General features: G+C 46.1%; 1 protein-coding gene across 1 annotated transcript; it reads left to right on the top strand.

The window, feature by feature from the left end:
- Positions 1–50,676: 50,676 nt before the first annotated feature.
- RP2 (RP2 activator of ARL3 GTPase) lies at positions 50,677–71,363 on the top strand. The gene is made up of 5 exons (XM_073664456.1): positions 50,677–51,029; positions 64,393–65,058; positions 65,564–65,678; positions 66,717–66,802; positions 69,762–71,363. Exons 1-5 carry the CDS (start codon positions 50,904–50,906, stop codon positions 69,843–69,845), a joined length of 1,077 nt encoding a protein of 358 aa, XP_073520557.1. The 5' UTR covers positions 50,677–50,903; the 3' UTR covers positions 69,846–71,363.
- Positions 71,364–72,089: the final 726 nt, after the last annotated feature.

Raw genomic sequence — 72,089 nt, 5'->3', positions numbered from 1 at the left:
AATGTGCTTGGCCGGCTATAATGTCACGCAAGGTGTGGGAAAGACTTAGTGCAACACAAAGGGAAGAGGGAAAGGGAGCCCAGACCCTAGGGAAAGGGGGAAAGTAGACACCTCCTAGGTTGGTACTGGCTTTTCACCAATTGCCGCATGCGTGCTTTGCCCTGTCCTTCCCTGACGTATGGCTAAGGCTAGGGAAGGGAGGAGATGAGCACTAGTCAATCTCCACTAAACACTATAGACAACAAGGGTGGACAAACAGGGGGAAATTGCTTACCTTTAGACTAATCCAGACATCCTCTAAGAAGATGTCTGTAATGCCAAACTGTTACAGGTGTGTCAGAGGTGACAGACAGTCGCCCTGCAGTGAGCTGCAGGAGATCTCTACGTTTGGCATTGCAGACAGCCTCTTAGGTAAGAGGCTGTCATTAGGACCGAGCGGTTACCTCTCTCTTGCTAATTAGCTCTCTGTCTGGGTGTATATATATCTGGTGTGTCTGAGAGGGAGTTGCCAGCTATATCCATTTCTACTTGTGAAGCTTACCAGGAACAGTACTTTGTCCTCTCTGGAGCTTGAGGCCGTGTGCTTATTTGGAGTTCATCTAAAGCTAAGCCATTTCCCCTGTTTTGTCCACCCTTGTCTATAGAGTTTAGTGGAGATTGACTAGTGCTCATCTCCTTCCGTCCCTAGCTATAGCCATATGCCAGGGAGAGTAGGGCGAGGCACATGTGCGACAATTGCTGAGGAGGCAATATAGGGACGTTAGGGGAGACAGGGTGACGCTAGACCAGACTAGAAGGTCTCCACTTCCCCCTTTCCCTAGTGTCTGGGCACCCTTTCCCTTTTACCTTTGTGTTGCACTAAGTCTTTCCCACACCTGGCATGACACAAACATAGAGCTCTCCTGCAACCAATCGCAGGGCGACTGTCTGTCACCTCTGACAAACCCGTGACACATCGGGCCCTCCAATAAAACTTTTTAGCTGTCTAGTCTGGATATTTAAATTACAAACCTATTCACTAAAATGTGAGTTTGGTGTGCAAATTGGAGAAATCTTGATTCTGTGACTTTTTGCATACCGTCGGTCTGTAAAATAAAAAAAACAGACGTGAAAAGAACCATGTGCTATACTTAAAGAGAACCTGTCAGAAGGACATTATAAAGTAACGTCATTACCAAAATGGCACTGTGATGCTGATTAATCTCATACCTGCTGTGAATGAATCCGATCTGTGGTTGTTCATCCTCTAAAGTTATCATCGATTGACGTCTTCTGTGCATTGGGGGCCTAGCGGGTAGGGTCGTCTTCTGCTTCTCTACCCCTCCACCAGCCTCTCCTGTTTCTTTTACAGGTCTACAGCCGGTCTTCAAGGAAACGGCGTTGTGGCAGGACATGCGCAGATCGAGATTTCAGCTCAATGACTTCTTCATTAAGCCCAAATTGTGGCATTTAAGTTATTATCCACTGCTGTAAAACTGCAGCTTAATCAATTCAGGACCCCAATTAAAATAAAAACAGTGGATACTCACCTATGACCCATAAGCGGCCGCTGTATGGCTGCAGCTCATCAATATTCTGTCAGGGTGGACATCCACTTTGATGATATAGTCAAGGCTGCAGTTGACAAGCAGACGCCCATTGGCTGCAGCTGGCACATGATACAACAAGTCACGTCACTCTCCTGAGAACAGCTGAGCCAACATCATTGGCATGATGCCATTGCAGGAGGTGAGCTTCAAGTGGTTTTATCTTAATTGGGGTCCTAAAATGATAAAACAGGGGTTGTCCAGGTGTTGACAACCCCTTTACTCTGTTTATCTTCCTGGAAATGTTTGAATAGCTCTTGTCTACCAGGAGACATTTATTTTGACTCAGACGGTGGAAGCTGGTTTTGTATATTTAAGTGGGTGTGAGTGATGAGAGGCATGACCAAGTAGAACAAAACTTGCTCTAGCTAATTTTCCTTGATAGAAGAAAGGGTTGATATTATTGTAGGACCACAAGCCAAATTGGGAAGGGGTTCCTGACTGCGGGGTCTAGATGTTCAGGAGGCAAGAGGTTAAACGTTCCTCCCTCACTGCTTGCTCTTTCACCTTCCCATTGTGGCTGGTTAGAGCAGGGTTAAGTTTTGGTCCAGCACATTGTTGGCCCTAACAAGGTGTGGTGAGCTTCCCAATTGATCCTCCCACCATGTGTTTCTATCTGACATGGGTAGGGAATTTATCTTCACTGTTTGCTATCCACCCCTGTTCTTTGATTTTGGCACTGTCTCATAATAATTTCCCCATTGTTTGTTTGTTCTGCCTCTTCACGGTACCTGCTGATTGAACTTCCCTCCCTTTATATGGTTGATTTGTTGTCTGTCCAATAATAGGGTTTTCTATTTTTTAGTGAATTGAATAAATCACAGCTGGCAGTAAAATTATTGATTTGGAGAGTAATGAGCTGAAGACGAACTTGCCCTCCGAGAGGCGGTGGTGCATACTGTTTCGGATCCCGGATGTTACACATGTTTTATGGTTTAAAAAGAATAGTTATGTGAAAGAATAAAAGGAATAAAAGCTATGGCCGACCCTGCCCATCAAAGAGTCATGTGTCCAGTGCCTTATTAGAGCATCTTATTACTGGGAGGGGATTGGTGTAATGGTTTCGGCAGTCATGTGGTCTGCTGAGGTTTGTGTGCCAAGGCTGTATTTAAATCCCAAAAGCATGACCAAGTGGCGCCCACCCCCCCCGAGTGACTGGGTTGTGGGTGGGGTTTCACAGCATGTCACAGCCCAGTATCCAGCACGCACTTTACCTCTCTCCTCTGCATTCATTGCCCGCAAGCGCGCACTGGATGCTGGGCTGTGACGTACAGTGAAACCCTGCCCGCAGCTCAGTCACTCAGGTGGGTACATGCAACTGGGTCACGCCTCTGGGTTCCTGGAACTTGACTTGACATCAGCGAATATCAGAGGAGCCTGCAGCTGGGGTAACGTGATGCCCAGTGAGCAGTCAGCGATAGCGCCGCTCACAGGCAAGAATGACATTGGAAGGTAATTACAAAAACACTTATTTCCACTGTTCAAATTGATGAGGGCATTATTTACTGTAGTGGACAACCTCTTTAAGCTCTGCCCCAAAGTCCGTTAATCTCCAGCGCACCATATTACCCTGGTGACAGACAGTGCACAGGTTATGTTTATGAAACCATGGCATTCCTAAGACCACAGCTATTATCAAGGACAAAGATTACTGTAAATATATTCTAAATGTAAAGCACCAACAAGCAGGGACACCTCCTTAGTAATAACCTTTGGCACACCATGAATGAAAGCTGAATCATCAGCAGCAGTGACTTTCATAGGAAAACATAATTTAGGAAGAGTAATCCTTGCCGCCTTAGCTTTAACAAAATTGGATGAAGGAACTGCAATAAATAAAGGCCTAATCAACACAGATTTTTCTAGATTAGAAAAACAAACAGGAACAAGAATCATAACAAAATATTTGTGTGCCTAGGTGGGCATCCACAGACCTATTTAGGCACTGGCACTTTTCTGGGGGTGGTTGTCTTGAGCAGGAATGCATCTTACATCCGGACTCTCCACAATTTTTACCAAGAACCAATTTATGTAGCTTAATCCTTTGGTTTTGACGGGACTGAGTCATCCCAATTTGAATGACCTTCTCAGTAAGAGTAGTAAGCACACAGCTTTTAGGTGGAGGTGTAGAGTCAGCGTTCCTGTCTACGTTTGCGCAACCAGTTATCCAGATGGATTGCCTGGGACATGACTGAATCAAAGAGCATCAGGAGAAGTAAACTGTACTAACATATCCTTAATTTGGTCAGAAAGTCCAGTATGAAACTAAAAGTAAAGGGCCTTGTCATTTCACTGTGAGTCAGTGGCCCAGTACCGCAACTGTAGCACCCTGAGGATTCGGCTGCTACAGGGGTATTGCACCTCAACCCAGAGGTGTGGTATTCCACTCCCGGGTAAGGATGGAGTGTGGAGCTGAGCTCAGTTAGCTGCATGCACTACACACATCCCATTTCCGAGGAACAGACCGATGGTACTCCCACTAGAGAAATGTGCAGGTACGACAGAGTCTGTTCCTGGCTGGAGTGGGAGGGGGGTGGAACATCCCAGTAGTGTAGGGGCAGATAGGGGGAGCAGCCTGGGTAAAGCTAGGAGCTCATTGGGTGCTGGTCACCTGAGCTCACACATAGAGGGAGTATATAAGGTGGGCACCATCTTAGGACAGGGTCTTTGCAGAGGAAGAGAGCAGAGGAGAAGAGCAGCTCCAAGGCCAAGAGAGAGAGAGAGGAGAAAGAAAGATCCAGAGGGGGAGAAAGAAGGAACTCCAAGAGCCCAAATTAGACCAGAGGGTGAAGAGTTGGCAACAGGGTACCGGATCCCAAGCTGGCAGAGGCTACAGCACACCTTAGCCAGGAACCGGAGGTCGTGGGCAGGACCGATCTGCCACGATCACCCACCAAATCCACCCAGAAGGCAGACCAGGAATAGGGTCAGGGAACCCAGAGACAAGGGTTTACCACCAAGAGGCCCGAGGGAGCCGGACATAGGTGGATCCCTGGTGGGGAAGGCCAGAGAAGAGGACAGGACAGAAAGGGAGCTCAGGACCACGCTCCAGAATCACCTGGGGGTTGGCCGAGTCCAGGACCTGGTGGACGCAGCACGGCTCGGGTGGTCACTTAAGGCCGGAGTGACCAGAACAACTGCAGTAAGTAAACAAACCCTGAACTGCACAGCCCGACTCTGAGTCTCATTTCCATCCCCGCTGCACCACCACAACCCCCATCCTCTGCACCTGACCCCCTGAGGCTATACCCCTCCCGTTGGGGGTTATACTACCTGGGCTGCACAAACACCATCAGCCTCAGCGGACCCTGCTGCAGCGGCGGCCGTAGTGACCGCAATTCAACGGGTGGCGTAGTCGACATAAAGAACTTTCGTAACATCAGTAAGGACTGCCACACACTGAGCTTGACACCCTGGGCACGGACCGGGTCACAGCCACTCGGAGACTACAACCCCCATCTGATCCGGCTCCGGGTATTCCCCTAAAGAATATGGCCCAGGGGGCGCGTCAACTTTGGCGTAGTCGGCAGGATAACGTGCCCGCAACAACCGGGTACTGCGTGCCTGAAGAAAAGTTCATCGTTACCTTAAAAAGAAGTCTCCTGCCGGTTCCGGAGGGTCCCCGCCATCGGGCCCCATCACAGGTCGTTTCCCGCCGGTTGTCCGCCATTTGCAGCTTTTTCCCGCCATTTCCGAAGATTTCCCGCCTTGGAAGAGCGGACGCCATTATGGGCGTGCCAGAGGGTGGCAAGAGGCCACCTCCCATCGTGGGCCAGGTCGAAGAATGGCGCCAAAAGCGGAAACCGCGCCCACCAACAGAGACTGTGATGCTGGAAGTGTCCATCAGCGTGAGAGAACTGCCCCTGGAACTGACAATCACCAAGTTGCCCCGGGACCACCCTCGATGTGGGCGGAGACAGAAGAAGAGAACAAAGATGGGTGTCGCCTGGAGCAGTCTGGAGAGAGCGCACCCGGAGACAAGACGTCTGGAAGAGAGTCCAGAGAGAGCCCACCCGGAGATGGAGGGAGAGCCAGGCAGCACCGACCCAGCGGTCAGGAGCCTGATGCGGGCCGCCACTCCAGGCAGCACCGACCCAGTGGTCAGGAGCCTGTTGCAGGTCGCCACTCCAGAAGGCCTGCTGGAGACAACGAGAGGAGAGCAGAGCAGCACCGACCCGTTGGTCAGGAGCCTGCTAGAAGCAACGACCCCACTAGGCTTAGTGGAGGTCCTGGCACAGCTCCCCCGAGACCGGGAGTGTGCACAGACTGCGCTGGAGGGCCTCGCACGGAGGATGGCCCGGGTGCAGCGAGAGACGTTAGCAGAATGGAGCCGTGAGATGGCCCAGCAGACAAGAACCCGTCAGCGGAGCACGCCACCCGAGACGAGGAGACAGACCGCCTCTGAGGATGGCGCAGGAGGACTGAAGGCCGGAGACGGCGCCGAGAAGGGAGCCGAACGAAAGGAGGCAGGTAAAGGGGACGTCTCTACCCCAAACCGGGAAACCGCGTACCTGCCCCAGCTCCCCGTCGCAGAGCCCGAAGTATCCCCTGCCGTGCCCGTCGCTGCAACGTCACCGCCGCAGACTAGGCCTCAAACGGGAGCCGCGACCCCTGTGACGTCACACGCCTCGACCCCGAGCGTGACCAAGCAGGAAGTACCATCGGCCTGGTCGCAAGGCCTAGTACCCCCGGGCGCCGCAATACCAACAGCGCCCCCTACCTCCGCGGAGCCACCGGCCTGGTCGCAGGGCCAAGTAACACAGGGCGCCGCCGTCCTTACGGTGCCCTTTACTTTCAAAGTGCCCCAAGCCTGGTCGCAAGGCTTGGGCAACCCGGGCGCCGCTACCATCACAGCGCCCGTAACATCAAGAGTGCCGCACCTGGGTGAAAATCTATTTGCCCAGCATACGTGCCCGGACGGGTCTGAAACTGAAACTGTCCACAAAGAAAGAGCAGGAGGACGCCGTCGTTGAGTACGGTAGTATAGAGACTGTATATAGTTGCCCGTCGGGGCACAGTGAACCGTTGCTGCTAATATAGTCCCCGTTGGGACCAGAGAACTGAACTGTTAACCCGTGTGTCCCTATTCCCACTGACCGAGGACTGAGAACGGTCAATCCTCCCTAATACCTGGCCGAGGACTGAGAGCGGCCATATCCCCTTGTATATAGTTGCGCTTCCTAAAGCGCCCCCTACCGGTTTTATAGGAAACTGTTGTTTTTACTAAAAGAGACTGTCGCACTTTACCCGGTCACAAGTTGCACCGTGACCGGAGGAACCAGAAGATAAGAAAGTTTATATGAAAAGTTTATGCTGATATATATATGATGTTTTATATGTTTTGTATGTTTGTGTTTATGAAAAAAATTGTATGTTTTGGATGTTGTTTATATCTTACAGCCCGAGGACGTGCTGTGATTTACCAGGGGGGAATGTAGCACCCTGAGGATTCGGCTGCTACAGGGGTATTGCACCTCAACCCAGAGGTGTGGTATTCCACTCCCGGGTAAGGATGGAGTGTGGAGCTGAGCTCAGTTAGCTGCATGCACTACACACATCCCATTTCCGAGGAACAGACCGATGGTACTCCCACTAGAGAAATGTGCAGGTACGACAGAGTCTGTTCCTGGCTGGAGTGGGAGGGGGGTGGAACATCCCAGTAGTGTAGGGGCAGATAGGGGGAGCAGCCTGGGTAAAGCTAGGAGCTCATTGGGTGCTGGTCACCTGAGCTCACACATAGAGGGAGTATATAAGGTGGGCACCATCTTAGGACAGGGTCTTTGCAGAGGAAGAGAGCAGAGGAGAAGAGCAGCTCCAAGGCCAAGAGAGAGAGAGAGGAGAAAGAAAGATCCAGAGGGGGAGAAAGAAGGAACTCCAAGAGCCCAAATTAGACCAGAGGGTGAAGAGTTGGCAACAGGGTACCGGATCCCAAGCTGGCAGAGGCTACAGCACACCTTAGCCAGGAACCGGAGGTCGTGGGCAGGACCGATCTGCCACGATCACCCACCAAATCCACCCGGAAGGCAGACCAGGAATAGGGTCAGGGAACCCAGAGACAAGGGTTTACCACCAAGAGGCCCGAGGGAGCCGGACATAGGTGGATCCCTGGTGGGGAAGGCCAGAGAAGAGGACAGGACAGAAAGGGAGCTCAGGACCACGCTCCAGAATCACCTGGGGGTTGGCCGAGTCCAGGACCTGGTGGACGCAGCACGGCTCGGGTGGTCACTTAAGGCCGGAGTGACCAGAACAACTGCAGTAAGTAAACAAACCCTGAACTGCACAGCCCGACTCTGAGTCTCATTTCCATCCCCGCTGCACCACCACAACCCCCATCCTCTGCACCTGACCCCCTGAGGCTATACCCCTCCCGTTGGGGGTTATACTACCTGGGCTGCACAAACACCATCAGCCTCAGCGGACCCTGCTGCAGCGGCGGCCGTAGTGACCGCAATGCAACGGGTGGCGTAGTCGACATAAAGAACTTTCGTAACATCAGTAAGGACTGCCACACACTGAGCTTGACACCCTGGGCACGGACCGGGTCACAGCCACTCGGAGACTACAACCCCCATCTGATCCGGCTCCGGGTATTCCCCTAAAGAATATGGCCCAGGGGGCGCGTCACAACTATGTATAGTACTTCTCAGCTGTATGTCGCCACTGGCAAAGGACTGTTAATTTCCTTTCTGCAAAAGCTATTAGTTTAGGGTTATCATATAAGAGCCCTAAGGCCTCAAAAAAAGTCTACTGTGCAGATTTCTGGAGCATCATCGGGTAAAGAAAAAGCCCATGCCTGTGGGTCATCCTGAAGCAGTGAAATGATGAGTTCCACATGCTGGCTCTCAGAACCAGATGAATGTGGCTGGAGCCTGAAATACAGTTTCCTTCTTTAAAGGAAAACAAAAACTTTATAATCACATGAAAATTTGTCAGGCAGATTAACCTTAGGTTTAGAAATGGTCAAGGGAGGTGCTGCAGTGGCTTGGCCCTGAGCAGTTTCATGATGCCAAAACTACTCTTTAAAGCTATGTTTACATATTTAGTATTTGGTCAGTATTTTTCATAAGTATTTGTAAACCAAAACCAGGAGTGGAACAATCAGAGGAATAGCCTAATAGAAACACGTCACCACTTCTGTATTTTTCACCCACTCCTGGTTTTGGCTTACTAATATTGTTGTAAAATACTGATCAAATACTGAATGTGTGAACATGGCCTACGATTCTGGACTAAATGGGTCAGGTTTTGTATCTGATTCACCACTGATTGGAGGGATCTATAATTTGTTTTTGGCCAGACTGTATACTGTACTGTATACTATACTGGTTTTGGCTGTATACTGTAATGGGGCTCTGTCAGTGGTTGCCTGGCAGCTCTAAAATGGCTTCTATGGACAGGCTTAGCCAATGCCACTTCATTTACCAGATCCCAGGGCTTGCCCTGGCCTTCACCCTTTAACCTCTGTATAAGGATCAGGATTTACAAAGGAAACCCTAGGCTGGTGCCCCAGATTCAGCTGGAAGTCAATAGCGCAGGGAATGAACCAAAACAGAACTCTGTAGAAACATAACATTTTTTTTTTCATTTTTGTGTATCATGTTTATGTTTTATGCCATTTTGCGACATCATATGCACAATGCACGTATCTTAATCCCTTAAGAACCGAGCCGCTTTGTAAGTTAATGAGCAGCCTCATCATTTTTTAAATCTGAGCAGTGTCACTTTATGAGGTAATAACTCTGGAACGCTTGAACATATCCCAGTGATTCTGAGAATGTTTTTTTCATGATAAATTGTACTTCATGATAGTGGTAAAATAACATTTCCCACATGTCTATTTTACATCAGCACAATTTTAAAAACATAATTTTTTTGTTAGGAAGTTAGAAGGGTTAAAAGTTCATCAGCAATTTCTCATTTTTCCAACAAAATTTACCAATCCATTTTTTTAGGGACCACATCACATTTGAAGTGACTTTAGGGGGCCTATATGACAGAAAATACCCAAAAGTGACACCATTCTACAAACTGCACCCCCAAAGTCCTAAAAAACACATTCAAGAAGTTTATTAACCCTTCAAGTAACAATAACAGGAGAAAAAAAACCTCAAAATTTGTTGTGCAATTTCTTCTGAGTACGCCAATACCCCATATGTGGTGGAAAACTACTGTTTGGGTGCATGGCAGGGCTCGGAAGAGAAGGAGAAACATTTTACTTTTTGAACGCAAAAATGGCTGGAATCATTAGCAGGCGCCATGTCGCGTTGGGAGAGCCCCTGATGTGCCTCAACACGGGAAATCACCACAAGTGACTCCATTTTGAAAACTAGACCCCTCAAGGAATGTATCTATACATTTCATGACAGAAATTATGTCGCTTATCCATGTCATGTAAATAAAAGCTTATAACCTGACGTTAAATTCATCCATTGGTTTTATAAATTACTCTTTAGAAAGCTGAAACCCTCCCAAATTTGGTTTAGGTTAAGAAAATAAATTGGCATCAATGCTGAAATACTGATCATTTAATGAACACAGAATGGTCATATTTTGGCAAGACAAAAGTTTTGTCGCCCACAGAAAGTAATGTGATATTCAAACAAATAATTATCTTAAAATACAAATATATGTTGCATAACATTGGTGAATGAAGTTGTGGTGCTATTAGACTCATATTTAATACTAGATGGTGGCCCGATTCTAACGCATCGGGTATTCTAGCATATGTCTCCCGACCCTCCTTTATAATGCCCCATGCAGGATGTCACATCCCCCCCCCTCCCTTATAATGCCCCTTGGAGGAAGTCTCATCCCCCCTATATAATACCCCATGCAGGATGTCACATCCCCCGTATATAATACCCCATGCATATAATACCCCATGCAGGATGTCACATCCCCCGTATATAATACCCCATGCAGGATGTCACATCCCCCCTATATAATGCCCCATGCAGGAAGTCACATCCCCCCTATATAATACCCCATGCAGGATGTCACATCCCCCTATAGTGCCCCATGCAGGATGTCGCATCCCCCCTATATAATACCCCATGCAGGATGTCACATCTCTCCATAGTGCCCCATGCAGGCTGTCACATCCCCCGTATTTAATACCCCATGCAGGATGTCACATCCCCCGTATATAATACCCCATGCAGGATGTCACATCCCCACTATATAATGCCCCATGCAGGAAGTCACATCCCCCCTATATAATACCCCATGCAGGATGTCACATCCCCCTATAGTGCCCCATGCAGGAAGTCACATCCCCCTATATAATACCCCATGCAGGATGTCACTTCTCTCCATAGTGCCCCATGCAGGCTGTCACATCCCCCCTATATAATACCCCATGCAGGATGTCACATCTCTCCATAGTGCCCCATGCAGGCTGTCACATCTCTCCATAGTGCCCCATGCAGGATGTCACATCTCTCCATAGTGCCCCATGCAGGATGTCACATCCCCCCTATATAATACCCCATGCAGGATGTCATATCTCTCCATAGTGCCCCATGCAGGATGTCACATCCCCTATATAATACCCCATGCAGGATGTCACATCTCTCCCTAGTGCCCCATGCAGGATGTCACATCTCTCCATAGTGCCCCATGCAGGATGTCACATCCCCCCTATATAATACCCCATGCAGGATGTCACATCTCTCCATAGTGCCCCATGCAGGCTGTCACATCCCCCCTATATAATACCCCATGCAGGATGTCACATCCCCCATAGTGCCCCATGCAGGTCCCCTATGGCCCCATACAAAAAAAAAAAATCTAATACTCACCTCACTGCTTCTCTGGACTCCAGCGTAGCCGGCATCTTCCCGCTGTGCGCTGTGACCACTCAGGAGAGAGCGCGGTGTAAAGACGTCACCGCGCCCTCTGACCTGAGAAGTTACAGAGCATCAGCGGAAGACACAGGAGCTGCTGCGCAGGCACGGGGAGGGGTAAGTATGACGCCGGGTGCCGGGGTCCTGATCAAGCGGGGGGAGGGACGGGAGGAGAGGGGAGGGGAGGGGAGGGGAGAGGAGGGGAGGGGAGAGGAGAGGAGGGGAGGGGCATCACACTTGTCCTCGGGAGATAAGCGGTCGTAGCCGCTGATCTTCTGACGATAGCCGCATGTAGGTCAGCGGCGCCTGCGGTCGGGGGACTTATGCTGCGAGCAGCCGGCTGCATCTCCCGGCTGCATCGCCACTCACCTCCATGCCGCACATGAGCCGCTAATGGCCGCCATGTTTTTCTGAAATGCCGCGTCGCTGATTGGCCGCGGCCGGACCAATCAGCGACCCGGGATTTCCTGGACAGACAGACAGACAGAAAGACGGGATAAGACAATTATATAGATAGATTTTGTGTGACTTCCATGAGCTTGAAGGACTGGATCCATGCGGTTCAACAATGATTCATACAGTTTATTAATGAAGTCATCAGGAATAGCAAAGAATGCAGTCTTACATGCCTCCCAGAGTTCATCTAGATTCTTTGGTTTTGTCTTCCAAGCTTCCTCTTTCATCCTACCCCAAACATGGTGACTGGGCTGGCCAGTCCTTGAGCACCTTGATCTTTTTTGCCTGGAGGAACTTTGTTGTAGAGATGGATGTATGAGATGGAGCACCATCCTGCTGCAGAATTTGACCCCTTTTATGATTTGGAATGTAAGAGGTAGCTAATACTTCTTGATATTTTAGGCTATTGACATTGCCTTCCACCTTGCAAATGTTTCACACACCCTCATACTGAATGTAATCCCAGACCATGATCTTTCCACCACCAAATTTAACTGTTTTCTTGTGTATTTTGGATCCATACGGGCTCCAGTAGGTCTCCTGCAGTATTTGCGGCGGCTGTGATGTAATGCTACTGAAGATTCATCAGAGAAATCCACCTTCTGCCACTTTTCCAGCGTCCATCTGTTTAGCAGGCTGTGGGACTTTGCAAATGGCACACGGTTTTTTATTTGCCTTTTGTTTAGTGCTGACTTCTGGGTAGTGTTCGGGTTCGGTTCGGTTCATCGAACACTGGCATGTTCGCCGAACGGTTCGTCGAACGGTTCGTCGAACACCGTCGAACACCGTTAAAGCCAATGGCAGGCAAACCAAAACACATAGAAACACATAGAAAACACATAGAAAACACCTTCAAAGGTGTCCAAAAGCTGACAAACTGCTCAGAAGACACAACTAACACATGGAAAAGTGACAAGTACATATAGTCATGTGAAAAGAAAAGAGGTGGAGGAGTAAAAGGAGGAGGAGACAGAGATATAGGCATGTCATGCCCTTCTAAAATCAAGAAAGGCTGGAGTAAAAATCTAAAATCAGCCTACCAACACCCAGACGTCGTGACAAGAAAATTATAAAAAGAAATATCTTTAGGTAGAATGGCGGTTCCATTCAGAACACTTTCCTTACAAGACGTAGTGGTATCCCCGTTGGGAGTCGTGCCAAAAACGGAACTAATACATTCAGACTAATCCACCATTTGTCATATCCAAGGGGCAGGTCAGTAAACGACAACTTCGACGCGGAACAAAGTACAGTAGTATATACTGTACCTCCATTGACAAGGCAATCAGGCGGGTCAAGAAGTTGGGAAAGGGCACCCTAATGGCCAAAACAGACATTGAGGGGCCATTCTGGTTACTTACTACCTGTGCCTCCGAATAGTGTCCGCCTATTGGGCTGCTTCTGGGAAGGAGCATACTATATAGATTGCTGTTTGCCCATGGGGTGCTCCATATCCTGTTTGAGGCGTTTAGTTGCTTCCTCGAATGGGTCGTCATGGATTTTTCTAAGGGGGCACATATTATCCATTACCTCGACGACTTCTTATGCCTGGGCCCAAAAGATTTGCCACAGTGTGAATACACGCGGTAGTCCACTTGTGGGAAGGAGAGAGCTGGAGGGAGAGCGGACACCACAGAGCTGAGGGGTTAGATGGAAAACGGAAGAAGGAAAGAGGGCGAGGGAGGTAAGGGAGTACGGTGGAAGGCCGACCTGAGCTCCCCCATGTTCCTGCTGGGCGGGGAACAGCCCTGGGAAGAAAAGCCGCTTGCGCATCCCTTTGAGGTTACGGGCACGAGCGGGCAGAGGGACTACGCTGGAGTGCGAAGCCGACACGGCCAGGCCGTTCCTGCCCGTGCGACCTCCGTGTCACCGGGTTTGTGCCAGAGCCACGGTGGACCCTGACGGCCAGCCCCCCTCTCCCAATACTGGTGCCTGTCCGCTGGTGGGTCGAGACCCCCCGCGGTGGAGGCAGGTCTAAGCTCTGTAATTTAAATTTGCTCTGTAATTTGAATGAGTACACTTTAAATCCTTTTACAAGGATCGATTGGAGGGCAGGTCTGGTGCCAGCAGCCATGGTAATTCCAGCTCCAGTAGCGTCCACTAAAGCTGCTGCAGTTAAAAAGCTTTTATAAGGATCGAGCTTGGATGTCCGCCGCAAGGCGTGCTACCGCCAGTCCCAGCCCCTTTGCCTTGGGGCGCCTCCCCGATGCTCTTGACTGAGTGTCCCGGGGGCCAGAAGCATTTCCTTTGAAAAAATTATGCGTCCAAAGCACAGGTGGTGTAGCTTGCTTAACAGCTGGGCTACTCCGCTGACTAGCAGACACTGCTACTAGGCCCAAAGTATTGCCTGGGCTAGATGCAGTTAAAAATTTGTAATTAGATCTACAGGCGGTGTAGCTTGCTTAACAGCTGGGCTACTCCGCTGACTAGCAGACACTGCTACTAGGCCCAAAGTATTGCCTGGGCTAGATGCAGTTAAAAATTTGTAATTAGATCTACAGGCGGTGTAGCTCGCTTAACAGCTGGGCTACTCCGCTGACTAGCAGACACTGCTACTAGGCCCAAAGTATTGCCTCGGCTAGATGCAGTTAAAAATTTGTAATTAGATCTACAGGCGGTGTAGTTTGCTTAACAGCTGGGCTACTCCACTGACTAGCAGACACTGCTACTAGGCCCAAAGTATTGCCTGGGCTAGATGCAGTTAAAAATTGTTATTAGTTACAAAGGCGGTGTAGCTTGCTTCAGAAGGGCTACTCCGCTGACTACGAGACACTGCTACTAGCCCAAAAGGATTTCCAGGGTTAGATGCAATAAAAAAATTGTTATTAGATACACAGGTGGTGTAGCTTGCTTCAGATGGGCTACTCCGCTGACTACGAGACACTGCTACTAGCCCAAAATGATTGGCTGGGTTAGATGCAGTAAAAAATTGTTATTACATACACAGGCGGTGTAGCTTGCTTCACAGCTGGGCTACTACGCTGACTAGCAGACACTGAAGTTTTGGAGCAGACCTCTGATTCCCAGGCTATAGTATGAGTAAACAGCTCTGCAGACTCAACCATCTGTGTTACCCCATACTCAGACGGGCAGCTGGAGACTTGGGAGCTGTGAGGAATCAAGTGCGATTGGGGTGACACCTCTGAGGACTGGAGTATTTGTGATGTTGAAGTTGAGGTGGAGGAGAGCCCACTTGAAGGAGCACTTGATATCCGTTGAAGCTCCTGCTGTTTTTGTGCCTCATCTGGAATTTGTAGCGATGGGCGTGTCCGTAAGAAAGGGATCATATCACATTGTCCACGAAAAGAAGTAGACATCTTAGTTTGGCTGGAAGATGGTCTTTCTTCTGCAGAGGTTACTGTTGCTTTACCACCTACCCCATGGACACAACCTTTTTTTCCCTTTCCAACAGCCTATTCCCCTTTCCAACAGGTGGTGTAGCTTGCTTCAGATGGGCTAACTCCGCTGACTACCAGATACTGCTACTAGGCCCAAAAGGATTTCCTGGGTTAGATGCAGTAAAAAATTAGAATTAGATACACAGGCGGTGTAGCTTCCTTCACAGGTGGGCTACTCCGCTGACTACCAGACACTGCTACTAGGCCCAAAAAGATTTCCTGGGTTAGATGCAGTAAAAAATTAGAATTAGATACACAGGCGGTGTAGCTTCCTTCACAGGTGGGCTACTCCGCTGACTACCAGACACTGCTACTAGGCCCAAAAAGATTTCCTGGGTTAGATGCAGTAAAAAATTAGAATTAGATACACAGGCGGTGTAGCTTCCTTCACAGGTGGGCTACTCCGCTGACTACCAGACACTGCTACTAGGCCCAAAAAGATTACTAGGCCCAAAAAGATTTCCTGGGTTAGATGCAGTAAAAAAATAGAATTAGATACACAGGCGGTGTAGCTTCCTTCACAGTTGGGCTACTCCGCTGACTACAAGACACTGCTACTATGCCCAAAAGGATTTACTGGGTTAGTTGCAGTAAAAAATTGTTATTAGATACACAGGTGGTGTAGCTTGCTTCAGATGGGCTACTCCACTGACTACCAGACACTGCTACTAGGCCCAAAAGGATTTCCTGGGTTAGATGCAGTAAAAAATTAGAATTAGATACACAGGCGGTGTAGCTTCCTTCAAAGTTGGGCTACTCCGCTGACTACGAGACACTGCTACTAGGCCCAAAAAGATTTCCTGGGTTAGATGCAGTAAAAAAATGTTATTAGATACACAGGCGGTGTAGCTTCCTTCACAGGTGGGCTACTCCGCTGACTACCAGACACTGCTACTAGGCCCAAAAAGATTTCCTGGGTTAGATGCAATAAAAAATTAGAATTAGATACACAGGCGGTGTAGCTTCCTTCACAGGTGGGCTACTCCGCTGACTACAAGACACTGCTACTAGGCCCAAAAAGATTTCCTGGGTTAGATGCAGTAAAAAATTAGAATTAGATACACAGGCGGTGTAGCTTCCTTCACAGGTGGGCTACTCCACTGACTACGAGACACTGCTACTATGCCCAAAAGGATTTACTAGGTTAGATGCAGTAAAAAATTGTTATTAGATACACAGGTGGTGTAGCTTGCTTCAGATGGGCTACTCCACTGACTACCAGACACTGCTACAGGCCCAAAAGGATTGGCTGGCTTAGATGCAGTAAAAAATTGTGTTACGCTCGCGCCCGGACTGACTGACGTGAGCGTGATTAGTGATCCAACTGTACCATGAACCAAGGAGTTCCTGGAGGAGCGTAACTAAGTATCAACCCGATCCGACCAAGGTCGCACGGCGGCTTAGTCGACTCCATGGACCAAGGAGGAACCGAGCAGAGGGACCAGGTGCGACTCCAAGTCAGACCCCGGTCACAGTTATTGACCCACACCGGGGAATGCAGGAACAGGCAGGTTAGACTGGCATACAGGCAGGTGGGTATTGGCAAGTACGGCTGGTATGCAGACAGGTGGGTACTGGCAAGTACGGCTGGTATGCAGACAGGTGGGCACTGGCAAGGATAGCTGGTATGCAGACAGGTGGGCACTGGCAAGCACGGCTGGTATGCAGACAGGGAGATACTGGCGAGCACGGCTGGAGTGCAGGCTGGATAGGGTCCAGTACAGACTGGGAGACAGGTACAGAGCCGCAGATGCGGTAGACAAGCAGAATAAAGCGAAACCGCCGGAGCGGAGGACAAGGCAGTGCAGAGAGGAACTGCTGGTGCGGTGAGCAAGCAGAGTGGAGCTAAAACCGCAGGTGCGGTGGGCAAGGCAGAGCAGAGCGGAACCGCCAGAGCGGTGGATAAGGCAGAGCAGAGAGAAACCGCAGGTGCGGTGGACAAGGCAGAGCAGACCGGAACCGCCGGAGCGGTGGGCAAGGCAGAGCAGAGAGAAGCCTCCGGAGCGGTGGGCAAGGCAGAGCAGAGAGAAGCCGCCGGAGCGGTGGGCAAGACAGAGCAGAGAGAAACCGCTGGTGCGGTGAGCAAGGCAGAGCAGAGAGAAGCCGCCGGAGCGGTGGGCAAGTCAGAGCAGAGAGAAGCCGCCGCAGCGGTGGGTAAGGCAGAGCAGAGAGAAACCGCTGGCACGGTGAGCAAGGCAGAGAGGACAGGGCTCTGTTCACATGGAACAGACTGGAAAATACAGGAAGATGGCTAGAACACTGGAGGAAGATTCGAAGGAAGGGAAAAGGGACAAGCAGAACCAGATACACACAAGGTACTTCCTATGAAGTAGCGAGTGGACACAAAACTCACAAACAGAAGTACAGAGACAACGAGTTGGAGTTAGGTGCAGGTTCAGATACTGCAGGAAAAGGGAAGGTACGGACATAGAGACAAACAGGTAACAGGCTAGGATACAGTTCAGACAGGAATTGCTACTGCAATGAGATACAAGAACGAGCCTGGGTATACAGCTCCCAGAGTGGCGGAAACAGACTAGATGTAACAGGTAACAGGCCTGGGTATACAGCCCCCAGAGTGGCGGAAACAGACTAGAAGTCAGAGATAACAGGTCTGGGTATGCAGCCCCCAGAGTGGCGGAAACAGACTAGAAACAGGACAGGACCTGGCAATTCAGTAGCAAAGACTAACTGAGTGAAGGTGTTGCTCAGGCACCTCCTTCTGGGTGGAGGGGGTTTAAATATCCAGTGACTCACAGCAATAGGCTGGAGACGCATTAGGGGTGCGCCCACAGCAGCTATAAGAATCAGGAAGTAACCGGGCTGCCGCCCTAAGCAGTCAGTCAAAAGACATGCACACAGCATGAACTGGAGCAAGGTTTGTAGGCTGGACTGACAGGTAAGATTGCGGTCTTGCATAGTGGGAGGTGGTGCACTATGCAAGCACGCCGCCAGGGATGTTACAAATTGGTATTAGATACACAGGTGGTGTAGCTTGCAACACAGATAGGCTACTCCACTGACTAACAGACACTGCTACAGGCCCAAAAGGATTGGCTGAGCTACATTTCGCCAAATGCTGTGAAAAACACTTGCACAGCACTGGCACAGACCTGCCTGGCAAAAAGTGCTATGAACTGCTGTAACCTAGCCCTCAAAAGGGCTGCAATTAGAACTAGTCCCTACTCCCTAAACCTATCTCTCTATGTAACTGGAAATTCGCTCGCAATTCACACAGTTATACTGTATAGCGCCCACAGCAGCAGCGGTGCCGTCTAACACTCAGCTGCAGCAGTGAGAAAATGGTGGCGACGGGGAAAATGGCTGGGTCTTATAGGGCAAGGACATGTGACATACACAGCCAATGACACATGCCCCTGCTTGTGTGAAAAAAAGCACTTCGCTGCGTGTGTGCGCTGCTGATAGGCTGACAGACTGCACCGCCCCACTGTAAATGCGGGAAAGAAAAAAAAAATGGAGATCGGCATTATTTCTGCAGAGATCCATCCCCTGCCCCTCCCCCCGCCCACTCTACACTGAAACTGTCTATTAACATTGATTAACAGTATTGCTGTGAAAAAATCCAGTTACGCTTTTGGTGCACGAACAGTTATCGAACATAACCTCGAACAGCCAAATTTTTTGAAAATCGTTCGAGTTCGTCGAACGACTCGAACACCGCCCAAAACAGCTCGAATTTGAGATTGTCGAACAGTTCGAGTTGAACACCGCTCATCTCTACTTCTGGGCACTGATTGGACCATGGAGGCCATTTTGAGACAGAATCCTACAAACTGTTCTAGTTGACACAGGGACTTGAGGTGACCAGGCCTGTTAGAGCTCTGCTGCAGTGGAAGAGGGGCTTGCTTTGGATTTTCTAACCAACAAATGTTCCTCCTGAGCAGTTGTCTTGCGGGGTCTGCCGGACCTGGGCTTGTCAAACACATCTCCAGTCTCTTAAAATCTTTTTTTAATTCTTTGTACTTGACGCTGAGACGCATTAAAGGTGCCAGCCACCTCTGCAGTGGATCTGGTCTTCAGCCTCTTGATAATCAAGGCTTTGGTCGCAGGGTGGATTTTTGGAATGTTGTCAGAGCTCAAGTTGCAGTTCAAGTGAAGGTCTGGGTGCTGAGTTTCTTTTTATACACACCCACTAATTTACCGATCATTTACTGAGCACTGCTGAGGATGTAAACTAGGATTGGGTGCATTATATGACCAGGCGACAAAACTTTTGTCTTGCCAAAATCTGACCATTCTATATTCATTAAATGATCAATATTTCAGCATTGATGCCAATTTATTTTCTTAACCTAAACCAAATTTGGGAGGGTTTCAGCTTTCAAAAGAGTAATTTATAAAACCAATGGATGAATTTAACGTCAGGTTATAAGCTTTTATTTACATAACATGGATAAGCGACATAACTTCTGTCAGGGAGTGTATGTGTGGTGAGCACCTTCAACCCCCAGATGCTTCACAGAAGTTTATAAGGTAGAGACATGAAAATAAAAAAAAAAATCACATTTTTCCCACAAAAATGTTCTTTTAGCCCCAATTTTTTAATTTTCACAAGGGTAAGGGGAGAAAATGCACCATACAATTTTTTGTGCAATTTCTCCTGAGTGCGCCAATACCCCATATGTGGTCAAAAACTACTTTTGAGGCACAGTGCAAAGCTCGGAAGGGAAGAAGCGCCATATTGGAGTTCAGATTTTTCTGCAATGGTTTAAGGGTGCCATGTCACATTGGCAGAGCCCGTGAGGTGTCAGAACAGCAGAAAACCCCATAAGTGACGCCATTTTACAAACTACACCTCTTAATGAATGCATCTAGTGGTGCAGTGAGCATATTAACACTATATGTGCCTCACATAAATTTATACCACTGGGCGATGAAGAAAGAATAATTACATTTTTACTGCTAAAATGTTGTTTTAGCCCCAAATTTTTAATTTTTATTTTTTATAAGGGCTAATAGGAAAAAATTGACTTTTCAGTTGGTAATCGAGAACTACTTTTCAGGCACAGTGCAAAGCTCAGAAGGGAAATAGCACCATATTATAGTGCAGATTTTACTGTTATGATTTGCGGGTGCCATGACCCACTGGAAGAGCCCCTGAGGTGTTAGAACAGCAGAACCCCCCATAAGTGACCCCATTTTACAAACTACACCTCTCAATGAATTCATGAATGCATCTAGGGAAGCAGTGATCATATATAGACACCGTGGGTATGTCACAGAATTTTATACAATTGGGCAGTGAAGAAAAAATAATTACATTTTTACCATAAAAATATTGTTTTAGCCTCAGATTTTACATTTTCTCACTGGGAAATTGATAAAAATGGCACCAAAATTTGTCCTACAATTTCTGCTGAATGTAGAAATACCCCATATGTGTACAGTACTGCTTAGCCACACGGTGAGACTCGGGAGGGACAGAGCGCTATTTGCCTCCTGGAGCGCAGATTTTCCTAGAATAGTTTGTGGACTCGATATACAGAGTCCCTAAGTGGTAGAAGAGCAGAATATCCCCCTCAAGTGACCCCATTTTGGAAATTATACAAACGCTAACATGTGGATGCTAAATGTTGTTTAGGCACACTGTGGGGCTCAGAAGGGAGGGGAGCATTTGGATTTGGGAGCACAAAATTTGATTAATTTCTTTTGGGGGAACAATAGCGCTTTATCTAGAGCCTTTGTACTAGCAGTAATGTGGAAGCCATCATTAGACAGGCTTTATTAGTAATGTCACCAAGAAAAAATACAGTACAGACCAAAAGTTTGGACACACCTTCTCATTTAAAGATTTTTCTGTATTTTCATGACTATGAAAATTGTACATTCACACTGAAGGCATCAAAACTATGAGTTAACACATGTGGAATTATATACTTAACAAAAAAGTGTGAAACAACTGAAAATATGTCTTATATTCTAGGTTCTTCAAAGTAGCCACCTTTTGCTTTGATTACAGCTTTGTACACTCTTGGCATTCTCTTGATGAGCTTCAAGAGGTAGTCACCGGAAATGGTTTTCACTTCACAAGTGTGCCCTGTCAGGTTTAATAAGTGGGATTTCTTGCCTTATAAATGGGGTTGGGACCATCAGTTGTGTTGTGCAGAAGTCTGGTGGATACACAGCTGATAGTCCTACTGAATAGACAGTTAGAATTTGTATTATGGCAAGAAAAAAGCAGCTATGTAAAGAAAAACGAGTGGCCATCATTACTTTAAGAAATGAAGGTCAGTCAGTCAGAAAAATTGCAAACAATACAGGTGACGAGCATTAAATAATAAATGCAGTGCAATGAAAAATAAATAATTCATAAAGCATGAATTACTGCATTTATTATTTCATGCTCGTCACCTGTATTGTTTGCAACTTTCTCTGCAGCATTGATTTGAGCTCCACCTATTGTTTTTGCTCATTTATTGCAAGTTTGGTATAAAGTCTGGTCTGTTACATGTTGCCTCAGTCGTCCTATGAATAAGGGTGTTGTATACACCAGAAACGCGTCAGGTTTCTGAGGTTTCATTTTAGCATGTTTTAGTTTTTTCTTCAATAAAGAACAATTTTTAATTATTTCCTGTTGGATGTGCCGGTGGATTTCCCTTTTCTTTTTCATTTGCTTGAGATCACCAATGGGTGCGGCACCCTCAGGATGGATTCCGTCTGACATATGATTTTGAAATTGACAACGTGGTAAGCTTTCTACAATTCCTCTCCCCTCCTCCCTTCTACGCTATAACGTATACCCTTTAGCTTCACATGCTTAATCTACATAGGCATGATCTATGGTTTGCATTTGACCCCTTGATGTCTGTATTCCGGTGAGGTTGTTAAACGTCCGTTGCCTCATTGGATATAGATTCCAATTGAGTCAAACACCAGTAATCTTGCTGTTCTCTAAAGGTTGATTTCTGGGACTACCCCTTGTGACGCCACTGATGGGGCGTTGCCCTCTATGCCGCTCCGTCCTGTGTGATTGGCCTGCGCTGTAATAAGACCCCCGGCGATCACGTCACTCGATGTGATGTCACCGGAAGTGTTGTCACTGAAAGTGACGTCTGAGCTCTCCACGCGGCCAGCGTGCGTTCCACATGCCACTGTGTCATGGTTATCCAGCACCTGGTAAGCACGTTCAACAAATGCTTACAGCTGAATGTTTTTACACATACTGGCTCATGGATTGGACGAGTATCCACTTAGTTACTTGCATTTGATTAGTGATTATTTAAACTTCCTCCCCCTGCTATAACACTACTTCACAGGAGATTAGTGGAGACAGTTATGTTCTGTTACTGCTGAGACAGCCTAGCCTTGATTGTGCTACAGTTTAGGGACCCCAGATGACTCCAGAAGGAAGAAATGCGTCGGGACGATAGGGCAAGCACAGGGCCATCAGAGCAGCAGTCTTAGATGTGGACTGCCCTTGTTAGGGCAGGAGTAAAGGGTGACAAGTCAGTGCAGATCGTGTAGGGTGATATCAGGGGCAGATCTGTATGCCCCCCTTCGGTCTTTTGCCTGCCTACCTGCCTTCCCTTCAGGAAGAATTTTCCTCTCCCTCTCTGCTGTGACGTGTACTACTCCACAACTAACGGGTGAGAACGTTCCATTACTCTTATAGTATATCTCAGTGCTACATGTTGTGTTTCATGCACTTACATCTATTGTGAACGTTTTCTCTAGCTGGTGACAGGATTCATAAAACTAGTGTTGCATACATTTTTGTTATCTGAGAAACGTTCAATTTGGTACATGCAAAATTGATTGGATGCTGCACACAGACTCTAAGTCATCAGGGTATTACTTATATCCCAATTCACTGTATGAGGACCTAAAACTCACAATACTGAATCCACCAACAAAAATCAAATTAAATATCACTGACTGTAGTAGACCAACAATAAAAAATAACCTTTATTAATAATTTAAAATAGCTAATTAATGTCCGCCGTGCTATACAACAGTCTATTCACTATATTCCACACTTTATTATAGTATATACTATAATAAAGTGTGTATTATAGTATATACTATAATAAAGTGTGGAATATAGTGAATAGACTGTTGTATAGCACGGCGGACATTAATTAGGTATTTTAAATGATTAATAAAGGTTATTTTTTTAATGTTGGTCCACTACAGTCAGTGATATTGCTTATATCCTGTTTGACCACTGTCCGTTGCTACCAATAGGAGACTTTGATTGCTCTCTTGAAACAGTTACCTTTACGGCTTGGGGAACTGATTACTATTGGCTCCTTTGTCATAATTTAAATTTATATCTATGTTTTAATTCCTTTATTAAAAGTTATGTTTTAGAGTTTAATATACCCTTGCTGTGTTCTATTGATGACTGGGTTATGATGTAAATGATCAAAATAATTTTTCTGCAGCTCTTTAATGTGGAAGCCCCCCATATTTTCGTTAACAGATGACGGACCTGAGTGGGGACTTGCTTTTTTTGCAGATTGAGTTGAAGCTTTTGTTGGGAACTTTTTACATAACATTTTGAATCATTCAGATGAAACCCCCGAGGGATCCATTCTCTATAATGAGGCAGCAGAGTTACTCTGGACTCCGTCTGGCCTCTGTTCAGCGGTGTCCTTCTTTTCAGAATTGTGGCCGACCACACAGATATGCATGCCTAAAAAAACAGACACCGCTGGATCATAGGCCGGACGTCGTCCACAGTGGCTCCATCTGCCTCATTGTAGGAAATATTCTGCCGTGGGTTCAGTCTGAATCACGTATTTCAGAGATTAACATGGAAACTCCAGTGTAAGCGCTCCGCGTAGAGCGCAGGATAAATGTGAGCTGAGCCTTACTGCGATGTGTGAATGAAAAAATCAACAGCAGGTGAAGAATTGGTTTTATTTATTTTTTACACTGTTCCTCGTGCGGTATAAGTGTGATGATATGATGACAAAATATAGTTTGCCACGTATTGTTGTTTTTTTTTTACGGCGTTCACTGAAGGGGTTAACTAGTGTGACAGTTTGATAGATTGTGTCATTTCGTAAGCGGCGATACCAAATATGTGTAATTTTTTTGTTTATTTAATTTTTTACATAAAAAATACGTATTTATTGGTGTAATTTTTTTTTTTATTACTATTATTTTGTAATTTAAAAAAAAATATTTTTACAATTTTTTACTTTTTACTTAGTCCCTCTATGGGACGTTCACGTTTTTTCACTTTGATCGTAGGTATAATGCATTGCAATGCGCCAAGTTCCTGCTGTGATTGGGCAGAAGGTAATGATATTTAGGCACCTTCTTCACGATCACAGCGCCCTGAGTGTGGGGACCTATGGCATGGGTTCCCCGCACCTCTTCCCGTGCCGCCCAGCTGTCAGTGACAGCTGTCGGCACAGAACTGCCACTGCATGTTTGCACACAGTGTCAGTTCAAAGTCATGATGGGCATAGCACGTCAGAGTGCGGGAACTGACATCCGCTCATGACGTGCTATGGTCGTTAAGGGGTTAAAAGCAATTCTGCTTGAAAACAAGTTTCAAATTTGACTCCCAAATCATTTCAAGCAGAAAAAAACACCCCACGTACAAAACAGAACTCCAAAAACTATTCAAAAGTATGTTTTTAATGGTTTTTTTAGATGTGGATTTTCAGCTACAAAAATCCATGTTTAAAAAACTACTTGTGAGAGTACCCTGAAGGTTGTCATGCATAGTAGATAAATGTTGGTCAAATCACCAATTGTGACTAAATCACACAAATCTCAATGTTCTGATCATGAAATAGGAACTATTGAAACATAACCTTATTACTTCCCAAAGGATCACAACAAACCATGGAGGTTTCAGGGCTTTTCATAGCCTGAGTAGCTAGGGATTTGTTTGCTTTAGTGAATGGAAAAATCTACACAACTACTTCCAATTACCTAGCTGCACAAACACAATACAATTTTTACTTCATTCATTAGGAACAGTGTACTGAAATAGTACAGTTTGTTGATCATTCATTTCTGTATATTTTTCTTTATATTTCCTCTTTGTTATGTAGACTGCAAGGGTATGTTCGCACATGGCGTTTTTCGTGCGTTTTTCTGCAGTAAAACCTGCTGTCTTAGCAGAAAAGAAGCCGCGTCAAAAAGCAGGTTTTGGTGCATTTTATTGTGCATTTTTCGGAATCCCAAAGTTCAGCTTTGCTTCCACCACAGAAGCATGAACACAGGTCACCAATGCAAGACCTATATGAAGCCATATTAACCAGAATTACAAATGTAACAGTGGGGGAGGTGAATTGTTCAGGAATAGTTTACCTAAGACACTGGCAGAGCATTCAGTTTGTAAGACACTTTACTTTCACACTTTGGTGGGCCATTGAGTTACTCAGGCATTGTTTAATCTCACACCTTGGTCAGCCAATGTTTACTTTGAACGCATCACTAATTTAATTAAACTGTACTAATGCAAACTGCCATCTCAAGTGACCAAGACAAGATGATAAACTTGGGAAAATCACAAGAATAAATAGGTTTCACATACTGCTGTACTTGCTTTTTTTTTTTTTTACTAAAAAACGTGTTGCAGCGTTTTTTCAGTGTTTTTGCAAGACCCATTGCAATGGGTGATAAAGCGCTGAAAAAACACTGAAAGAAGTGACGTGCTCTATTGTGCAAAAAACATGCAAAACACGAAATACTGAGGACAAAAAAAAACAAACTGTGTGCCTGAGATTTCTGAAATCTCATAGACTTAGTTGGTACTGTAAAACGCAGCTGAAGCTAAATCGGGTATGCATACGGGTATTATAAGTGTATTGAATGGTTTATGAATAATAATGTAAATTGTAGCGCCGGCGTCCCTGCCCTCTGCTAGGCAGGGACGCTGTTCCCCTCACCTCTCTGCTCCGTGCCCGGCGTCCTCCTCCCGCTCTGCTGGCAGCGCGTGCTCCTTCCCGGCCACTGTGCTTAGGGCGCGCGCGCGCGCTCTCCCTCCCTCTTAAAGGGGCCGCGCGCGCCGTCCTAAGGAGTCCCCGGCCAATGGCCGGAGGACTTCACCATATATAAGGCACCTCCTCCAAAATGGAGGTGCCCGAGCAATGTTCTTGCACTGTTCACTACTCTGCTTCAGTCCTCAGGTCCCGTTGCCAGTTACCTGCCAGATACCTGCCAGATTCCTGCCAGCTTGCTGTCTTATTCCTGCCTGATATTCTGCTACCTGCCTGCTAGCCTGAGGTCCGACGGTCTGCCTTACAACTCCTGTCAGTCTGTCTAAAGGACCAGCTTGCCCGCTCACCTGGGAGCGCACATCAACTACCTGCCTGCTTGCCTGAGGTCCGACGGTCTGCCTTCCAACTCTTGTCAGTCTGTCTATGGACCAGCTTGCCCGCTCACCTGGGAGCGCACATCTGCTACCTGCCTGCTAGCCTACCTGGAGGCTCCGCCGTCACGTGCTGTGACCACCTGCCTGTCCAGTGACTCCTGCCCGCTCACCTGGGAGCGCTCATCTGCTGCCTGTCTGCTAGCCTACCTGGAGGCTCTGCCGTCACGTGCTGTGACCACCCGCCTGTCCAGAGACTTCTGCCTGCTCACCTGGGAGCGCTCATCTGCCGCCTGTCTGTTGGTCTTCCTGGAGGCTCCGCCGTCACATGCTGTGACCACCCGTTTATCCAGAGACTCTCGCCTGCTCACCTGGGAGCTCACGTCTACCATCAGCCGCCACAGGTCGTACCAACCCTTTACCCAGAGACTGCCCCGGTCACTTGCCGTGACCATCTGCCCGTTCACCCAGAGACTGCCCCGGTCACTTGCCGTGACCATCTGCCCGTTCATCCAGAGACTGCCCCGGTCACTTGCCGTGACCTCCTGCCCGTTCTTCTAGAGACTGTCCCGGTCACCTGCTGTGACTGCCTGCCTGGTCGCCACCCGCTCCCTTACAAGGACCGCCCCCTTGTATAGTAGCTCAGAGGTTCCGCCTCCCAGACCCGTTACATAAATAACACAGTATGTACGGTTTTATACCTATTTCATATGTGGATGATTTGAATATACTCTGATAATGTGTGTTGTATTAAGATAGGGACAGTATAGGAATAAGATCAGGAAATAGTTACTACAGATAGGATTAGGAAGTGCAGTGGAGGGCACTTTAGTTCAGGAAGTTAAATAGGTTTCGTACAGAAACAGTTAAGCTTCAGGGAAGTCACCCCATTTGGGAGGGGTAGGAGTAGATATAAGGGGAAGCATTTCCTGGTTGGGGAAGTTAGAGATAAATGTAGAAATAGTGACAAGTGTTGATAAGATCATAAAGATTGTTGGAGCAGAAGTTCAAGGACAGAGGGATGAAGATCACGTTAGATACGGACAACAGAGAGCAACATGACAACGACCGCGACAAATTCCTGTCGACCATCCCGTAACGTCAGGGGCCTATGGCCCGAATTAGGTATATAGGAGTCTGCTTTACTTTCTTCCTCTATGGGGAAGCTGGATGGGGGACCATGAAAGGAAACTGTGTTGGGACTCTGGAAAGATGCGAAGCCGGGCGGGACATCCAAGGGGCAAGAGGGGCCAGCATCAAGAGGGATAACACAGGCTGAAGAAATTGTTACCACTTTGACGTATTGTGCTGTATCTGTGACCCAAACTGAACTTGATCTGCTGAGTAAAGTTGAATTGTTTAAAAAAGGCTAAAGTGTCTGCTGGTGACTGTGTGGCTGGATCTGGATCTGGAATCGCTGAGAAAGTGGAGTCCTCATGACCAAAAGTGAGTGTTATCCACTTTACACAGACCACACGACAGACAGGACATTATTTAATTGTAGGGTGACAGGGTGTGGGAGAACAACAGCCCCTTGACCATGACTACTGTCTGGCACACCTTACACATGTTTTAAGCAACTGTTAAGTGGATTTCAACTAGTATTTGCACTAGAGATTCTGCTCTGCAGATCCCAGGGATTTTTCAGTGTCCACCCAGGGATCTGGCCTTTGCTGTAAAAGCCTCTGTGTTGTGTCCATGGAGTAGCTGTATGCCGGTTGAGTGGGTTGGCAGTTAACGGTACCAGGGACGGTACCAGGACAATATCAGCAGGCAAAGATGAGTTCTTAAGGAAAACCAGGATTAAAGACAAAGACAGCATGCCAGGACCCCATAACCCAGAAGTTTGGACATGGTCCATTGTTTTATAATAGAAAAGTAAGAATAGCCACATACAGGTGATAGGTCCCATATATCTGTACAAGAGGTATACTGCTGAGTTTAGATTATTAGGGTATGTTAAAAAAAAAGCTTTTTTCACTTTAAAATCCATATAAAAATGCTTCAGAGTAAATAAATGTGTGGGAAAGACGTAAGTGCAACATGAAGGGAAGAGGAGAAGGGAGCCCAGACTCTAGGGAAAGGGGGAGTGGAGACCTCCTAGGCTGATCTGTGTACTATCCCTGGCGGAGTGCTTGCATAGTGCACCACCTCCCACTATGCAAGACCGCCATCTTACCAGTCAGTCCAGCCTGCAAATCTTGCTCCAGTTCATGCTGTGTGCATGTCTCTTGACTGGCTGCTTAGGACGGCGGCCCGGTTACTTCCTGATTCTTATAGCTGCTGTGGGCGCACCCCTAATGCGTCTCCAGCCTATTGCTGTGAGTCACTGGATATTTAAACCCCCTCCACCCAGTAGGAGGTGCCTGAGCAACACTAAAATTCAGTGTGCTCCTTGACTCTGAAGTTGCCAGGTCCAGTTCTGCTTTTTGTCTGTTTCCGCCATCTCTGGGGGCTGCATACCCAGACCTGTTATCTGTGACTTCATGTCCATTTCTGCCATCTCTGGGGACTGTATACCCAGGCTCGTTCTTGTATCTCATTGCAGTAGCAGTTCCTGTCTGAACTGTATCCTAGCCTGTTACCTGTTTGTCTCTATGTCCGTACCTTCCCTTTTCTTGCAGTATCTCAACCTGCACCTAACTCCAACTCGTTGTCTCTGTACTTCTGTTTGTGAGTTTTGTGTCCACTCGCTACTTCATAGGAAGTACCTTGTGTGTATCTGGTTCTGCTTGTCCCTTTTCCCTTCCTCCGTATCTTCCTGTATTTTCCAGTCTGTTCCATGTGAACAGAGCCCTGTTCTCTCTGCCTGGTCCACCGCATCTGCGGTTTCGCTCCACTCTGTCTTGCCCACCGCTCCGGCGGTTTCTCTCTGCTCTGACTTGCCCACCGCTCCGGCGGTTTCTCTCTGCTCTGCCTTACCCACCGCTCCGGCGGTTTCTCTCTGATCTGACTTGCCCACCACTCCGGCGGCTTCTCTCTGCTCTGCCTTGCCCACTTCTCCGGCGGTTTCTCTCTGCTCTGCCTTGCTCACCGCACCAGCGGTTTCTCTCTGCTCTGCCTTGCCCACCGCTCTGGCGGCTCCTCTCTGCTCTGCCTTGCCCACCGCTCCGGCGGTTTCGCTCTGCTCTGCCTTGTCCACCGCACCTGCGGTTTTCGCTCCGCTCTGCTTGCTCACCGCACCAGCATTTCCTCTCTGCTCTGCCTTGTCCTCCGCTCCGGCGGTTTCGCTTTACTCTGCTTGTCTATCGCTCTGTACCTGTCTCCCAGTCTGTACTGGACCCTATCCAGCCTGCGCTCCAACCTGCTAGTACCTCCCTGTCTGCTCTCCAGCCGTGCTTGCCAGTATCTCCCTGTCTGCATACCAGCTGTGCTTGCCAGTGCCACCTGTCTGCATACCAGCCGTGCTTGCCAGTGCCCACCTGTCTGCATGCCAGCCGTGCTTGCCAGTGCCCACCTGTCTGCATACCAGCCGTACTTGCCACTACCCACCTGTCTGCATACCAGCCGTACTTGCCAATACCCACCTGCCTGTATGCCAGTCTAACCTGCCTGTTCTTGCATTCCCTGGTGTGGGTCAACAACTGTGACCGGGGTCTGACCTAGAGTCGCACCTGGTCCCTCTGCTCGGTTCCTCCTTGGTCCACGGAGTCGACTAAGCCGCCATGCGACCTTGGTTGGATCGGGTTGATACTTAGTTACGCGCCTCCAGGCACTCCTCGGTTCATGGTACAGTGGGATCACTAATCACGCTCATGCCAGTCAGTCCGGGCGCGAGCGTAACAGTTTGCTCAGGCCATGGTTCCCGTTGAGCCCCACGGCCTTTCGCTCTCAGAGACATTTTGAATCCTTGTCTGGCGAATACTTGCACCAAGAAAAATTTTTTTTTTTCAAGCTATGGCCCAGGCGATTTATGCACCAGCCCAAATGGATCTATCAGCACTCGCTCCTGAGGATCCACCACGGTACTATGGGGATCCAAAACGAAGCCGTGCATTTGCTCGTATGCTTCATAATAGTGAGATCACAGACGTCCATGCAAGCACTGTGCGACGCACGTTACACAAGTCTGGAATGGTGGCCTGAAAAAAGGTGAAGAAGCCTTGACTTCAATATCGTCATAAGAAGAGTCGGCTCGAGTTTGCAAAAAAGTACGAAAAGTAGACAGTAGAAGATTGGAAATGGGTGATTTAGGGAGACGAGACGAAAGTCAATAGAGCAGGCTCTGATGGGTGCAAATGGGTCTGGAAAAAACAAGAAAAAAATGGGCTAACGGATCGAGAAATTTAAGGAACTGTCAAGTTCAGTGAAGGAAGCCTGATGATATGTGGTTCTTTCACAGCCAAAGGCGTTGGATACTTGACTATGGGGTATGGAAAGGACAACATAGTGTTCCAGTAGGACAGTGACCCGAAGCATACGTCGAGATTGGCGAAGAAATGGTTCAATGACAATGAAGTTGAGGTGCTGGATTGGCCCCCACAATCCCTAGACCCCGACCCAATCAAACACTTGTGGGTAGAGTTGGAGAAAAAGCTGTATACATACCCAAGTGAGTCGATCAGTATACACCAACTTTGGGAACGTGTAGAAGAAACCTGGGATCAGATTTTGGAAGAGACATATTTCCCAGCTTTATAAAATTCAATCATACTCTAACCTTGTGCCATAAAACAGCAACCATGGGTTCTTTTAAGCAGCTGCCTATCACACTAAAAATGGTGGAGGGCCACAAATCAGGAGAAGGCTATAAGAAGATAGCAAAGCGTTTTCAAGTTGCCCTTTCCTCAGCTCGAAATGTAATTAAGAAATGGCAGTTAACAGGAACAGTGAAGGTCAAGATAAGGTTTGGAAGACCAAGCAAAATTTCAGTGAGAGCTGCTCGTAGGATTGCTAGATAGGCAAATGAGAACCCCCTCTTGAGTGCAAAAGACCTTCAGAAAGATTTAGCAGACTCTAGAGTTGTAATACATTGTTCTACTGTTCAGAGACAACTGCACAATATGGCCTTCATGGAAGAGTCATCAGAAGAAAACATCTCCTGCATCCTCACCATAAAATTCAGCATCATAAATATGCAAAAGAACATCTAAACAAGTCTGATGCATTTTGGAAACAAGTCCTGTCAAACCGATGAATTTAAAATAGAACTCTTTGGCCACAGTAATCAGAGATATGTGTGGAGAAAAAAGGGCACAGAATTTCAGGAAAAGAACATCTTGCCAACCATTAAGTATGGGGTGGATTAATCATGCTTTGGGCTGTGTTGCAGCCAATGGCATGGGGAACATTTCATGGGTAGAGGGAAGACTGGATTTCATGAAATTTCAACAAATTCTTGATGCAAACAGAACACCATCTGTAAAAAAGCTGAAGTTGAAAAGAGGATGGCTTCTATAAATGGATAATAATCCTAAACACACATCAAAATGCACAATAGGTTACCTCAAAAGGCGCAAGTTGAAGGTTTTACAATGGCCTTCACAGTCCCCTGATCTGAACATCATTGAAAATCTGTGGCTAGACCTCAAAATAGCAGTGCATGCAATACCGAGCCAGGAATCTCACAGAACTGGAAGAATTTTCCAAGTAACAATGGATGAAAATCCTTCAAACAAGAATTGATAGACTCTTGGCTGGCTACAAAAAGTGTTTACAAGCTGTGATACTTCCAAAAGGGTGTGCTACTAGGTATTAAACATGCAGGGTGCCCAAGCTTTTGCATCGGACCATTTTCTTTTTTGTAATTTTTAAAGTGTAAAAAATAATGATATTTTTTTTGCCTAAAATACAAAGTAGATATGTCATCTTTAACTTTAGCCCTTTTAGAGATCATTTCATCTTCAACTTCCTTAACTTTTCACAATAACAATAATTTTGACCAGGGGTGCCCAAACTTTTACATGCCACTGTATATACCCCATGTCTCCTGTGACATATACCCCAACCCCAGGGCATATACCCCATCCTATGTGATGTATATGCTTCAGTCTCAGCATCTCCTGTGTAATGTATATGCTCCAGCCTCAGTGTCTCCTACGTGATATATATGCTCCAGTCCTAGTGTCTTCTATGTGATGTATATAGAGATGTCTCAGTGTCCCCTATGTGATGTACTGTGTATACTGCAAATCCCTCACTGCTTAAGTCCTTCTGAAATGATTGTTTACATTACCATATTTTCGGTCTAAGAGAAATTTGACAAAACATCGGATCGCACTCAGACAAAAGGTATTCTATGGAGCCGTGCATATGTTAGATTTTTTACTCAGGTTAAGCCAATCCGAGGAAAAACAATGCAGCATGCCCGAGTTTGATCCGATATTCGGATTGCACACTGCCATGTAAGTCAACGAGTGCTTGGTAAACATCCGACTGCACTCGTATAACATCTGAGTGCAGTCCAATTTCCACACACTGACAGAATGGAGAAGATGGAGAATTTTTTTTCTCCATTTTCTCCGGATTCGAGAGAATTAGATCACACTATGCTCACACTCTGATCATAGTTTGATGAGAGCGTGATTTGAATAACTGACCCGATTCTCTCAGATGAGAGAATATACGTTTGTCTTTTCCTGCCCTTAAAGTGTAATTTTCATAGAAAAGCAACTTTTATCCTATTTCAGATCTGCTCTTTTCCATTGTCAAATGTAAGTGCCTTTATTGTTAGGTGAAAGCATATAGGAGTAACAACTGCTCAGCCACAGAATGGTTAACTAAGTAATCTAACAGAACACCGCCACTGAGCGCTGAAACGCATGGCGTGTAAAAGTCATGAATCTTCCGTTATGTCACTGTCTACAGGATGAAGGAGGTGACATAAGCACAAGAACTGTGAGCTGCGATCTTCATGAAATGGGTTTCCATTTGGGTAGAGCAACTTCAGACAAGCCTAAGATCGCACACAAGGCAAAGCTCTAGGGCAGGACATCTTTTTTGAGTGCTTAATGACATTTTTATCATCTGTCTAATTGAGACATCTATGCTTTGTGGATGCCCAGAGCTCACTACCTACTATAATGTGTAATGCCTAGTGGAAAATTTGGTGGAAGTGGGATAATAGCATGGAGCTGTTTTTCAGGCTTTGCGCTAAACCCCTTATTGGCAGTTAATAGTCATGTTAATGCTGAAGCATCTGAAGACGTCTTAGACAGGCCTGACTGAGCAGCAAAGCTTAGAGGGAAAAGGCACAGAACACAAGATATCAGGGTCAACTATCATACAAACATTTTGATTAATCCAAGTTTGAAGAAAGAGGAAATTAGAATTATGCTTAGAGCTGGAGGTGGCTGCCCAGATTCCTGAGTGTGGGGTCTGAATAAGGAATAATCACAAGGCAGCGTATGTTCAGGGTGTATTATAGTGAACCGTGACTGGTGAATAGATTACTGGGGACAAGAATGAGGAAGGTAAGCGAACTTTGCTGATTAAACATTAGCCATGAGGATTTCACATGAATCTGTAGAGTTTAAGAAATATGCCGACTGGTCAGTTATTAATAAGAGTGCAATTACCTTTCATTCATATGTCTGTAACGCCACCTTCAGTATATTTAAGGTATAGCATTTTAAATTGAATTAAAAAATCTGCATTTATCCTACTGTATGTTGATTTTTGCAAAAAGTGCAATTTATAGGTACACTACGCTCCTGTCATATTGTATGCAGCTGAGAATGAAGTATAGGCATCACAGATGAAGGTATATGATCCCCAGAACAGTCCTGTTGGAAGTATGTAGAGCTCATTGATGTCAATGCAAGGTGTGTAAGTGCATGTATTTATGCACATGGCTCTCATACGCCATACTGAATAAATCAAGATGTTTTAAAATTTTTGTTCCAATTTTTCATCTTTGAAATTTTTGTTCCAATTTTTCATCTTTTGCATATTATTAGGTAAATTGATCACATGATTTCCATAATTCCACGACTTTTCTTTCTTTGTGCTGCAATTTTACTGTTGATGAGTGCATATTGAGTGTGCTCTAAAGAACAAATAGCAATTCAGAAAAATAACCTAGACGTCACTAAAGCTCAGCATTCCGATGTTAACAGCTGAATATTCATTTTGGTGTTTAAAGGGAACCTGTTAGCACATTTATGCCGGCTTAACCATAGGCAATCTGGAATAGGGAAAGGTTCCCTCATCACAATGAACTATATTTCAAGCTGAAACTCTATCAAGTTTTATAAAAGAGAAACCTTAAAAAAGCGAAGTGTCCAGTGCACGGCTTTCTATTGGCTCAAATCTGCTTACTGGTTTCCTTTAAATTTTACCTTCTTTACACTATTGTATTTGTCTCTGTACAGTGTTGTCTTCTCTTCTCCCTTCTTATTTTTACATCTTTCACTGTGAAATTTATTTAGTAGATGATTTATAGAAAATGGCCTTTTTATAGATTTTGCTTGTTTTGCTTTAATTTAGAGTTCACATAGAAACCATGTATTAGTCATTCTACAAGTATTGGAAAAAGGATCTAAAAAAAGTATGTTCCTCTTTTTATCATGGGCGAAGTTATATAATGAAAGAGAAGTGGTTTTAGTTTGAATGTTTTAATAATGTATTCCTATAAATGAAGTTAGTTGAAATTATAACATGACTGGAGCAAGATGCAGGGGCTCCTGGGTAAAAAATGTTGCTCCCTAGTAGAAGTTTAATGGTAAGTTTGACTTATTTAGGGTACATTCCTCCGTGCCCTCTCTGTTGCTGAAAAACTAAAATGTAATTTTAGAAAAGCTGTGGTATTACCATGAATAACGCAAAGGGTGGAATCCACTGTGATATCCACAAATAAAATAACACGCTGAAGGTTCCAAAAGCAAAGCGCTGCAGAATTAGTGCAATCTCATTCGCAATGCTGTCACTGTAATCCATGGTATATTCACCCCTTACAGGTCTTTTACATTGGGCATTATCATTACCATTGATTAGATCAATGTTTCCAATTATCGTTCAGTGTAAACTTTTGCATCGAGTGATCGATCAGTGATCATTTTTTGTAAAATTATTGAGGATTTTTTTTATTGATCTCAAAAATTTCCATTAGTCGCCAATACATTCAGTGTGAACAGGCATCCATTGTCGTTAGTATGGGAAACAACAGAAGAGATAATCAAAATGATGAAACAACATGGTTATTGTAACATACAAATAAGTCTTACATTTATTATGCTTATATTGGTGATCGGCACTTGCTTCATTTATCTTACTGTGGAAACAGAGCCTTACTATGGCCATAAACATACAATAATTGTCCCCATATCTCTCACCTTTACCATTATCAATTGGTAATACTGTAAAAGGTTCTTAGATGACAGCATTTTGGTTCGTATTTGACACTGGTTAGTCCCTACAAGAAGTCCATAGGTACGCTAAGGTGAAGACTGAAACATCCATTACACGGGCCCTCATTCCTGATCTGAGACATGGCGCTGATTCTGAGACTAAAACTTTGTAAAGGAGGATTCATATTGGATTAGTCCTTCTTTTGGATCCATGACACAAATTCAGTAGAAATCCAAGGGTCAGCCCAGGATTCCGGTCGAGTAAAAGAAATGTTGGAATTAATCTGACATGTGAACGTAACCTAGGACCATGAAGTGGTTAAAAGAGTGAAGCAAAAAAAAACAAAGGCCCCGATTCATCAAGATCAGCATTGTTCACACTGGTCTTGATGAGGGGGACGTGCTGGAGTCAGAGGGGCGTGATTCATTAAGAGGTGCATGCTTCTTAATGAATCAGGTCCGTCTGAAAAGACTGGTGCGGCTCCATGTGCCACACCACAAATTTTATTTCAGTCTCTGTGACAGAGACAGAGGTAAGATTTGTGGCATAAGGCTTGCTGGAGCTCGTCATGAATTTGACAAGCAGGCATTGCCATGCCCCGTCTTCCCCCGTCATCACTTATTTTAGCGGAGCTGGCCGTTACTCACGTGAAAATGCCAAAAGTTGCAAATCCAGAATTCTGGCATTAAGCTTTAATGAATCAAGGCCAAAAACTATGGATAAATACATTTTTATTTCGTGAAAATGAAGCTTAATTTACATAGGGATCTTTTGGTTTGCTTTATATCCCTATAAATACAAAGCAAATATGATGTTCATTATGCTTTAAATACAAATCAACAAAAATGAACTAAGAAGTACTAAAGTGACCACAATGTTGGCGGCCTTCCACTTTCTGTTGCAGTGAACAGGAAATTTACAAGATCCCCTTTATTACACGTAAAACCAGATCCTTCATAAACGAATACTGTCTTTTCTATACAAGTGAATGACAACTTCAGATTGTCAGTGGTGTTAGTTTTGACATTTTTTTAAACTAGAAAAATGTCTCTCTCATAATCTGTACGGAAAAATGTAGAGTGCAGTCAACCAGGCTAGGATCTCGCGCATCTAGTATAACTGTGTCTTCCACTAGAATTCTCCCATATCACCAAGCAGAACTGAACAGCTAAAATTGCAGCTTACTACTGATGCTGCGATCAGGGCTCAATGGGGCTATATAAGTATATAAGTGTCAGCACTTCCAGGACTCGTTCTTCTTCTTTACACTGAAGATAAACATTGGCTGTATGTTTTGGTCGTTGTCCTGCTACAGAATAAATTTGGAGCAATTTCTGCACCCCAGTTCCTATGTTTTTATGCATACTTGAGTCGTTGGCCTTGTCTCCATGTCAAAGGGTTGGCTATTTGGCTGCAAATCTTCCATGAAGACCAACTTTTGACCAGACTTCTCTGAAGAGCAGATCGTTTTAGCTGGGTCCCACTGGTTACTGCCAGTACTGAGCTGATGTCACTGGCCGATCACTGTGTCTACGGTCCTCAGAATTGAGGAAAAAACATGCACTAATACAGCTCCATTACCCAAAAATTGAGTGTTACAGCTCTTGGAAAATGGCAACACAAGCTACATTGTATTTTATTTATTTACAAATTTCTTAATTTTTTTTTTTTACCACTTAAAAAAAAACCTATGCATGTTTGGTGTCGTCATAATTGTACTGACTTGGGGAGTTATTCACTTAGCTATCATCCTCACCCCTATCTCCACTTGGCCGTGGTATTGCAGACAGAGGATGGGGGCGTAAAGCCACATTCTGGTGATCAGTGGTGGTTGTGACCTATCAACACTTATCTCTTATCCCTATGAGATATGGAGATATTATTAAGCACTGTACGGGGCTTTGGCTGTGACGCATGTGCAGATCCATTGGGGGAGGGGTTTTATCATCCATCTTTCTGCACATTGGGAGTGAGCTGAGCCGATGACATTATGACCAGCAGTGGCGTACCGCCAATGTCGGCAGACGAAGCGACTGCTATGGGGCCCGTGAGCCGGGGGGGCCCCATAGCAGTCCAGGGGTGGACATACCGCCGCCGGTGCAGCTGCGCCGGGTCCCCACCATGCAGCTGCACCAAGGGGCCCGCAAGGTGCAGCTGCTCCCTGCACGCGGCGGTCAGGGAGCGATCCCTGCAGCTCCGCTGCTGTCAGGAGGAGAATAGCAGCGGAGCTGGAGGGTTCGTCCTCTGCTTCCTCCCTGACCCAGGCGCGCAGCTTGATGACGTTATCATGCAGCGCGCGCCTGGGTAAGGAAGAAAGCTGCCGGCAACCAGGAGGATGCTGCAGGGGAGCGAGCTCAGGTAAGTTGTTGTTTTTTTTGTTTTTTTTTACTGAAACGCTGGGGAGGGGAGGTGGGGGGAGAGCAATGGTGGGATGATGGGGCTCGGGAGAGCAATAATGGGGCTGATGGGGCTGGGGAGAGGAATGATGGGGCTGGGAAGAGCAATAATGGGGCTGATGGGGCTGGGGAGAGGAGTGATGGGGCTGGGAAGAGCAATAATGGGGCTGATGGGGCTGGGGAGAGGAGTGATGGGGCTGGGAAGAGTAATAATGGGCCTGATGGGACTGGGGAGAGGAGTGATGGGGCTGGGAAGAGCAATAATGGGGCTGAGAAGAGCAATAATGGGGCTGATAGGGCTGGGGAGAGCAATGATGGGGGTGCTGGGAGAGAGCAAGGACGGGGGTGCTAGGAGAGAGCAATGATGGGGGTGCTGGGAGAGAGCAATGACGGAGGTGGTGGGAGAGAGCAATGACGGAGGTGGTGGGAGAAAGCAATGATGGGAGTGCTGGGAGAGAGCAATGATGGGGGTGCTGGGAGAGAGCAATTATGGGGGTGCTGGGAGAGAGCAATGATGGAGGTGCTGGGACAGAGCAATGATGGAGGGGGCTGTGAGAGAGCAATGATGGAGGAGCTTGGACAGAGCAATGATAGGGGTGCTGGGACAGAGCAATGATGGGGGTGCTGGGACAGAGCAATGATGTGGGGCTGGGAGAGAGCAATGATGGAGGTGCTGGGACAGAGTAATGATGGGGGTGCTGAGAGGAAATGATGGGGGTGCTGGGAGAGAGCAATGATGGGGGTGCTGAGAGAGAGCAATGATGGGGGTGCTGGGAGAGAGCAATGATGGGGGTGGTGGGACAGAGCAATGATGAGGATGGTGGGGATGCGGAGAGCAATGACGGGGGTGCTGGGACAGAGCAATGATGGGGGTGCTGGGAGAGAGTAATGATGGGGTGCTGAGAGAGAGCAATCATGGGGGTGCTGGGAGAGAGCAATCATGGGGGTGCTGGGAGAGAGCAATTATGGGGGTTTCACTTTGCTTGTACTGTGAAGCCTTGCATGTTTTCCGTGTGCACATAGCCTTGCAGTTAATTGGGGAGAGTCACAGAGACTGAATAATTTATATTATTGGCTCGTGGAGATTATAGTTAATGGGGGACACAGTGCTGCTTATCACTTTATATTTTGATTACTAAGTGACTGTGATGAAGGCCGGCCGGTGGGTGCAGCTCTCTGGCGCCCCCTTACCTCTCAGGTCAGTCAAGGTACTGCACCTAGAGAAAGTAGTGCCAGGAAGCTGCAACCAGCGCAGGGAACACGGTAGAGTGTTCCCTTCAACGTCACTAAACCGTAACGTCACTACACAGCACAACTCGCTAGCGCCCTCTTAGCCTCAGGTCAGTCAAGGAACTGCACCTAGGATAAGCGGTCGCCAGAGAGACTGTCCTGTAACCTACTGGGTATCGGGGCCCTCTGTAGTGAGGGCGGTATATATATCTTCCTTGGCCGCGCCAGGAATATATATATCTGAACCTCCGACCGTCACTACCAGCCTTCCCCAATCCCCAGTTGGTATGCTGCCACCAGTCCCTATTTTAGATATACGCCCAGTCCGTGAATGGGCCTATATCGGGTCAGGAACCAACCCTGGGTAGCGTTTTTGGCTTGAGCCGAGCTCACACGGACGTGCGTTCGTTATGCAGAATAAAAGGCAGGCCCACAATTACTTGAGGTAATTGATTATAATAATACACTAGATACACGATATACAACTAAATATACACAGGTATAAGGTCAGGCTAAACTATACAACAATGGAATACAACACACAGAATCACCACAGCATATCAGTTACCGGTTTCTTGATTTTCTTGTGACGCAGGGAGAGGATTCTGCGGTCGCAGGCACGGTTCTTTGTTACAGGCTGAGGCCTACCACCGCATGGTCAAACTGCTCCTCCCCTTGGTGGCCTCAGCTGGTGCTCAGATGTTCAGCACACCACTCTTGGGTCAAGACTGACTTGTCTCTTGTCTGTCCTGCTATCTTACCTGCCCCGTCCCGCCCACTGCTGGTGAGGTCAGCTGGCTCAGTCTCCACCCTCAGGTCTAACTTCGATCAGAAGCCCAAATTCTAAGGAACCCAATAACTTCTTCTGGGATGGTCTCAGGATACCCACAGGGGTTCCCACGGATTCGGGCCGCCGTAACCGACCTTTTGATATCAATTATGATACCATACGGTCCTCAGGAATGGCTCAGCGCTATATCTTGGCTTCCAGAGCACGTACAAACGTCTACCGCGGAGGCTTGTGTGCGCAATGGCTCCGGGACGCCGTGATATTTTTTTATTGGCCCATCCCACGCAACATGCGTGTACTTTTCATGTTTCTATATCTTATGCCTCCATGCTTGTGACAGACAAAGAAACTAGTCCTATGGGACAAATGGTCAGGTACAGATAGACGAAGCACCCCCCCCTGCTGGCTGTGTTTCCTCTCGAAGTCTTTGAAGCTCCTAGCATTCAAGTGTTAAGTAGGCTTCTTATCTTACAGGAGCCTGGATGGGGGGAAACTATCTAGTTGACGTTTTAACAGAAGGTCCCAAGGGTGGGGGCTGCTGAAGTGTGGCCATCCCTGGATATGATTTATCATTACCAAGATGGCGGCTACAGGTTCATCACACCTCCCCCTATACGAGGGCGCGAGGGGGTAGCACATTCCTGTGTTCCCCCGTGCGTCCTTCTGCACCCTCCCCTTGCCGGGATAACCCGTCAGCGTTACCGTGGTCACGGCCTCTTCTGTGGCGAATGGACAAGTGGTACTGCTGGAGAGCGAGGCTCCAGCGTAGCAACCTGCCATTCGACCCAGAGACCGTGTGTAACCAGCTGAGGGGGTTGTGGTCCGTCTCCACGGTGAAATGGCTCCCGTACAAGTAGGGCTGCAGACGCTGCAGGGCCCATACAATTGCCAGGCATTCTTTTTCCACCGTGGAGTAAGCCACCTCCCGGGGCAGTAGCTTCCTGCTCAGGTACAAGACAGGATGTTCCTGGCCTGTCGTGTTGACCTGACTTAGCACAGCACCGAGGCCAAAGTCACTGGCGTCGGTCTGTACCACAAACGGCCGGTCGAAGTCGGCAGCTTGCAGTACAGGGGAGCTACTTAGGGCGGCCTTGAGTGCCCCGAAAGCTGTCTCGCAGGCGACTGTCCAGTCGACTGCGACGGGCAGCTTCTTCTTGGTGAGGTCCGTCAGGGGCTTGGCCAGGGTGCTATAGTGTGGGACGAACCTCCTATAGTACCCGGCGGTCCCCAAGAAGGACATCACCTGCTTTTTGGTCCTAGGAGTGGGCCAGGATGCGATGGCATCCACTTTCCCCGGTTCTGGCTTCAGAACCCCCCCGCCTACCCGGTGACCCAGGTAGAGGACCTCACTCATGCCCAGCTGGCACTTTTCCGGCTTGATGGTCAAGCCTGCCCGGTGGATCCGACCGAGCACCTGCCGCAGGTGCTCTAGGTGATCCTCCCAAGTGGGACTGAAGACTGCAATATCGTCCAAGTACGCAGCCGCGTACCCTTCAAGTCCCTCAAGCAGCGTATTGACCATCCGCTGAAAAGTGGCAGGGGCATTCTTCATGCCGAATGGCATCACTGTGGACTCGTACAGTCCAAAAGGGGTGATAAAGGCAGAGCGTTCCCTTGCCGCGGGGGTCAGAGGAATCTGCCAGTACCCCCGGCTCAGATCCATGATGGTCAGGTACTTAGCCCCGGCCATCCGATCGAGCAGGTCATCGATGCGTGGTATGGGGAACGCATCGGTGGCCGTTACAGCGTTGAGCCCCCGGTAGTCCACGCAGAACCGTGTAGTTCGGTCCTTCTTTGGTACGAGGACTACAGGCGAGGCCCACGCGCTGCTGGATGCCTGGATCACCCCCAGCTTCAGCATCTCGTCTATCTCTTGGCGCATGTTTCCCTGCACCTCGAAAGAGACCCGATATGCTGAACGCCGGATCGGCGGGTGATCGCCAGTGTCCACGTCGTGGACAGCCATCTCAGTCCTTCCGGGCAGGCTGCTGAACAGCCCCCGGAAGGGGTGCAGGGTGGTCCCCAGCTGGGACCGTTGGTCCTCCGTGAGCTGGTGGCCAACCCCCACATCCTCGATGGACCCACCCGCCTTGGCTTGGGTGAGCAGATCCAGGAGGGTTTCTACCTCTCCTTCCTCGGGAAGGTTGCACACTGGGTGGGCAGTCGCTTCCCGCTCATGATGAGCCTTCATCATGTTCACGTGGAAGGCCTTCCTCCTTCCACGGGCGTGATCCAGGGTGACCAGATAGGTGACGGCATTGAGTTTCTGGTGCACGAAGTAGGGACCTTCCCAGGCTGCCTGAAGCTTGTTCTGTGGTACGGGGACCAGTACCCACACCTTTTGACCCACCTGGTAGGTCCTCTCACAAGCATTCTGGTCGTACCACCGCTTCTGGTCGGCCTGGGCCTGGGCCATATTGTCCTGCACCAGCTTTGCCAAGGCCATCATCCTGTCCCGGTGGCGCACGACATACTCGATGACCGACACCTCGGGGGTGGCCAAATCCCCTTCCCATGCTTCCTTCACCAGAGCCAGGGGGCCCCGTACCCGTCGCCCGTACAGGAGCTCAAAGGGGGAGAACCCCGTTGAGGCCTGCGGAACCTCCCGGTAAGCAAATAGGAGGTGTGGGAGGTAACGCTCCCAGTCTCTCCCGTGGGAGTCGACCAACATCTTAAGCATCTGCTTTAAGGTGCCATTGAACCGCTCACACAGGCCATTAGTCTGTGGGTGATACGGGCTGGCCACCAGATGTTGCACCTGCATTTGCTTACAGAGGGACTCCATCAGCCGCGACATGAACTGGGTCCCTCGGTCGGTGAGCATTTCTTGGGGGAAACCCACTCTGGAGAAGATCTCCAGTAAGGCGGTAGCCACCTTGTCGGCCCGAATGGACGACAAAGCTACCGCTTCCGGGTACCGGGTGGCATAGTCCACTACCGTGAGTATGAAGCATTTCCCGGAGTGGCTGGGAGTGGACAGAGGTCCAATAAGATCCACAGCGACCCTCGAGAAAGGCTCTTCGATGATTGGCAGAGTTACCAGTGGGGCTTTGGGGAGCGGCCCCGCCTTCCCCACCCTCTGACAGGTGTCACACGAACGGCAGTAGGCACCCACCGCGGCTCCCATCCCAGGCCAGTAGAAATGCTGAGCTATCCTGGCCTTGGTTTTAGCGATCCCTAGGTGTCCGGCCATCGGAATCTCGTGTGCGATCCGCAACAATTCCGCCCTGAACGGATAGGGTACCACTAACTGTCGGTCCCTGGGCCACGCCTCCGGTGAACCCTGCTGGACCGTTACCCGGTACAGCCGTCCCTGGTCCCAGACCACACGCTCGCAGTGTGACTCCATGGGAGGCTGTGCCGCCTGTTCCTTGAGAGCTTTCAGGCTGTCGTCTGCTTCCAACGCAGCCTGAAATTCCTGACTTGATGTGGCCAGAATCGACGAAACTGCCACATCCTCTGTCAGCCCCTCCGGGCATGTCACCTGGCCGCTGTCTGACCCGGCAGACACTTGGTCAGAAGTGGGGAAGCCGTCGGACCTCTGCAAGGCTCCTTGGGCTCCGGCGCTCCCACTCCTGGTGACAGCGGCTATGACCGCTGTGACCGTGGGTAGTGCCTGCTTCCCCTCTGTTTCTGACCAAGCCGCCCGATCAGGCAGGCTTCCTAGGCCTTTGGACATCTCGGATGTGGGGAACTCCTGCCCTGGGGTCTTACCTGGCGGCTCCTCTCTTGGGACACCCCCACCTCCCATGGCCTGTTCCTCCCCCTGCAGTGGGCCTATACTCAGCAGCCTGGATACCCCTGGGAGCCCTACACTGCCGGTAGCTGCCCCCCTCTCCATCCCTGAGCTTCCCTCTACAGAATCCTGCCCGCCCCCTCCCTCACCGGAGGACAAGAGGTCACGGCACGCCGGCTGAGCACCTCTGCGGGCATCCCCACACTCCCCACCTGCTTTCACTAACCCTGTTTGTGTTGTGTCTGTGCAGGTGTTACCCTCAGGTTTCACTCCCTCCTCCTCAGCAGGACGCACACTACATACAACATGGTTGGCATTAGCAGCAGACAAATCAATACACTCTTGGGGGGCCGAACTTGGGGGTTCAGAGGGTACATACTGCGATACAAGACGCCCCAAGTCGGTCCCTAATAAAACATTTGCGGGAATATTTGGCGTTACTCCCACCTCCCGCATCCCCCTTCCGGCACCCCAGTCCAAATACACCATGGCAACGGGAAGTGCCGGCTCCACGCCTCCAACCCCGGAGACGGAAAGAGTCTTTCCTGGTACCAAGTCCTGGGGGGACACCACCTCAGGCCGTACCAGTGTTCGTTCAGCGCCCGTGTCCCGCAGTCCCATGACCGCAGAACGGCCTATGGTGACGGGTTGGATGTTGTCCAGGGACCTACCACCACCCCCTCCCACACACAAAACATTGGGCGCTCTCTGGGACTGGGATGGGGTCTTTTGGCGCTGGGGACACTCAGCCCTAAAGTGTCCTGGTTTGTTGCATAGATGACAACGTCTTACGTCTGGTCCTTGCCTGGAGAGGGCAACAGGGGGATACACCCCTTGTGTTCTAGGGGCCGGGGAAACAGGGGCATGACTGGGCTTACCCCCTCTCCAGGTGCTGCTGGCAGACTTCTTCAGCTCAGGCGCCCTGTTATTGGCATACTCGTCTGCCAGGGCGGCTGTAGCAGAAGCCCCTGTTGGTTTTCGGTCACGGAGGAACTGTCGGAGGTCCTCTGGGCAGTTCCACAAGAACTGCTCCGTGACGAACAGTTCCTGGACCTCCTGGCGGGTAGTAAGCGCTAGACCCGAGGTCCAGTGCTCTGCGGCTCTCAACAGCGCCCGCATATGATCGGTCCAGGTGTCCTTGGGGCCACGCAGCAGGCTCCGGAACTTCTGGCGGTACGACTCGGGAGTGAGGTTGTACTGCCGGATCAGGGCCCGCTTGATGCAGTCGTAGTTCTGTACCTCCCCGGCAGGTAAGTCCCCCAAGGCATCCAGGGACTTACCCCTCAAACGGGGGGTCAGGTATCTGGCCCACTGATCCCGGGCCAGATGGTGCTGAAGACAGGTCCGTTCAAATGCCACCAGAAAGGAGTCCAGGTCCCCATCCTTCTCCAGTAGAGGGAAGTCCTCAGCTCGGACTTTGGACGACTTGGTCTCCTGATGGGTTGGTTGCTCTAGCGGAAGCCCCCGCTGGGCCAGGTCCAGTTGGTGCTGGCGCTCCGCAGCTCGCTCTGCACGCTCCGCAACCTCCCGGCGCTCTGCAGCTTCACGCTCCGCAGCCTCCCGGCGCTCTGCAGCTTCACGCTCCGCAGCCCGCTCCGCAGCCCGCTCCGCAGCCCGCTCTGCACGCTCCTCCTCCGCTGCCTTCTCTGATGCTGCCAGGAGGGTTTTGTAGACGGCATCGCCATGAGACTGGAGACTTGCCATAGCCGCTTGTAAAAGGGCTTGTGATCTGGACAGGCTGGGCTGGGTAGGTGGTGGGCAGCCCACTGCGGGACCGTATACTGGGGACTGGCTCCCTGAGGTGCCCGGGCTGGACTCCTCCTCGCCATGAGTAACAATGTCCTCCCCTCCTGCCACACGGACCGTAGCATTAGCCTCTTGCAGGGTCTTGCTCCTGGTGCCGTCTGCCATCTTGGTAACCGACACCGCTGCAACCCTGAGTTTGCACACACCTTGTTATACTTTTAGCCTGACCGTCTAACGTTGGGCTGACCTTAAGACTCCAGCAGTGGAAGTTACCACTGGCAGTCTTTAGTGCCTGGGAGTAGGGGTCCCACAACACTATTATTCTGCAATCCCACCGCTCTGCCACCAATGTGATGAAGGCCGGCCGGTGGGTGCAGCTCTCTGGCGCCCCCTTACCTCTCAGGTCAGTCAAGGTACTGCACCTAGAGAAAGTAGTGCCAGGAAGCTGCAACCAGCGCAGGGAACACGGTAGAGTGTTCCCTTCAACGTCACTAAACCGTAACGTCACTACACAGCACAACTCGCTAGCGCCCTCTTAGCCTCAGGTCAGTCAAGGAACTGCACCTAGGATAAGCGGTCGCCAGAGAGACTGTCCTGTAACCTACTGGGTATCGGGGCCCTCTGTAGTGAGGGCGGTATATATATCTTCCTTGGCCGCGCCAGGAATATATATATCTGAACCTCCGACCGTCACTACCAGCCTTCCCCAATCCCCAGTTGGTATGCTGCCACCAGTCCCTATTTTAGATATACGCCCAGTCCGTGAATGGGCCTATATCGGGTCAGGAACCAACCCTGGGTAGCGTTTTTGGCTTGAGCCGAGCTCACACGGACGTGCGTTCGTTATGCAGAATAAAAGGCAGGCCCACAATTACTTGAGGTAATTGATTATAATAATACACTAGATACACGATATACAACTAAATATACACAGGTATAAGGTCAGGCTAAACTATACAACAATGGAATACAACACACAGAATCACCACAGCATATCAGTTACCGGTTTCTTGATTTTCTTGTGACGCAGGGAGAGGATTCTGCGGTCGCAGGCACGGTTCTTTGTTACAGGCTGAGGCCTACCACCGCATGGTCAAACTGCTCCTCCCCTTGGTGGCCTCAGCTGGTGCTCAGATGTTCAGCACACCACTCTTGGGTCAAGACTGACTTGTCTCTTGTCTGTCCTGCTATCTTACCTGCCCCGTCCCGCCCACTGCTGGTGAGGTCAGCTGGCTCAGTCTCCACCCTCAGGTCTAACTTCGATCAGAAGCCCAAATTCTAAGGAACCCAATAACTTCTTCTGGGATGGTCTCAGGATACCCACAGGGGTTCCCACGGATTCGGGCCGCCGTAACCGACCTTTTGATATCAATTATGATACCATACGGTCCTCAGGAATGGCTCAGCGCTATATCTTGGCTTCCAGAGCACGTACAAACGTCTACCGCGGAGGCTTGTGTGCGCAATGGCTCCGGGACGCCGTGATATTTTTTTATTGGCCCATCCCACGCAACATGCGTGTACTTTTCATGTTTCTATATCTTATGCCTCCATGCTTGTGACAGACAAAGAAACTAGTCCTATGGGACAAATGGTCAGGTACAGATAGACGAAGCACCCCCCCCTGCTGGCTGTGTTTCCTCTCGAAGTCTTTGAAGCTCCTAGCATTCAAGTGTTAAGTAGGCTTCTTATCTTACAGGAGCCTGGATGGGGGGAAACTATCTAGTTGACGTTTTAACAGAAGGTCCCAAGGGTGGGGGCTGCTGAAGTGTGGCCATCCCTGGATATGATTTATCATTACCAAGATGGCGGCTACAGGTTCATCACAGTGACTAATAGTATATTAATGGTGGGGTACATATCTGTATTCAGGGGCGCAGAGCGCGAGAGACACATATATGCATACAATATATGTGACCTTGTTATTTTCTAGGCTGGAGATCATCGAGACAAGACGAGTCGTGGCTGGGAGATGTCGACATGAAGGTCTGACCAGATGGAGAAGCAGCAGAAACCGACTCTGATCAGATGAGACGTCAGCAGTAAGTGCCTGGATGTAAATATTATTCTATATCTGCACTGTGTGACTTGAAGTGATAGTTATCTGTAAAATCCCTTAGGCCACATTCTCACATTTGTGTGAAATGTCCATGTGCTGCCAGATTTTTTTATTGGATGGTCTACGGACTCGTACAGCTTTATAGATCCATTCACACATCCATGAAAATCACGGATCTGAGAGTGAGATCTGTGAGGGTCAGAGAATGTCCTGTTCTGATCCAATTTTGAGGATCAGAATAGGACATGCTCAATGCGTCTGTAAAAGCGGGCAGCACACTGGCACTGCACATGGATACAGGAATGTAGCCTTATTATGTATAGCACAGTCCCTTAGTATATACACTGTGTTCCAAATTATTATGCAAATAATATTTTCTCAGATTTTCCCAAATTACCTATATCAATTGCAGTCATTGTAATTTTCCAGTCAAATAACTATTAGAGTACAATTGAAAGGTTTTTGTACAAGCTGCCTATGATAACAGTATATTTTAAAAAAAAATAAAAAACTCAAACTGCACTCAAAATGCATGTTCCAAATTATTATGCACAGCAGAGTTTTCAACCTTTTCATTTTAATAAAGAACAAAAAAAATGGTCATTTTTGAAATTATAAGCATTAGCAGGTTATTACAAACTGAAATCAAACAGTTTTCAACTCAAAACTTTATTCTAGGTGATGTTACATTTGCACATAGGACCCCTTGTTCGAAAGGAGCTTCTGAACTCTCTCGTCCATTGAATTTGTCAGGTTTTGGATGGTTTCTGCTTCAATTGTTTTGCATGAGGACAGAATACCCTCCCAGAGCTGTTGCTTAGCTGTGAACTGCCTCCCGCCATCATAGACACTCCTTTTGATGATGCTCCAGAGGTTCTCAATGGGGTTGAGGTCAGGGGAGCATGGGGGCCACACCATAAGTTTGTCCCCTTTTATGCCCATAGCAGCCAGAGATGCAGATATGTTATGTGCAGCATGAGACGGGGCATTATCATGCATGAAAATGATCTTGCTGCAGAATGCACGGTTCTTCTTGAACCATGGCAGGAAGTGCTGTTTGAGAAACTCAACATACATTATGGAGTTCATCTTTACCCCTTCAGGGATCCTAAAAGGGCCGACAATCTCTCTCCCCATGATTCCAGCCCAAAACATTACTCCACCTCCTCCTTGTTAGCGCTGTAGCCGTGTTTGCATGGGGTGTCCATCAACCAGCCATCCTCCACTCCATCCATCTGGACCATCGAGATCATTTCATGCATGATAATGCCCCGTCTCATGCTGCACATAACACATCTGCATCTCTGGCTGCTATGGGCATAAAAGGGGACAAACTTATGGTGTGGCACCCATGCTCCCCTGACCTCAACCCCATTGAGAACCTCTGGAGCATCATCAAAAGGAGTGTCTATGATGGCGGGAGGCAGTTCACATCTAAGCAACAGCTCTGGGAGGGTATTCTGTCCTCATGCAAAACAATTAAAGCAGAAACCATCCAAAACCTGACAAATTCAATGGATGACAGAGTTCAGAAGCTCCTTTCGAACAAGGGGTCCAATGTGCAAATGTAACATCACCTAGAATAAAGTTTTGAGTTGAAAACTGGTTGATTTCAGTTTGTAATAACCTGCTAATGCTTACAATTTCAAAAATGACCATTTTTTTTGTTCTTTATTAAAATGAAAAGGTTGAAAACTCTGCTGTGCATAATAATTTGGAACATGCATTTTGAGTGCAGTTTGAGTTTTTTATTTTTTTAAAAATATACTGTTATCATAGGCAGTCTGTACAAAAACCTTTCAATTGTACTCTAATAGTTATTTGACTGGAAAATTACAATGACTGCAATTCATACAGGTAATTTGGGAAAATCTGAGAAAATATTATTTGCATAATAATTTGGAACACAGTGTAGTGTACCCACTTATTATGTATAGTGCCATCCTTAGTTATATAGTTTCCTCTTTTATTATGTATAACACCCTCCCTTATTATGTACCATCCTCTCTAGCTTTAGGGGCTCACAGTTGGGGGATCATACTGTGTTGGGGTCAGCATACTTTGCCCTGGGAGTTGAGGTGGGGTACAGTAGGGTCAACATACTGCGTATGTGGAGGAATTCACCATGGGGGTATCATACTGTGTTTGGGGGGCCCTTTTATTGGCATCACACTTTATGGGGCAATGAAAGAGAGATCTAGGACTTTAGCGGGAGGAAAATTACTATGTAAAGGATGGAAAGTTATGAGATCTTATCTTAGGTGACCTGACAATTATTAATTTTTTTTTTTGGGGGGGGGCAATTAGAGCTTCTGCTATGGGGCCCCATGATTCCTATGTACACCCCTGATGACCAGGATATCTCCAGAGATGTGTGCATGATCGGAAGATATTGTGCACAATACCTGATGAGGCTGGTGTACTTACTTTGGAAGATCACTTCAGAAGAGTTGTTTATTATGAGTTTTCCTGCCTGACATAAAAATGAACAGTACAGCAGTAAATATTAATATCAGTATTACACAGGCATTCTGACATGGGTTTACACCAGCCTCATCAGGTCCAAAAGATCTCTTTAGTAATGTATGCAGTTAGTATTGAGAACCATAGTGACAGTATGAGAACAACTAGAATACAAAGAGATATACATGGGCAGCTCAGCACACAATGCATTCTGGATGCTGTATGTCCGTCTGTAAGGACACGAGAGGACGATGCTTGTCGGGGCCATAATCTCCTCTGTCTGATACTACTTTGAGAAGAACGACCAACTTCTAGTCTTATGTTATTGTTAATAAAGCTGTTTAATAAAGATAAAAAAAAAACAGTGGTGACAGCAGGAAGTGACGCGCGGCCAATCAGTGCGCGCGGCCGAGGAGCAGCCGTAACACACAGCCGTGTTGCCGGGCAGCGCTCTAGGCGTGGAACGTGCGCGCTCCCGCTGACAGTCTGGCGAGGACGCGCTGCTCGTCCGTGTGGTGGTTACAGCACTCGCTGGAAGTGGAGAGTGCGGCTTGTGAGAGTGATCCCGCGGATCCGCCGACCCCCCGCAGTCACCGTCTTCCCGGGGCTCTGAGATGGGGTGTTGTTTCTCCAAACAAGCAAAGAGGAAGGAAAGCGCCAAGGAGTCTGCGGGAGGAGAGCAGCTGCAGCAGGTGGATGGTGGCGAGAGCAAGCAGTACAGCTGGGACAAGAGGGAGAAGGTGAGCGCTGCCTGCGGGGTCTGTCACCTGCTCCGGCGGCCATAGTGTGAGCCCAGGGAAGCCCCCTGTCATCTGCCCGTGTGTGGGACGGGGCTGCGCTACCAGAGCACTGAGGAGCGTTATAGGGGAGTGTGAGGCGTGCACAGGATCCTCCATCTATGGGAAATGGAGATCCCACCAATGGGACCACCAGGCGCTGCTGTCAGTGGAGAGGTGGTCAGACCCCTCACATGAATGGAAATCCTGGCCACCTCTACCCTGATGGCGGCAAGCAATGAGGCCCGGCTCTGGAGATGGGTGCGAGTGCATCTACAGGGTATCCTGAGCGCACAGCAGAAATGTACTAGATGGGAATACCCCGTAAGGCTATGTTCACACATTGCAATTCTTTATGCAAATTTTCAGCAGCGTTTTACAGTACCAGTAAAGTCTATGAGATTCCAGAAATCTCATGCACACAGCTTGGTTTTTATCTGGTTAGTATTTTGTGCTTTGCATGTTTTTGTTTTTTTTCAGAATAGAGCATGTCACTTCGTTCAGCGTTTTTTCATCCATTGGAAGTAATGGGTGGTGATAAAAGAGCTGAAAAAACGCACCAAAAATGCAGGTGTCAGGTTTTTCAAAGTTTTTTTGTGCAAAAACCAGAATGAGATTTGTTTTTTTTTCCCACTGAACTTTATATACATGCATAACGAGACAAAAGGACAGTGAAAAAAAAACGCACCAAAAAAGCAAGAAAATCCTGAACAAACTTCCTGGCAAGAGATCAGGTTTTGCTGCAGAAAAAAAAGATGAAAAAATGCAATGTGTGAACATAGCCTTGTGGTGGTGAGTAGTGTGGTGATGAGAACTATTGTGTGTGGTTAGCAGTCCTCCCTGCTTGGCCACGTTATCCCTGTCCCCCCCCCCCCCTCCTCTGCTTGGCCGTGTTGTGTCCCCCCCTCCTCAGCTTGGCCGCGCTCACCCCCCCCCCACCCGCTCCCCTGGTTTGCCGCTCTGTCTCCCACCCCCTGATTGGTTGCGCTGTCCCCCCCCCCACTTGGCCGTGCTTACACCACAAGCTGGTAAATTACATTGGAAATACACTGCAGTCCTTCAGTGGAGTGTAATATTTGTTGTTGTGGTGGCGCATGGCAGCTAAAAGATGTGCCAAATTCATTAAAGGGTTTATCCAGGACTATATATATATATATATATATATATATATATATATATATATATATATATATATATATATATATATATATATATATATATATATATATATATATATATATTACATTTTTTTTATTTTTTTTACTATGTGTCTAAAATGAACTGACCGGTAGTTGCTAACTAACCTGCCTGTTCTACCCAGCACAGAATGGTCACGACCCCTCCTGCCAGCGATTCAGCTGCTCAATGTCAACAAAGCAGTTCTCTTCTTTTCCAGGCTGCTGTTGATGAGTCATGACTGCCAATATCATGCTGATTGACAGCCGGCTCCCCGCAGTAAAGCAGAGGTGAGCCAGCTGTCAATCTACATGACTTCGGCAGTCACGACCCATCAACAGCATAGAGTGGAAGAGAAACCGCTGCTCTGCCAATGTGACACCAGCGGAAGCCGCTGTATCGCCAACAGGAGCAGTCTGCGGCCATGCTTGCCGGCAGATGTCGGTTCTGGGCACAACAGGTAGGTAGGTAGGAACTACCTGCCTGTTAGTTTTTCTGCCCTTAGTAAAAAAAAAAAAAAAAGTTATGGATAAACCCTTTTAAGAGGCGCCCACACATTTTTCTCCAACGTACCCTTCAGGCTTTCGTGTTCAGTTTCAGCATCCCTACTGGGCACATTGAGCATTACACAGTACCCAATAGATTGTCTAATACAGGACAGGTCCTCAGTGCAAAATACAGTATTTGTGGCCACTCTGCTCTTGCCAAGATTAAAAGGGCCGTCTGGTTTATAAGACACATTTGTTGGGGTCATAAAAGGATGATCACAGCAGGGGAGACTTTGTGATCATTTTTAAGGGTTTCTTCTAACTACTACGGGGGAGGGGGGGGGGCACTTTCCTGTGCTCCCCATTAACTTTGAATTCTCCAATGGGCTATATGAAAATGGGTTAGGCAACTGTTTAGGGGTATGTGCACAAGTCTTTTTCCTGAAATTTTTGAGCAGTAAAAACTACGTTTTTGAGGATGATTTAAATAGTTTCTGCCCTAAAAACTCATCTAAAGGCCTTCATGTGCACACAGGCTAAGGAGTGAGGGAACGGACCTAAATTCTGTCAGGTTAAAGGGACATATAACCTCCTGGGCAGTGCTTCTGCATAGGTGATTTTTGCTCCATATGTTATGCATTTTGTGTCCCATACAATATGGAAATCCCTAGATCTCTGTGTGTGTGTGTGTGTGTGTGTATGTGTATGTATAATATATCACAAAATATGATTTAGAAAAAAAAGGACCATTTACCATGAAATGCTGCTCATTTTGTCAAAGCAAATTTAAGACTATACTGAAGGGTTGCACCTAACAAACAGACCTTCAAGTGTCCAGTTACCCTTCCGGAGTCATAACTGCTTGAAGAAACCCTCACATGAGCCCACGTGATGATAAATTACATGCCTAGGGAAGGGCTCACATTGGCATATAGTACAAGTAATCTACCATCTTCCCACTATAAACCTTTTAGCATAAGGAGCTCTGGGAAGTAATGACACCCCCCCCCCCCCCCCTGTTTACTGAGTCCCATGATTGTTGAGGCCACTAATTTGCTGCAGGGTCAGGTGAACTATAGCTCTTTATTTTATAATGATCCGCTCCCTGTGGTCAGTTAGGAAAGTTGTGGAAACCCCCTGTAAATGTTATTTTTATGTAAAATGTAATGTGTTCAATGACTAAGCTTTGCGTAATTTCTCATTTGAGAAAAGCAGAAGTTCACTCAATAAGACTTGGATCAAGGTGTGTCCGGATGACTAATCCTGTATAAGAAAGATGCCGGAAGTGTGGGGGCTTTAGTAATGACTGGGATTTTTCTCTGATCACAGCTTTTGTAATTTTGTTGATGCTGTCTATCCCCTACTCCACATTTCTGAATTTTTTGTCAATATTCTCACTAAATATATTGTAAATTACCGTATTTTTCAGGCCATAAGACGCACCTAGGTTTTAGAGGAGGAAAATAGAAAAAAAAATGTAAGCAGAAAATGTGGTCATGATGCCCTGTTAAGGGGGAGGGGGTCTGCTGCTGACACTTTTATAGGGGTAATGTCCCCCAATTCTGTTAATATCCCTTTTCCTGGTATGCATGGCCCCCCTCATCCCTCTTCCTGGTATGTATGACACCCTTCATCCCTCTTCCTGGTATGTATGGGCGCCTTCATCCCTCTTCCTGGTATGTATGGGCGCCTTCATCCCTCTTCCTGATATGTATGGTACCTTCATTCCTCTTCCTGGTATATATAGCCCACCCCTGTATGTATGGCCCACCCCCTCATCCCTGTATGTATGGCCCACCCCCTCATCCCTGTATGTATGGCCCACCCCCTCATCCCTGTATGTATGGCCCACCCCCTCATCCCTGTATGTATGGCCCACCCCCTCATGCAAGTCACGCTGCACAGAAAAAAAATAATAATACTCACCTCCTCTCTCCCACGCTGCGTCCGGCTCTGTTGCCGACAAGGATCTCGCTGTGTGAGCCGCGCATGGCGTAACTGCCATGCTCCCTCACACAGCGAGTTGCTGTGCCGAAATAGTCACTGCTCCCCACTGCACACAGTCCCGGCGTGGGGAGCAGTGACTATTCCGGTACAGGGTGGGACACAGCGCTGGAGGAGAGAGGAGGTGAGTATGATTGATTGTTTTTTTTTCTGTGCAGCGTGACGAGAGGATGAGGGGGGCCATATATACAGGGATGAAGGGGGTCATACATACAAGGAGCCGTGCTGCAGGCACAGTGTGCCGGCTATTAAGGAAAATGACTATTTACTGCTCCCCACGCCTATATTCATTTTATTTAGTAGCGGCCGGGCACAGTGTAGGCCGCAGCAGGCAACTGCTGCCTCCTGTGCCCCGCTACTCAGCTGCTGTCACTTCCCCCACCACCCACACTCATAATATTTATGTATATCGGACTATAAGACGCACCCCCCACTTTCCTCCAAAATTTTGAAGGAAAAAAGTGTGTCTTATAGTCCGAAAAATACGGTATAATGGGGGGACTCCCATATGCTATGCAGCGAGTTCCTACATAGGCTTCTACTGAAACTCAATTTCAGTTTTTCACATTGCACGGGACAAATGTTTGCATTGCGTTTCAGCCTGGTTCGTTTGCTTTCACCTTACTTCTAGTAGCTACTGTAGTTCAGCAGCTAAGAATTTAGCGAGTTCTAGTACATACCAACCGGTCAGGTCCCCCAATGCAATTAAACTGGCCTCATGTTTTATATCCTTATTTTGCCCTTAAATAATGTCCTTATTTTGTACAAATGCACGTATCTGTGCATTATGAAGTCTTCTCCTTAGTCTCCCCTACTCTTGGCTGGCACCTGTCACCAGGTTTGCCCCATATGAGATACGCCACCACCTTTCAGCCCTGATATACAGCATACTAATATGCTGTATATATGCCCCTGATCCGACCTGCAACAAAAGAAAAACACCTTTTATTATACTCACGTACGGGGCGGTCGGGTCCGATGGGTGTCGCTGGTCTTGGTCCGGCGCCTACTCTCTTCTTGCAATGCTGTCCTCCTTCTTGCGACGCGTCCTATGTCATCCACTTCTTTGTCCTGACCAGGGCAGAGCAAAGTACTGCAGTGCGCAGGCGCCGGGAAAGGTCAAGGATCCCTGGCGCATGTGCACTGCAGTACTTTACTCTGCTGTAGTCACGGCAGAAAAGTACGGCTGTGCAGGAGCACGATGCTGGGGAACACTGTGTGGATGACGTAGGGACGCATCATCCACATGACGCAAGAAGTAGGATTGCGATCAGAAGGGAGGTGCTGAACCAAGACCAGCGACACCCATTGGATCTGACCGCCCCGCAGGTGAGTATAATAAAATGTGTTTTTCTTTTGTTATAGGCCGGATCGGGGGCTTATACAGTATATTAGTATTCCGTATATCAGGGCTGAAAGGTGGCGGCGTATCTCATATGGGGCAAACCTGTTAACAGGTTTCCTTTAAGAACCTTGTGTCTATAATGGTTATTCCCCTTGCACCAACCACTCCACAGGCTCCGTGCTCCCTCGGGGCAACTTCCCACCAAGTTACCAGCAAATCCCAGAGGATAGAGCATTTCCAAGGCACTAGAGTTGTAGTTTCATTCCTTTATTATCAAAATGCATCATCGTAGCTACTTTTGCTACAATGATGCATTTTAAATTGTGAACCCTGGTAGATCCATGATTTGGTGGTGCTGTATACTGTGGCATGTAAACGTTTGTGCACCCCTGGTCAAACTTACTGTTATTGTGAACAGTTAAGCAAGTTGTAATTATCTCTAAAAGGCCTAAAGTTGAAGATGACACATTTCCTTTGTATTTTAGGCAAAAAATAAATAAAAATATTGTAATTTTTTATATTTTAAAAATTACAAAAAGGAAAATGGGCCGATGCAAAAGTTTGGACACCCATGAAGATTTGTTTGCTCAGATAACTTTGACCAAGGTTTCAGACCTTAATTAGCCTGTTAGGGTTATTGCTTGTTCACTATCATCGTTATGAAAGGCCAGTTGATGCAAATTTCCCAGCTTTATGAAAACCCAGCCTCCTCTATCCTTCTGCCAAAAAACTGCAGCCATGGGTTCTTCTAAGCAGCTGCCTATCACTCTGAAAATGAAAATGGTGGAGGCCCACAAAGAGAAGGCTATAAGAAGATAGCAAAACATTTTCAAGTTGCCCTTTCCTCAGTTCAAAATGTAATGGCAGTTAAGAGGAAATTTCAGTGAGAGCTGTTTGTAGGATTGCTAGAGAGGCAAATCAGAACCCCCGTTTGACTGCAGAAGACCTTCAGAAAGATTCAGCAGACTCTGGAGTTGTGGTACATTGTTCTACTGTTCAGAGACACCTGCACAAATATGGCCTTCCTAGAAGAGTCATCAGAAGAAAACCTCTCCTGTGTCCTCACCATAAAATTCAGCATCAGAAGTATGCAAAAAAAACAAGCCTGAAGCATTTTGGAAACAAGTCCTGTGGACCGATTAGGTTAAAATAGAACTCTTTGGCCACAATGATCAAAGGTATGTGTGGAGAAAAAAGGGCACAGAATTTCAGGAAAACATCTCGCCAACCATTAAGCATGGGGTTGGTTCAATCATGCTTTGGGGTTGTGTTGCAGCCAATGGCACGGAAATATTTCTTGGGTAGAGGGAAGAATGGATTCAATAAAATGTCAACAAATTCTTGATGCAAACATAACACCCTATGTTAAAAAGCTGAAGTTGAAAAGAAGATGGCTTCTACAAACAGATAATGATCCTATACACGTCAAAATCCACAATAGACTACCTCAAAAGGCACAAGCTGAAGTTTTTACAATGGCCTTCACAGTCCCCTGATCTGAACATCATTGAAAATCTGTGGCTGGACCTCAAAATAGTAGTGCATGCAAGACGACCCAGGAATCTCACAGAACTGGAAGAATTTTCCAAGTATGAATGGATGAAAATCCCTCAAACCAGAATTGAAAGACTCTTGTCTGGCTACAAAAAGTGTTTATAAGCTGTGATACTTGCAAAAGGAGGTGCTACTAGGTACTAACCATGCAGGGAGCCCCAACTTTTGTATCGGCCCATTTTCCTTTTTATATTATATTTATTTGCCTAAAACACAAAGAAAATCTTTAACTTTAGGCCTTTTAGAGATCATTTCATCTTCAACTTGCTTTACTGTTCACAATAACAGTAATTTTGACCATGAGTGCCCAAACCTTTACATACCACTGTATATAAGAGACTGTAACTATGCCTGTGACAAGACCCTGTTATGCAGATGCATGTACAATCATGAGAAAAACAGTACATTTTCTTTGAGGTTCTATGGTTTTTATGTATTGGGTCATAAGAAAAAAAACAAACGCATGGTCCTTACCTTTATAAAGTCTTAAAATTTGGTAAATGCAATCTCAAGTGAAGAATACATGATAAATTGCACAGTGTCATTATTTATTTACCAGTGTTTAAAAAAAATCTAGTACACCCTTACTTGCCCTCTTCATTCCCTTGAAAGCGGTATCCGCCAGATGCTGCAAATCAAATGCCCCTTGATTAATTGTTCATCAGCAAGGATGAGCACCTCTGTAAAAGCAGAAGTTTGGGCAGTTTGCTGGTCTGGAGCATGCAGGAAAGACATCTGCAATGATCTTGGAGAAGCAACTGCTCCTGTCCATCAATTTGGGAAGCTTTATAAGGCTATTTCAAAACTATTTGAAGTCCATCATTCTACACGGAGAAAAATTATTCACAACATTCAAGACAGTTCACAATCTTCTCTGGTGTGAATTTGCTGGGATGTCCACTCCTAAGTTAGATTGTGCAGTGCTAAGAGAAACTGGGAAAAACAACTTCCTAGAGCTACAACATAGACTCTAAAGGCCTCAGCATGTTACATGATCAGGTTTGTGACAGTACTATTAGAAAAACTGAACAAGTAAGGCTTGTTTGGAAGCCTTGCCAGGAGAAATCCTGTTATGAAAAGAACGTGTCAGCACGGCTAAACTTTTCAAAGTTGCATCTGCACAAACCACAAGTTTTATGGAACGTTTTTACTTTCAAAATTGTTTTATTGAATCGTTTTCCTAACAACATAGAGTATAAACTCTTTTACATAATATGTTTTCCACATAGGGAAGTCTCAGACAGCAAGGCTTACATACCAATATACAACATTTAGAAACCGACAATAAAAAAATGAGAAGGAAAATTTGGGAAAGAAGGGGAGGGTTGGGGGTTTCTTAGTTGGGAACGTTGACTTAATGATTAGAATCTATATTCAGCAGTAATTATCGAAATTTACAGTAGGGGAAGCTTCCAACTAAAGTTACTAAATGACAAGTACACCAAGTATAGCAATACGGCGTGTTATATCCAGGGCTGTGGAGTCGGTAAGCCAAACCTCCGACTCCTCAATTTCCATGACACCAACTCCGACTCCCTCATACATGGCTCATGTTTAAGTGATCAATTTCCTGTAGCACGGATTCATCTCAGCTAAAAGTCTAGACCCTTAGATCAGGAATAGGACAGACATTTATAGAACATTTCATAACTTTCCCAAATTCTTATAAAAAAATTATTCCCCACAAACTGCCTTGAACTACTGTACCCAATTTATTATAGATTTTAGGAGTCGGTCCATTTTATACCGACTCCACGAAAATGGGCTCCGACTCCACGACTCTGACTCCACAGCCCTGGTTATATCATCATCTGTGTTAGGTTACATTCGTCAGTCGGGTATAATGTCACAACTTCTTGTTTCTCCGTATAGATCACTCACGGGGAGATTTGTAGGGAGCGAGTCAGGAGGGGGTGCAGGTGGGAGTCTATCCAGCGAGTCCAAACTTCAAAGAATAATTCCAATGTGTCAGTTTTAGTAGCTTCAATTCGTTCATACATCATAATGTTATCTAGATTCTTTTTTACTAAAGATAAAGAGAGAATTGGTGTTTTCCATTGAGAAGCTATGTGGATTCGGGCAGCCATTGTAATATAACTAAGTAGGCTGAGTGTTTTATTGGACAAGCCTAAAGGCCTATCACCAAACAGTAGAACTGCATGGTCAAGCTGGATAGACCCCCTATCACCCGTTTAATAACTTTTTGGCAAGAGGTTAAATCTCTTATATGGTGGTCATGCCCGCTGGTTATATGTTTCATGTCTCCTGGAGCATCACATCCTCTAAAACATCTATCCGTGACATTAGGGTAAATTTTATGTAATTTTACCAGGACGTAGTAGGCTCTGTGTAGGACTTTCACTGAAGTCTCAGTGAGCGAAGTCTGGTGGCTACCTTTTGATAAAACGTCTCAACATCGGTTCCATCTGTCAATAGACATGTCAATTCCAAAGTCGTTTTCTCATTGCTCTATACATAACAGCTTTTCTCCCTCCGGGTGGGGGGGGAGATTGAATAAAGATTACAGCAGTGAGATAACCCCTCGCCCAAAAGGATTGTAAATGCATTTTCTTTCAAACGCTGTAGGTGGGGTGGTAGGTCTGTTGTTGGAAATTTTTTTTTTAGCAAAGTGTAAAACTTGATTAATGCACATCATTTCACTTAATGGGGGTTATATTTCTGTACAAATTCCTGTCTAGAGATGATGGATTTATTGGGTGCCCAGAGGTGATTTATGTTAGTTTTTCCCCTCATCATCCACCATTTAAAGGAATTTGTCTCGAGTCCAGGTGTGAACATAGGATTATTGAACAGTGACAATAAAGGGGAAGGGTTAGATTGCATTTTAAATTGAAACCGGAGCTTTCTCCATAGCATAAGTGAGTGGTAAGTATATGGAGAGAGGGTGGCTAATTTGGAAGGTAGTTGATCTGTCTATGGAACGTCTTTTAGACAGATATGACTAAAGTTTGAGGTGTTTAACCATAATGCCATGCAACGTGTTTTATGAAAACTAAACATTGCATACCGGCAGAAACACTTCATACCAACGATCAAGCACTGTGGCGGAGGGGTTGATGATTTGGGTTTGATTTGCAGTCGCAGTACTTGTGCACCTTGTACTCATTGAGTTGACCATGAACTCTTCTGTATACAAAAGTATTCTACCGTCAAATGTGAGGACATCTATCCAAAAGATAAAACTTAGGCAAAATTGGGTCATGCCATAGAACAATGATCTCAAGCATAAATCTACATCCGAATTGTTGAAAAAGAAAAGAATAGAGTTGGTGCAATGGACCAGTCAAAGTCCAGACATCAACCCAACTGAAATGCTGTGCCAGGACCTTAACAGAGCTGTGCATAAACGAGTATCCACAAACCTCAATGAACTTTAGCAAAGTTGTAAAGCATCAGACTAAATTGTAAAACTATTACGGAAAGTTATTTCTCCTAAAGTTGGTTCTGCAAATTCATGGGGTGTTTGGAATTTTTCAGGCTGCTTCTGCATTTTGGCCTATTTTTGTTAATGGCACTGTAATGTGTCATGTGTTGATGTTCACCTGGGTTGTTCACTCTGTGTCGCTCTTTTTGTTTTTTTCCCTGATGCATGAAAACTATAGAATTGAAATAGGGTGTACTTTTTTTTTTTTTTCATGACTCTAAATGTTTTACGTGCAGTGTGAACTATAATGATTTTGCTTGGCTGTTTTTGATAATTCTCAGTGACAAAATCTCCAGGAATGTTCTTCGTCTAGTCATTGAGCTGGTGAATGTTGTCTTTGTGAAAGTCTATCTGGGAGGTTGCAGCTATGCACAGTACAGGATAAAGCTGCTGGGACAACTCTGAGTGTATGTATGGAGGACGCAGCCAAATGAGCTCAATAGGAGCATTCTCACAGCGAAACCTCAAGTTAATACTGTTTGTATGTTGTCTTGTTTCTGAATGAGGCTTATTAAGTAAGACTTGTTAAAGCATGGAAATTTCCTTCCTGATTTACATGCTTCCTGGCAAATTGTTCCTTTTACATCCTTGAGAAAGCATATAAAAATAAAAGCTACAAATCTAAAGTAAGAAGCTACAAACAAGCTATGGCTTTCTTGTCTTCATTAATGTATTTTTCTACACTGTTTGGTGCAGTATTTGATCAACTCTTTTGTGCTAAAACCAAATCCAGCAAGAAGCAGAAGTATAAACCTTTGTGTATTTCCAATTCCTTTTGAATCTATTTATGGGTTTAGCCCCAAAAAACTACAGCTAAATCTAATGTGGGATAAAAGGTTCTCTTGTCTTTTGACCTGATGTTCTCATCTCCCAAATCTCATTAATGTATTGGCTGTTTGCTGTGTTTATGGTCCTTGGATGTCCTCATGACATTGTTCTGTACTATTTTCCATATTCTATGCTTTTTGACCTGTTGGTTGCTTGGCGTAGGTCTATTGGCCATTGTATCTGTGGGATTCCCCCATTTATGGAGCTGTTTACTTTTCCCTGTTATCTGCAGGATAACTGCCATGCCCCTCTCCTCCCTCCTTGAGACCCCCTCTTGGCTTCTAGTGTATTCATGACTTTCTCTTAGTCATTCTTGTGTGTGCATATACTTTATCTTCTATATGGTGGCTCTTTAGGATCTTCTCTTTAGCGCAGCGCACTTTACATTTACCCATTCGGGTTTTATTATAATACGTAAGTTTGCGTTCCATATTACTGGAACGCATATGTCACCTTGCTCTAGTTTCACGTCACTTCCGGCTGGAAGTGACGTCTTTTGCGTTCCACCGCTATTCTTGGTGTAACGCATATGATTAAGCCGGACCGGAAGTGACGTTCATAACGTCACATGTGCACATCCGGCCGGAAATGGTGCGCACTGCACTCCACAGTCGCTGCGGTGAAACGCACGCAGCATACCTCTAGGACACATGCAATGGCTGCCACTGACTATGACTGCTTATGCATTTGTCCATCTGGGATCCAAACAATTTGTGAGTCTAATATTGACCAATCTATCACAGCTGATGCTCCCTCCCTGAACATCCTAAATATAGACGGTGTACCACACTTTTGGATTACCCCTGACAAAGCTGCAAGTTGGCAGCGACACGAGTTGGGTGACAACAGATATTATGACCCTGACCTTTTAATGGTGCCTATATGCATTGTAATTTGTTTTATACTTATATACTATTGCACTTTATATTGTATCTATTTGCACATTGGGCTGCTATTGATTAACTCTATGGTGAATACTATCTTGAATTTAAACTTTAATTGATTCTAGCATTACAAATTATACAAATACCTGTTGGTGCATGTTTGGGATGATCCTACCCTTGCATGGGTCTTTTGTGTTTTAAATGTTTTTAATTTTTTCTAGTATGGTCACATTGCTTTTGTCAAACTGTCTAATAAAATTATTATATGTTTACAATACAAATATTTGGGTGTGCTTGGCTCTCTGTACCTTTTGGCTTTCCTCCTTTTTTTTTTTTTTTATCTTTTCTCGTAGGCTGTGTGCCCACGATGCGTTTTTTAAGCTTTTCCGCAGCGGCAAAAACGTTGCTGAAACGCTTAAAAACTGCATGGTAGAAGGCCTGCCATGTTCCCCAATGATAATCCGCATGTGCTGTGCACATGCTGTGGAAATTTCCGCTGCGGATTATCCTTGCGGAAAAAAATGCAGCACTACCAATTATTTTGCGGAAGCGCTGCGTTTTCGCCGCCATTGACTTGCATTGGAACGCATGGAATCCCCATCACTGCATCTGTACATGCGGAATCCAAGTGTTTCAATGTGCGGATGGTACCCGGGTGTAGAGGAGAGGAGACTGTCCTCCGGACCCGGGTACCATAGAAACTGAAAAAAAGAATAAAATAAAAAATAAATATTATATTTACCTTCTGACGGCCCTCGCTCTCCGTGTCTTCGCTTGCCGGCAGCTCGCGATGGACTGGAGGACCTGCGCTGACGTCATAGTCATGTGACGGGTCACGCGACGCTGACATCGGCTGGTCCTTCAGTGTACTGCAATCTGCCGGCAAGGGAGAACGGAGGGAAGCAAGACTGCGGGGGCCATCGGAAGGTAAGTATAGATTTATTTTTTTATTTTTAAACATTCTTTTACGGTCACACTATATAAATCCATGCCGTTTGCATGGATTTATATAGTGTGACCAAGTTGACAAGCACTTTCCAAGTGATGCTAAAATCGCTTGGAAAGCGCTTGTCAACCCGCATGCGGCAATGCATGTGAAGAACGCTTCACATCCGCTTGTCCCTGGCAGGAAAAACTCATGTACTATCCGCATGCTTTTTTTCTGCCAGGGGAGATGCAGAAATGCTCAGGAAAAATCCAGAGCATTTCTGCATCGTGGGCACACAGCCTTAATGCATGTGTCAGAACAGCTTCTATCCTGAACTTCCTTTCTTCTTGTACCGCCTGTTCCCTGCTCTACCTCAGTCTGTACAAGTCCCCCACCACCATTGTGCTACTGCTTTCTCTAACAATCAGAGAAGGGGGCAGAAGCTCCAACAGATTTGTATCCGTTTTGCAAAAGCACTGATCTAGATGAAGGACATAGACACTGCAGAAGGAAAGTGGTAGAAAGTTTTTAATGGAGACTATTGCATGTAGGAAGCAAATGAGCAATAATAAAATTCTGTGTGAAGATATACCTGATTTAGGTGTGCACATTTTTATTTTTTTTAAGTAAAAAAAAATATTCATGATTAACTAAATATCTAATGTCTATTTACAGGTGGACCCAAAGGACTACATGTTTAATGGCCTGAAAGATGAAACCATAGGAAAGTTGCCAGATAAAGTTGCAGGACAACAATTTGTCATACAGGAATGTGAGAACTGCAACATCTATATTTTTGACCACTCTGCTACCATCACCATTGATGACTGTACAAACTGCCGCATCTTCTTGGGGCCTGTTAAAGGCAGCGTCTTCTTCCGTGACTGTAAGGACTGTAAATGTATTGTGGCCTGCCAGCAGTTTCGCACAAGGGACTGCAGGAAAATGGACATATTTCTGTGCTGTTCTACACAACCCATCATAGAGTCCTCCACCGGCATGAAATTTGGATGTTTCCAGTTCTATTACCCAGAACTAGCTGCACAGTTTAAGGATGCTGGTCTGAGTATCTTCAACAACACATGGAGCAACATCCATGACTTCACCCCAGTGTCCGGAGAGACAAATTGGAGTCTTCTTCCCAGTGATTGTAGAATCCAAGATTTGGTTCCTTTACCTGACAGTGATGAACTAAAAGCTGTACGCGTTTCTATGGATGTTAACAGGAGCATAGTTCCGGTTACTTGGGGGCAGAGACAGAAGAAAAGTGATGAGTCCTGTTTGGTGGTTTTCTTTGCTGGAGATTATACAATAGCAAACGCCAGAAAGATGATAGATGAGGTAATTGGATAATAATACATCCTACAAAACCTTTTGAAATGACCCCTGCTGCTATTTGGTGTTTTCTGTTATGGATCTTAGTGTCTCTCATTTACGATAAAGAAGCACTCCCATTACGTTTTTTTGTTCATTAAATATGTGTGTGCATGTAATCTAGTATGAGTGAATATACTCACCTACCGCTGCTCTCTCCGGGAACCAGCGCCGTTCTTCTCAGTGACGTCACTGCAATTGTGTGTAGCTGGAAATGAATGCCCATGTAGCCGGCAATGAATGCCCATACAGCCTTGTTCTGAGGCTTCATAGGCTTATAGTGTAAAAGTCACTTCTGGGTCATGCAGAGTGACCTGGAGAGTCTGCAGAGCGGTGATGTCACTGAGAAGAGGAGCAGAACAGTGCTGAACACCGGAGAGAGTGGTGGTAAGTGAGTATATTAGCAAACTCGTACTAAAGCCTAAAGTAACTTCTGTATATGTGCTTCTAACCATTATGCCATAATTCACAGATGATCGGCAAGGGGTTATCGCTCATTCAGACTAAAGAGGTTGTAATGAAACCGGAAGATGCAAACAGAGTTTTTAAAGAACGAGCCACAGAGTTTTTACCCTTATTGGAGCATGGTATGGCATATATTGTTTTTAACGTTATTGTATATTGTTTTTTTAATTAAAAGGTTCTGTCCATCCTCTAAAGTAATGGCATATTATTAGGGTATGTCATCATTATTTAACTATGGGGGTCTTGCCCTCTATCAAGCCGGAGAGTGAAACTGCTGCCTTGTTGAAGCAGCGCTGTAGCCCCTATTATTCTCTGGATTAGTGCTGGTACCAGAGGTCAGATCCCAACTGTTCATGAAGTGTTGGCATAGCTATAAGATGAAAATAACTCTTCAAATCACAGTACAGGTTAAAGGAAGTCTGTCGGCGCAAAATGACTGTGCAAGCCAAGCACACGCACTCGAGACACCCTTGGTGTAGTCAAACATTTCAGGGCACCTAATTTTGCATCTATATCTGCCCCCTTCTTCCTTGATTGACAACTCTGGATTTATAGGGGTTGGGATAGATGGAAAACAAGTAGGGGGAGAGTGCACTAAACCGCTTATCTATGCCAAGAGTGCAGAGAGCGCCTGTGCTTTGTTAGAACAGTCATTTTGTGCTGACAGACTTCCTTTAATAGAGGCAGAATTCATTCAGTATGACTGTATTGTGTGCCAGATACCAATCTAAGATGGCTTTTCTTGAAACATCCAGTGGTCTTGAATGCTCTAATGAATAAATTCATAATCTAAAACTTCTCTTTTCCCTCATTGTATTAATTCTACAGACATAATCTAACAGAAGGTTTTAAATAGATTCTTGACTAAAATCCTCTGAGTTTTCCAGAAATCTAAAGGAAAGTTTTCACGTGTTACATGCTGTTTATTTGCTTTTCCTCAATGCATAATAATGTTTGTAGGTTTTTGTTAAATGCCAGTCACATTCATTGCGGTGTATTTTAGTTGTGGTTTTGTACACTGAAAATCACCGCTGTATGCTCATAGTTTAATAGGACCAAAATACTAATGCGATCTTATAGCTATTATCCTTACATGGAGTTATTTAATGTATTGATACATAGCCATCCATCAAAATGTATGTATTTACTTTTTCTTCAAGGGTCGGTTGTTGCTTTGGAGTTTAATGGAGAAGGAGCAGTGCAGACCTGTCAGGAGGCCTCTGCCGGCATCTTTAGTGGTACAAAGGTGAGTTCTTTATAACCGAGGCAGGAATAACCACGTCCAAGCAGCAGCCAATAGAAGTAGGGCTATGGCCATAGCCAAGTGCAACTGAACTACTTGGGAATTTACAGAAACAATGTAGCCCGCTGTGCAATACTGTCCTGAGTACCTGCTACTTCATGGGAGTTATAGAAAGACATATAACGCAGTGGCGCTCAGCTGATTCTATTACTCTGGTCTCCGCCATGAACAGCTGAGAATGGGGTTGATCCTTCTAAACATTTTTTTTTCTCTTTTAAATGTCATGTATTAAAACTATCATTCCTGCATTCTTCCACGAAAAATTTAAGCAATGTGCCTACGAAGCAGGATGCTCTGGATTTTTTCTGCATCTCCCTGGCAGGAAAAAAACGTATGTGGATTTTACATGCGTTTTTCCTGCCAGGTAGAAGCGTTTGTCAAGCGTTTTTACATGCATTTCTGCATGCGGGTTATCAAGTAAAGTGTGACCAAGTTAATAGTTAAAAAAAGAATAAAAATGGTAAAAATTAAGAAATAAAAAAAAAAAACCCCATTATACTTACGTTCTGATGGCCCGCGGTCTTCTCAGCGATGCGTCCTGGCTCCCCAGGAGAACGGGGGCCATCAGAAGGTGAGTATAATGTTTTCTTTTATTTTAATTCTTTTTTTTACAGGTTCTGTGGTACCCAGGTCGGGATGAGAGTCTCCTCTTCTCCAGACCCGGATATCATCCGCACATTGAATCGCTTAATATCTGCATGTGTACATGTAGTCATGCGGATATTATGCGGTTCAATGCAAATCAATGACACGCCTCGTATCCGCAAAATTAATGGACATGCTGCGTATTTTTCCGCAATGATAATCCGCAGTGGAAATTTCCGCAGCATGTGCACAGCAGATGCGGATTTTCATTGGGGACCATGGGGCACGTATTACCAAGTGTTTAAGAGTTTTCGCTGCGGAAATTCCGCGTCAAAAATGCTTGAAAAACGCATAGTGGGCACGCAGCCTGAATCATCACTCCAGCTTTTTTTCTTTTTATTTTTATTGCACCACTGGAGTGGTGCTTTAAATGTAATTCCCCTGCCCCCTGTCTGATACTCACCTGCCGCCTTCATCAGTTTCCAGCATCTCTCCAATCGGTCTCCGGCGAAAAGTGACCTGCCGGCAGCTCCAGTGTTCATGAGGCTGCATGGAGGACACTTCTCAATACTAATCTGAGATCCTCGTTCTGGCTTTCATAGACTTGTATTGAGAGCGTGTGACGTAGCTTCTGACTTTCGGCCAGTCAGAAGCTATGGTCAGAAGATGGCGCTGCAGGGACCAGAGCAGCACCAAAAAAACTATGAAGACACCGGAAGGCAAGTTTATGACCGGGGGTAGGGAGCTTAGATTTAAAGCGCACTCCAACGCTGGAAAAAAAACAAAACGCTGGAGTGGTGCTTTAAGCATATCACACACACAACTTCACAGCACCTGACATGGTGCAGGGGATTGTAAAAGGTAATCTTTTTCCACTCTGATTGCAAGTTGAGCATAAATTACAGTCCACATATACCTTCACTACGTACTAAACTTTGGGGCACTAGGTACCCAGACCCCTACGCAGGTTTACCAACTACACTATTCAGTGATTCAAACACATTGCGGGTTGTTCCTTTTTTATTACTCCCAATTTTCTCAAATAGTCTCTACAGATGAAAAGCCTTACATTTTGGTCATTGTTAGGGTGAGTTCACATGTTTTGTATTTTCTTCTGCACCTGCCAAATTGTTGAGATTTCAACATTTCTCTACAGGTTGTGGACAATTTCTGCATGGAAATTGACATGAGATGATATGGACGCATTTAACATTGCATAGGTACATCAAAGGTCATGTCCCGCCATTGGTGCGGGCTCCGACGCTGAGCTCTCATCTTTCCCCGCAAATGACAGCTGGTCTGTTAAGCTGTCCTGTGCTTCTTACAGCTGCGGGTGGATCGGAGATCCACCCACTGCTGTTAACCAATTAAATGCCGCTGTCAATCCCTGACAGCGGCATTTAACACGTGACGGGAGGAATCGCGTCACAAGTTCCGCCCATCAGCGCTCTGTCTCGTGATCCGGTGGTGCAGATGGGTTGTCATAACAGCCGAGGGTCTGCAGAAGATCCTCATGCCTGTCATTGTGATTCTCCTATGAACGCAGGCTCGTGGCTAGCATTCATAGGAGATCGTGATTTTTGCTACACATAGCAGGGCTGAAGCACAGGCGATCGGATGATCGCAGCTTCAAGTCTCCTAAGCGGACTATTGATGCCAGTAAAAAAAAAAAAAAAATGTAAATATTAAAAAGAAAACACCAAATCAACCCCCTTTTCCCCTTGAAAAGAAAACAAAATAAAAAATACAAATTTGGTATCGCTTTGTTCATAAATGTCCAATCTATCAAGTTATAAAGTAAATTAATCCGATCGCTACATGGCGTAACAAGAAAAAAAATTGAAATGCTAGAATTACATTTTTTTTTTTTGGGGCTGCCGCAACATTGCAATAACGGGAGATCAAACCATTATCTACCCCAAAATTGTATCAATAAAAACATCATCTGAGGGCTCCCATTCTATTGATTATAGGAGGATCCCATCAATACTGTAATTTCTTACTACAGTTACAAGGAATACCAGTAAATTGAGAAGCTATTGAGCATTCATAGGGTTTACTGAGACAGACCATAAAGGTCTCTTAGGAAATCCCCCTTTAAATGTATGACTTAATGTATACATCTACATTGTGTGCATTTTAAGCAAAATAGACAGGAGTTTACTAGGTATCAGGCAATACAAACTTTTAGCTCCATTTTCATTTTAATCTGAGTTTTATAATGTTGGTCATAAATCATGAAGTAGTGTGGTTTTTTTTGGGTCATCGATCTCTGACATTAACACATGCATATTTTATCTCCTTTTGCACCAAATAGATATTTGTTTCGGAGAGCAAGGCCGCCTCTTCTCATGATGTGGACAACTTCTACAACTTTGCTGACATGCAAATGGGAGTGTAGAATTCGGCTTTAATTGATGCTAATGTTGACCTGCAACAAGTTCCAAAATGGATTACTGTGACGCTCCATTATTCATCTAAAACTAAATAATATGCAAGGATTTAAGGAGTGTATAGATGAAGAGATGCTACATTTACGACGTATAAGGTTCTTTCTACCGCAGTATGAAGCATAGTTTTCTAAGTGCATCAGTTATGAAAAATAATAATAAAAATCAGAAAAAAATACAGTTCACACAACATCTGTTATCGAAGAAATAGAAGCCCTTTACATCTGGGAAGCTGAGAATTGGATTTTCTTTTCACATAGTTGCTAATCATCTAGTAATGAACATGTGAATAAGAGCTTACATTAATAGTATAGCAAATTTCCACATCTCATCTCAGTTTTCTATTGAACTGGAAATGAATGAAATCTTTTCTATTCAGGACGAATTTCAATCAAAATGGTAAATATGCATTCCAAATTGTTGTATCTCATTAAAGTGGTGACAATGGCAGAATTCCATGTAATCTATTACTGTTTGTAATTATTAATTTTACACAAATGCATTTTACATTTTAATATAGTTTATAAAATGCACTTAAATAGATTTTTATACTGTGAAAGCAAAAGGTTTATAGGCAAAACTGTCAAATTGTTTTTGTTTTACATGTGAAAAAAACAGTAAATGCTACTCAAAATAATGCACATTTCTTTAAAATGGCAGTGAAGTTCATAAAAAAAACAGCTGTCTCTAAAAAAAAATAATATATTAAAGATCAGCTTTTCCTACTAATGGGGTTGTGCAACACTAGAAAAATGTGGCTGTCAGACGCAGCACCACACCTGTCTACAGGTTGTACGTGGTATTGCAGTTTATACCCATTCATCTCAGATGAGCGGAGCTATAATACCAGACACAAGCCCAGAACAACGGTTTGTGGAAGAAAGTGGTCGCATACAACCCCATTAAATCATACAAAAAATACATTGCGTCTATGGACTTTTTTTTGGGGAGGATAAAGGGTGACCATGTTGCGGCCTGATGTTTGCCGGCAGGCTATAATTTGTGTGACCGCACAAATTTAGGATCAGAATTGACCAGAAAGAATACATGTCCATTCAAAGCAAGGTGGTGTATGGAAGAAAATCTGAAGCTGATATAAAACTCTTTGAGCCCCCCATCCTCGAGTTTAACAGCAGCCAGCTTATCTGTGGGCATATGAGACGTCTGATATTCAATGCTGCACTGCATTCCAAAGACTCCATTAAGCCTCATTCACACTGCGCTGGAGCTCTGCTGCATCCACAACACCCATGGTAAAAAGAGGCTTCTAATATCAAGTGATTGCAAGTACTGCCTTGCTGTATACATTTTTATAGGCATTGGTATTAGAACCTGTATATGTCAGTGCTTGGTAACTGTTTATATTTTAATGCTGTTTGTATTTTTTTAATAGTTTACAACTGGATAATTCATGCTTTTATATCAAAATCAGATATATGCATGCATTTAAAATAAACATTGAATTCTCACTGTAGTCTATTTGCTTTATCTCCTCAGAATTGTACATTGGTGCTGTCTTGTCCTCATTATCGCCGTTTATGTATAAATTTGTGCACTATATTTACCGTACATTTTTTTTGCCTTTGTTCTGATGTGGTGGCCCCAGCGGCTTCTGACCTGCTCCCTCTCCCTGTATCCATGTATAAGGAGAGACCTGCCATTCAGTGGCAGGGGGGGCGGGGGAGCAGCGGCTGTAGACCTACAGTACCTGTCCAACTAGTCTGCTTTACCCCTTTACCCCCGAAGGTTGTTTGCATGTTAATGACCAAGCCAATGTTTACAATTCTGACCAGTGTCACTTTAAGAGGTAATAACTCGAATGCATCAACGGATCCCACTGATTCTGAGATTTTGTTTTATCGGGACATATTGTACTTCATGATTGTGGTAAAATTTATTTGATATGACTGGCGTTTATTTGTAAAAAAAAACAAAACGGAAATTTGGTGAAAATTTGAATTTTTATGCCTTTAAATCAGAGAGATGTGCCACACAAAGTAGTTAATAAACAACATTTCCCCCATGTCTACTTTACATCAGCACAATTTTGGAACCAAAATTTTTTTCTATTAGCCAGCTATAAGGGTTAAAAGTTGACCAGCGATTTCTCATTTTTCCAACAAAATTTACAAAACCATTTTTTTTAGGGACCACATCACATTTGAAGTGACTTTGAAGGGCCCTTATGACAGAAA

Source organism: Phyllobates terribilis, unplaced genomic scaffold (genome assembly GCF_046119375.1).
Source record: "Phyllobates terribilis strain yellow unplaced genomic scaffold, ASM4611937v1 Scaffold_2__4_contigs__length_985480577, whole genome shotgun sequence".
NCBI lineage: Eukaryota > Metazoa > Chordata > Amphibia > Anura > Dendrobatidae > Phyllobates > Phyllobates terribilis.
Note: the sequence above shows the minus strand (reverse complement) of the source record. Positions and strands in the feature narration are given on the sequence as shown.

Coding starts and splice junctions, on each gene's coding strand:
- RP2 (XM_073664456.1), top strand. CDS start 50,904: ATGGGGTGTTGTTTCTCCAAACAAGCAAAGAGGAAGGAAAGCGCCAAG. Junction 51,030..64,392: donor GCTGGGACAAGAGGGAGAAG/GTGAGCGCTGCC, acceptor GTCTATTTACAG/GTGGACCCAAAGGACTACAT. Junction 66,803..69,761: donor GCATCTTTAGTGGTACAAAG/GTGAGTTCTTTA, acceptor TGCACCAAATAG/ATATTTGTTTCGGAGAGCAA.